Below are 72,089 nucleotides of genomic sequence, written 5' to 3' on the forward strand. Positions count from 1 at the left end.
TTTCCTTGGAAGCACTGGGAACCATGGGGATTGAGTCATGGCATTTGTTGTTAGTCTTGTGATTTTGGTCTTTCAATGATTTGTTGTGCTTGATTGTGGTTTTGTTTGCATCTTGTGCATGGCCATGCTACTTTGTTTGTGGTGTCGTATTGTTGTTGGTTTTCCATGATTATATTCTTGTTTTCTTCTTGGTCTTTCCTTTATTATTTTGAGATTCTTTGGAGTTGGTTGGGAAAAGAGGAAATTTAATGGACTTCGAGAGAAGATGAATGAACCCAAACAAGTAATGTGAAACCTAGACGAAGCATGGTGCACGTGTAAGGGAAATTGAAGGTAAGAATGTAAATTGGTTGGTCTAGTTGGGTCCATTGTGGTAAATGGGAAGTGGAAGTACAAACATGAGTAAGGTAACCAGAAAAGGGAAATTAAAATGACTTGAGATGTAAAATTCCTTGGCTATGTCGGGAACAATTATTCTCAATTTTGTGCATGATGTGAATGGATAAAGAGATTCTCTTAACCTTGACCTTATGCTATCTGGTAATTATGTTGTGATCATGATTATGATGATGTTTATATATGTATACATGTATGTATGTCATGTGTGACAGGGTCATCATGGATCATGATTTCTTTATGCTAATGTTTATATTTATGAATCTATCTATCTATGTCACTGTTTGACATGGTTGTAAAGGATAATTCTTGTGGAGGAATGATTGCTTATGTAGGTGAATGAGATGATGAGCTTCCTGGTCTTACACGAATCAAGTGGGAAGAGTATTCTTGGCGGATATATGAGGTCAGTATCATGTGGATATGAATTGATATTGTATGCTTGTATTATGCCTATGTTAATGTTATGACAGGTAATGCAAAAGGATACATTTGTGCAATGAAAACAATGTGCTTTGTGACATATTAGGATAAACATGGATGGAAAAGACACTGGAAGCAAGGTTTCTTGGTATGGATAGTGTGGTTTTGGATGTGTGGCAGTACTATTGTGCATATGTTGTACATGTTTCATCTATGATGTTGTTCGAATGCAGTGTTGTGTATATATAGTGTGTGTACATGTTGTTTATGAAATTTTATGTATAGGGTGGTATATATAGTGTAATTTGAATATTGCATATGTAGCGTTGGGTATAGATGGTGTTATGTACATGTCGGATATGTGACGTTGTGTACATATTGCATTGTGCACATGATGAATATGTGAAATTGTGTGCATATGGTGTTGTGTGCATGTTGGATATGCAGTGATGTGTATAGATGATGCTATGTACATGTTGGATATGCGATGCTATGTTCATGTGGTGTTGCACATATGGTGTTGTGTGCATGATTCTACAAGTGGGGTTGTGTGCATGTGGTGTTGTGTACATGTTGTACAAGTGGCGTTATGTGTAGGTGGTGTTGTGTACATGTTGTATAGGTGTCGTTGTGTACATGTGATGCCATGTATATGTCGTGCATGTGGTACTATGCACAGGTGGTATTGTGTACACATTGTACAAGTGGTATGATGTAAATGTGGCATTGTGTACATGTTGTGAAGGTGGTGCCATGTATATGTGATGTTGTGCACACATTGTGCAGGTGGAGCTTTGTATAGGTGGTACTTTGTACTTGTTTTACATATGGTACTGGTGTACATGTGGTATTGTGCGCATGTTGTACATGTTGTGTTGTGGGCATGCAGTACTATGTATGTGTATTGCTTAGTTGTGGTATCATGACATATGCATTCATTGTGTTGTACTATGTGCAGTACATGTATTGTATTGTGTTTTACACCAAGTGTATGTACATGTATTCTGCAACATTGTACATTAGGTATATATGGATGTATTGTGTTTGTAAATTGGATGTAGGTGTACATATGTGTTGTTTTGTACATCAGGTGTAAGTGCATGTATTTTGTTGTATTGTATATTGGGTGTAGGTGTATGTGTTGTGTGTCAAGTGCAGATGCATGTATTGCATGGTGTTGTATGTCATGTATGGTTGTATGTGTGTGATGCACACTATGCGTATGTGCACATGGCAGAGGAGAAGGCACTGGGTGTTTTTAGATTGTGGAAAGCTATCCAGTGTGTGTACAAAATAAGGACAAAGGTAGAAGCTAAGGATAGAATAAAGGATAAGTATCAATATTTTATTTCAGTTTAATTATGCATGTTATTTATGATTCTAGTCTATGATGATTACATATTATCTATGATTCTGGTTTATGATAGTTACATGTGATTTATGATTTTGATCTATGATGGTTGTGTTTGAGCTCATTGAATGTGATATTTTTATTCATGATGATTTGATCAAACAATTATTTTGACTTAATGTGGAAGGAAGTAAATAGGAATGCATGCATACCTTATTGACGGACCACTAATGAGGTATGATTTGAAGTTATTTCAATTTATTTTAAATCTGATAGAAATTATGTGCTTGGTATAGGAATGCATGAACATGCCCAGTTGGGTGGCTAAAACTAACTACAAGAATTAGCAGTGTTAGTGAAAGGAATTGGAACTTACAAAAATATGTTGGTAAAGCACTTCAGGAGCAAGGTCATTGTGGAACACTGGTACTCAATAGTTTCCATTGATTTCCATGAGCATGTTATGACCGATATGATGGTTTTAAGGCAGGGATAGGCCTTCTATTTTGTATCTTCCAATATGAGGAAGCCTTTCCAAGGGATTAACTACCCAAGATGGGGGTTCCAACAAAACATGGAAGGTGTGTGACTGCATGGAAGGGGGTGACTGGATTGCCTAAGGAATTATGTAACAAAGAATGGAAGATCATAGATGGACTTTTTTTTGTCATTAGCATTTTCATATGGAATCAAATGTACATTGGGAGTGCGCCATAGAAAAATGAGTTGGTAGTTATTCATTAAGAGGAAAAGTGGTGCAGGATTATAGCGTTGGATATTAGATGCATATTTGACTTTGTAGTGGATTCTGAACTTCTTGGGAAGAAGGTGAATCCTGGTAATACTTTGAGGGTGGACATGTGAGAACATGGATTCCCTTATTCCAGATGCATGCATCATATCCCTTTTATGTGTTGGTTGAAAAATGTGTATATGTGCATATTATTGTAAATATTGTATCGAGTTAGATTTATAAATATCCATAGACAGTATGGTTATTTGTTGTTGAAGAAAAGGTGTATAAGTATATGTGGATTGTAAATAACGTAATTAGTTATGTTATAAAGCTCCAGTAAATGGTATCTTTTGCATGTTTCATCAATGGTCATTATAATTACTACAACGAGCTATGTTATAAAACTCCATAGGCAATATGTTTTGTTTTCAACAGTCTTGTTGGTTATAGGTGTCATTGAACATTGAGGATGGTGTTCACCCAAGGGGGAGGGTTCTGTAACAACCCTAGTTAAAAAACTCATGTAAAAATACATAAGGCCATGGTCATGAGACATGTATTACAAGCTGAATGGTGGGAAAAACATCCTAGTGGGTGTTCATTCAGTTTATTATGGCTAATGAAATTGGAAAAGGATTTAAAAATTCATGAGGCATTATTTGGCATTTATTTATGAAAATAAAGGAAATTAGGAGAAAAGGGAGGTGAAATGTCACAGATTGCACGTGAGGAGGAAAATGAAGGAAAACAATGTAAAATGAAGAAAATAGAGGCCTCATTCATAAAAAGGCTTCTGAGGATCAGTTGGTAACCTTTTGTGAGTTCAATTTTGGAGCTCTCTCATTATTCTCTCTCTCTCATATCCTTGGAGACTTAGATTTTTCTTGGAGCACTCTTGGAGGGTGTGGGATACTTGCATTTTAGAGAAAGAAGGCAAAGGAGGAGCACGAAAGTGCAAGAGGACATTGGGATCAATAACTACAACGAGATTTTCTTGTAGGTACCGAGTTGCATGTATGTTTTCCTCACTATTTTTGGCATGCATGGCATATGCATGTGGTTTGTTGGTTGTGATCTATCATTGGCATGGATGATGGATGTGATTGAAAATGGATTGCCTAGCCTTGCCATTTATTGGATAGCCATGGAGATTGTGGATTTATTTTGAATGTTTTGTTTAGGTTGTTTCTCATGTTTGCTTAGCTTGATTTGAGTTATTAGTCTTGGAGCTTTGGTTCGACAAACACTCTAGAGCCCTGTAATAGCTTGGGTTGAGTTACTAGCCCTGTAGCCTTGGATAGAAAAACACTCTAGAACCCTTGGTGGGTTGATTTACTAGCCCTAGAGCCTTGGTTGGATAAAGGCTCTAGAACTCGATAAAATATTTGGGTTGAGTTACTACTCCTAGAGCCTTGGTTGGAACAAATGCTCTGGAGCCCTGGAAGGCTTGGATAGAGACCAACCTGATGATGGTTTTGTGATGTCTGACCATGAGATGGAATCATTGTTTGATGGGTTGAGGTGGTTGGCCTCTAGAAGCCCTGGATGGTTTTGATTGATTTGTTTTATGAGATCCCACATTCATGCTTGGAATATGACACAGGGGTGAATAGCTAAAGAGATATTTGGCCCATCCATCTACGGTTGGGTGGAACATGGTAGTCCCATACCAGGTTGGCTTTTGCATCATTAATATGAGGTTACTTCTCCTTGTACTTCTATTATTAATATACCAGTTTGCATGCGGATTCTATGGCATCATATCCTTGGTATTTATGTTGTTATTATGCTGGTTATGAATATGTATTATGACAGTTGCTATGTATGGCTCCCATAATATTTTTACTTGTATATGAATGAAAAATGTATTTATGGCATAATGGATGAAATTGTAGCTAAAGTGACGAGGAAACAACTCCTCAAAGCAAATCTTAGATAAGTATGAGACCCCTATGCTCAAATATATTGTAGATACTTGTAGTTTACATATTCATGATATGTTTGATGAAATTCTTATCATGGCTGGTAGGGGTCCAGTCGAGGTCTTATTCAAGTAATTGCATTAGTACCATTATTTCAATGTTATATTATTGTTTTGAAGGTGTCATTCAATTCTGAGTAGTGACCTGGGCTCTGGGCCTGAAAATGTGGCTTAAATACTAGGGACACTAGCACATAACTAAGAAAAATATCAGCTGGATGTTAGCATGCCTATAGTGTGAGAGCGTCCAGAGGTCAAGTGGTCCAAAATTTCAGTGGGACCCAGGGCTTGGTTGGCAGAAAGGTTGGATTTTTTTCCTAAGGCTCTTAATGTTGATGTTGAATGTCTGTATGATGTGTTTCCATTAGTTCCACTTCCTTAACATGACTTAGGAGGTCAAATTGTATCATAGTGGCCTCTCGTCACACATTTACCCTGGTTGGCTAGTTTCTTGGGTAGATGTGGGAGGAGGGTGTTACATATGAAAATAAAAAATATCATTGACATAGGTTTTTCTAATGTTTCAGGAAACAAAGTCAATACAACTCGACAACAAATAGAGATGAGACACCACAAATCGACCTCAAGACTCAAACTGACAAAATACCTTACCCAATTTTTATGTCAAAATCAATGGAGATACCACACTCAACTCAAACAACTTCTATGGTGATTTGCCATATTCAAAAAGTGCACCAAATTCCAAAAACATCAATGCAACCTAACCAAGAGCCGAAAGTAATGGAAATTACAAATATAAATTTGATGGGACAAACAAAAGTTGGTCTAATGCTCCATCCCACTCCCTTAGACCTTTATAGGTTGATGGGAGGTGTTGCTTTTAACTCGCCCAACCTCCATAGTTTCATTATGGAAATGGGGTTACAAAATTTCTTCTTTCCAAGAGATGGTGGAATTAAATTTGGACAACACCACTAGAATTAGCTCTTCAAGAGATTTCCAAAATTATAATTTTTATCTTGATCCAACCTTTGGATCAAGATATATGTCCCTTTAGAGTCTAACCAATCAGGTAGTTCCATCTGGCACTCATGTTACCAATGGTTAAAAACTTCGCAACTTGAAACCCTCATTTGACTAGTTTGAGTAGATCAATAGCATATATTAATTGTGGGTTTCCCCTACCTCTTTGTAGTTAACAATGCGGGGTGGGTCTGCAATTTATTCCTTCTAGGACTAAACCCCTCACATTTTTTTTCTACCCATCTTCTCCATGTGGCCACCTCTCTACATTCACATCGTATATTAATAGCCCCCCTTTTCTTGTTGATGGAAAACAGGGGGGCAAGGTCCACTATTTTTCATTTATGCAACCATTGTCCCCACCACACTCATATACTTGTCATACATGGTGCCATTTTGGCATTAACGTGACATCCACATCACTTTTTCATCCATGTCTTTCTGGTTTCATACTTATGTCATGAGGATGTAGCCGTAACATGTGGTATCCTATAATGGTTCCATGTGTCATCTAAAATTGAACATCTTGACCACACATAAGGTCATTTCTACCTACCACATGTCACACTGACAATGCAACACATTTACAATGTAGACACATCAGATGAAATGAATCACTTTGGAATCCTCACATGGAATCCATGTAGCCTCACTAGGCCCTCTTGGTTCTTTCCACCTCATCCCATCTAGCGAGTCCTACTAGACTTGACCCCTTCATGCAAATCATTGATTGCATGTTATAATTTTTTGTGGTTAACTACAACTTTTGACATTACTCAACGCATCTATGTTCCCTATGACATGAATATATTCACCCCAAAATGTCAAGGATTTATCATCATGAAAATACATATATCCATCCCCCAAGACATATATACTTTCATTCATAAAAATCAGGGTTTCTCATCCCATGGGGACATACCTCCATTCAACGAGATGTTTATTTCTCCATCTCAGCCCACAACCTTCACTAATAATTGCCAACACAAAGTACTTGGTAAGGGAGGCATCTCCATCTCAGCCCACAACCTTCACTAATAATTTCCAACACAAAGTACTTGGTAAGGGAGGCATCATACGATGTGAATTTTCATGTCAAGAAATGTGAATGTCTCCTTCCTACACCTTTCATAAAATACATAAATTTTCTTAACACCGTGTCTCTCTACAAAGAGACACTACAAAACACCACTGAGGTTTTAAGGCCTGCGTTGATATGGCCTTGGCCATGTAAACTTCATGTTAGTATTGCATGGAAACCCAAGTCATGTGGCACCACAAAACCTCTGCAACATGTCAAGTAGATTGGAATGAATCAACATCCAAAGACTTCCATTCTAGTCACCATGTGTCACTACCACAGTAGAGGCACATCAATGTACCATCCACATCACTTGTCCATGTTGTCCATCTTGCCAACTCACCATGTATGCATGTTTGTGTCTTTATCCTTAAAAATTCCTTTACTAGACTTAGTTTGTCCCATGTGGTGATAATTAGTTATAAAAAAATATGTATGTGGCAAGTCAACCTTTCGATTACTGGTAATCAAGATAGTTAAATATATTTATCCTCTCTCTATAAATTTTTGAATTTTATTACAAGTTTAAAAAAGGCTTATTCAACCCAAATACCAATAGTACTTTATGTGATACTTAAAAGTTTTCAGAGTTTTGATTGCTTGCCAATAATTCCTCACCGTCAAGTGTTAATCAAATCCACAACCATGAGAGGAATGAAGCCTTCATTCCAATGCCAACAATTTGGACACATAATTATCATACTACTCTGATGAAGCTGACCTCATGCCCGTTAACATGAATTTATGAGACCCAACCCATGGTGGACATGGCTCTATAACTTTCACACACAACACCAACATATGAACCCACAAAATTTATCATATCCCACTCTATCAAATCCACTAACATACTATGTAGTTAAAAGATAATCAATAGTCCTAGGAAATTAGAGGTCCATGATATCCATGGAAATGCCAAACAATGGAATACACACATTATAACAATTAATTGAGTACATTATGTAACTTTGTGCACTCATGCAATTAGCCCAAACAATGGAATACACACAATATAACAATTAATTGATTACATTAAGTAACTATGCGTACTCATGCAATTAGTTATGCAAATACAAGAACATATTAGTGAACACCTAGGCCTCAAAACCCCTCAAAATCATGGAACCATACACATGAAGAATCTCCTTAGACATAACCATGGGTATGATATTCGTCCATTAACCATGCTACTACACAAATTTGCTACTATAATATATCATACATCATTCATCTTGGCACAATATGGATGTTTTACAATAAAAATATTTATTTGTTCAACTTAGATGATTGGAAATTAAGGGAGGGACTTCAACTCTCCACCCAACCATAGGCCAGCTACACTCAAAATATTTCTTGTATATATCAACCCCCGAGCTAGATTTAGAGTATGAGGAGCTAATTGGTCAAGGAAATTCATACTGGAACAAGCCAAACAAATCACCCTAGAATCTAGAGAAATCAGTGCCTCCACCTACAACCAGGAGTTGAGAGTACACAGTGTCTTCACCATCCAAACACAACATGAATTTAGAGCCTAGAATACCTCCAATAATGTTATCACCTAAAAAGTGAACACCTAGTCATTTTCCACTAGGATGATCGAAATATGCCATGTAGTATAGTTTTGTATGCATTAAAACCCACTTTCACCTTAGGAAATGATTTAGAGAACCAATGTTTCTAAATTATTTTTGAAAATAATACCCAAAAAACCCTAGGAATAATTAAATAAATCATTATTTATTAATTATTCTCTTGAAATAATTCTTAAATCGCCATTTATTAATTGTTTCTAACAATATTAACTAGGAATAACTAAATAAAACAATATTTAATTATTATTCTTTAATCACCACACATTCGTCTCATGAAATAATTATTAAATAATATTTAGTAACTATTTCTAGCTCACTTTGATCATATCTCCTTAAAGTAATTAATAAATCATTCTTATTTATTAATTACTTTAGCCGTTTTTTAATTAACTCAATTAATCATTATTTTTTTAGTTAGTTCACTAAATAAATATTTTTTTTATCATTTTTAGAATCTTTTCATCTCTCAAATAATATAACAAAATACTCCTAATGGTTAGATCTTAATTTGGTCTAATAATATTTTATTATTTAGCAAGATCTATATCTATCCTAGCATTTTGTTATAAATAGAGAGGTTTTTCCTCACTCTACAGACATGACCATTTTGTCATCATCATTATCGTCTCAAGCCTTTTGAACTCCCACTCTTTAGTTTTGATCTTCTTCTTCTCTTGCCCACTTGCAAAGGAGAGAGAAAGAAGTCTACAACAATGAAAGGAACATCACGGACCCTCCCATAAAGGAGGACTTACATGCCCTAGGTATCACTAGTCTTGCTACATCAGATGTATTACTTTATTATTAATAAAAAATCAACTATTCCATTAGGTATAATTTATGTGGTTTTATCTTGCATTTCAGTTTCTCTAATCACTTTTTTTTGCAGGACTTTATCCAACTGCTTTTTGTAGGTATGAAGTTGTGACCTAAAGACTACATAATTTACTTTCTGGTTGTTAGGGTTATCCATCACCAAGAGCTAAAGTGGGGATTTTTGGTACACCTTCCAGAAAATTCCATACTAACAACCCAATCCACACTTTAGGATTCCAAATCCCATGGTGCCTCCACTCGTTTATCTATAGGAATCTAGAGCATGCCATGCCTCCACATGATAGGCTTCACAAGAATGTAGAGAACTTGGATGTCAACTGGATAAATGACACATGAATCTAAAGAAATTGCCAGTGAATCCACCTAATAAATGACACAGGAATCCAAAGAACATTTTAGTAACTCCTCCTAATAACCAAGATAATAATCCAAAGAACTTTCCAGTCACTCCACCTACCATTCCTTTCTCCTTCATGAGCCTTCCTCCTTGGTTATCTATGCATAGCCCCGCTAATTTGCTTCCTTATGGATTTTTCCTCTAAATACCCCTTGCATAATGTCTATCTTGTTTATGTCCTTTCTTTCCTTTTGTGTGTTGAATTCTCAACATATCTCTCCTAGTCAAGGACTGCATGATCTCATCCTCCTTAACTAGGTAGCCCATACTCCCTTCAATTCTTGTAATAGCAAGATCATAAATTCAACAAGGGGATAGGTGGTAAGTCAATGTATTGGCTTGGGTTTACTCATTTCCCAAGAAACTCCTCCTCCACAAACTCTAAATCTATGTCCGCTCCTTAGTCTAGTCATCATTTATATTTCCATGTCATTTACATAAATTAAAATTCATATTCATATTAGAAAAATAAAGAGAGAAATATTACACACAACACAAATCACTCTCATATTTCTATTGATCGCAAAGGTTACATATATATAGGATACAAATTACTAACTTCGAAAAATATAGATCCTAAGAAAGTGGATCTATGATTGAGACATGACACACCAACAACTCATACACATGGGAAATAACCGCATCTAGAATAACACCTCGTAATACTCACTGGAAACTTGTAATACACATGGAAGCATTACTTCCAACACCCTCCCTTAATGCTTATATGGAAAACAGTGAAAACACAAATTACAACAACAAGGATAATCTATGTCTGATTGGTCTTCATCAATACTCACATCCACTCTGGAATCTCACAAACACTTCTCTTTCACCACTACATCTTCGAGTTGTCACATAACATTCATTTAAAATGTAGTCGCCTCTAACCAACATTGATGAAATTTGCAAGATCAACAATATTTACACCTCGGCTCGTCCGGGCTTCCGTGATAAGAGTCTTCAAGTAATGAACCATCCTATGGACCAACCACCATCTGTCAGATATTTCTCTCTCAACTATTTGTTAGTTGCTAGGATGGAGGTCTGGATACTAAATGTGTTCAAAATTTGATCAAACAACTTGACCCTATTGACACAAGAAATTATGTTTCAAACACTGAGGCTTCCTATTTAATAACCACCACCCATTTTTATAACTAGAATTGAAAGAAATATAAAACTACTTAACAAATACATCTCGTCAAACTATCAGCTGTCATCCAAACATAGATAAGTTGCCACGTCCCTCCTTAGCACAAGTCAAAAGTTGTTCATCCAGTTCAATATTTGTCTTGGAGTTTTCTCCTCTTCACAAAGTAGCATCTGTTAGAGTGGTCAATTCCAACAAACTTACACTTACATATTGAGTTGACCAGTTTTAATATGTTTAAAATGCAAACTCCAAAATTTGATATCAGAACAATATTGCAAAATAAACATCTAATGCAAAGATCTCTTCCCCATAGAAATTAAAAATTGAGATCCACCTCCAATTTTAACACTTTTGACATATATCATTAGCCACTTAAAGCTCCTCCGCCCCATGTCTCAGATCCAGATCTCAAATCCAATTCCGTTCAACCGCATGTACAATTCATGGGCATGATTCTGCAGATTTATAATATGATAGTGCACACAACTTTGACGAAATCATCCAAGCATGAATTTAACTCCCTTGTAGGGCCTGGGAAAATAATCACAAACAAAACTTTACAGATAGAAAGATAATAGAAGGATGTGAAGATGCTTGAAGAAGATGCAAACAAACAACACATCTACACACACAGGATCACAAAAAAAAAATAACATGCTAAAAATAAACTCTCACACATCTATACTAATATGTACAAAAATAATAACATTCACGATCCATCACATATTCCTAGCCCTCCCTTAAGGGATTCAAGCCAGTAACAGATCTGATACCATATTAGAAAAATAAATAGAGAAAAATTACACACAACACAAATCACTCTCATATTTCTATTGATCACAAATGTTACATATATTTAGGGTACATATTACTGACTTTGGAAAATATAGATCCCAAGAAAGTGGATCTATGACTGAGACATGACACAACAACAACTCATACACATGGGAAACAACCACATCTAGAATAGCACCTCGGAATACTCACTGACAACTTGTAACACACATGGAAGCATTACTTCCAACAATTCATACTTATAATATAGGTAACAAAAAGGATTTTTACAATGCACAACCCCTTAGAGGAACACCATCCTTGGTGTTCTACATCCGAACACAAAAATTCATGATGATATTTATATACATATCTCTCTTTAAATTTACTTACACAGTAAACAAAAATGGGTATGATACCCTCATCTAATCACCATTTCCCTAGTGGCCTCATCTAGCCCAAAGTGCTTCCACTGCAATGCGCATCAATGCTCTATGGTTCTAGTTAGATTTATCCCCTAGATTCCACCTATGTCATAGACCAATAAACAACATGATTAACATCATGTACATACTTCTAAAGCAAAGAGATATGGAAAACATCATGCACTTTCAATGTGGATGGAAAGGCTATTCTATAAGCCATTGACCCCACTCATTGTAAGAACAGAAATGGTCCACAATACCTTGGTGCCAGCTTGACACAAGACCCAATATTCAGTGAAAATTTCCTTAGCCTTATGCAGAGGTAAAAATGTTTTCCCACTTGGAATTCCTTGTTCAATATTCTATGTTTATTTGCATAGCTCTTTTTCCTGTCTTGAGCTACCTTTAATTTCTTCTTGATAGTGACTATCTCTTATGCCATTTCCTTTAACATATCAGGTACAATATAAAACATATCCACTTGATCATCCCAGCTAATAGGTGTGTCACAATTTCTACCATATAGATCCTCAGAAGGACTCGTCTTCAATGATTCTTGGTACCCTTTGTTATAAGAAAATTGTACAAAATGTAGAAACTCTTCCCACCTCTTTGGGTTATACATGAAATACATTCAAAGCAATTCTTCCAACACTTTTTTTAATCTTTTAGTCTATCCATCCATTTGATGATGATATGATGTACTAAATTCTAACTCTATTATAAGACCAGCAAGCAATAATTTCCAAAATTTTAAGTTGAACTTGCCATCTCCATCTAAAATAATATTCTTGGGTACTTCATGCAATCTAAACACTTCCTTCACGAAATTCTAATCAATGTCACTTGATTGGTGAGTGGATTTGATAGCTACAAAATGAGTTTCCTTAGTTTATCTACCACTGCAATTATGGTATCATGAGATCTAGGTGTCCTTGGTAGTTGTTTGTCAATTTAATTTTCTTAAATTGTTATATAAATTATCGACCTGAGTTGATAAACTTGTGAAGTGCAAGTGAACTATATATGCTAGAAGCCTTCAAATTATTAATGTGTATGATTGAGTTATTGAAAATTATTCCGAAGGATGATGTTTTGTGTTCCTATTTTACTCTTTAAAGAAAATGAAATTATCATATTCAATCTCAATTACATTCCTGTTCACTCCTTTCTAAGGAAATAAAAAATGCTCTTTACACTTGTAAAATGAAACTAAAGAAAATTTACATTGTCTTATTTAACTAAAAAAATCTTAACTAATCTATTGCAACACAATGTAATCTCTGAAAGAAGAAGTATTCATCTAATGTTCTAACAATCCTTTGCATAAAAACTTAAAATGAAATTGACCTCTAGTTAAAATGAAAACCATAAATCTTCTCATTATCAATCACTCATGCTTTGATATAAAATTCTTTTGAAATTAAATGCTATAAACAAAACTACAAAGGAATCACTCATTCTTTAAAATGAAATACTTTCAAACAAAATTGTAAGGAATCACTCATGTTTTGAAATGAAACACTCTAAAATGAAATTGTAAAGAAATCTATGAAATGATTTTGAAATGAAAGCTGTAAATAAATCTATGAAAGGTGTTTATACTACAATTATCATCATTAGTAAAATCTTGCTATTTCTATTTGATTAAAATCAATGCTGCAAAATGATTATAGAGCATATAAATAACTTAAATAAATGATAAAAAGGGAATATAGAAATGCAGAACCTTCACTATTTGTAGGGGCCCTCAACAAACAGGCGGTCATGAAACTCTAATCACATAGTCAACTATGCATCAAGCTCCATTCTTTATTAACAGGAAAATGAAGTTTTTAAAACATAACTATCGCATACATCAAATTCAACCTTTGTTCATGTTTTTCTGCACGGTATTTCTAAAAGCCCATGTCAAATAACTGATCGAGCCTTTTACACCTACCATTAGCTAATAGACTTCTAAACTTATCTTCTAATAAGTATGAAAATATCATTTTCTCATGATTTTCTATTTGGAAAACATAATCGTGAAGCATAGGATTTTCAGACTCTCGCTCATCTGTTCAGCAACACGTTGAATTTCACCCTTTGACCACAGAATCAAAAAATCCTTAGATGATTTGGTTTGAATATATAGGAGGGAATCGTTCAAGGGATCAATATCCACCTATCCATATCTTTTTCTTCTTAGCTGGAACCTCGGATCCTGGTAAACCTTGTAGTTGGCTACAGAAACATAGATTAGCTATAGAATTGCATGAATTCAGTAGCTAATACAAACATTAATTCAATAATAAGGAACAATATTAAATATGAAAGATAAGACAATTAAATATATTACCATTCCAAAAAGCTTGTAGTTTTATGCCTTTTGAGTTGATGATAGTGGTCAAAGAGAGGAAAAAATTGTAAGGGAGAGTGTCAAAATGAAGCATTCATGAGGCTCTACATTCCCCCACACGGAGGCCATTGCATGTCCTCATGAAAAAATTTAGAATTGGACTACTGCATTTCTTCTGAGACTTGAGCTAGTACATCTAGGTTTATCTTCTTCACCCTCTTTTTAGCCACTGCCATTCTTGGCCTTTTCATCAAGATTTTATACTTCAGATTTATCACCTTTCCTCTAAGAACCTTATTCTTTTTCTTTAATTGTTTTTTTTCTTATACCACAGGCCCAAATGAAAAATAATATTATCATTCTTAGTTCTTTGAATCTCATTCTGTATATTTAAGGCCTCATGCTCCTGCTGTATGTGTCTATTTAGCGTCTCTAGCTCAAAGATTTCTTGTTTCAAAATATTTATGACTAGAGGTTCTTATGGGCTACTAGACTAAATTTCTTTTTCTTGATTTGAGAATGATGTTTTTCCTGTGGCTTTCTTCTCCAGATATTCAATGTAATCGTATATTTCTTGTTGTACCGGATATATTTTTGGTGCTTCCCGACCTAGGCTATGAATAGGTGAGATAACAGTGAGTGATGGAACTTTCATTTTCTCTTCTTCCTCCAAATTTACAACATATGTAGACTATTGAGATGGTTTTTTATCAAGCTTGTCGCTTCTTCTTACATTTGATGGAAGAGGGTTTTTAGTTTTAGCTCTTTTCTTCTCAATTTTATCTTGCTCTATTTTCCTGGATGATCTTTCTTCCATTTTGTTGGATTTCTTTCTTTTAATGCTTCCTCAAATTTCTTCAATAGGAGTCTCATCTTCTAACTGTTCTTGTAGTTTTTGTTGAGGTAAGTTTTTAATAGGATTATTAGATATTCTCTTCCTTCCTCTTTTTTCTTTGCTGCTGCTAGGTGGCTCTTGATCCTCCTCCTTAAAATTATTTCTAATTAGGAAGTTATCCCAATTATCTCTTAGGATTTCAAGATGAAATTCAATGAGTATTTTTTTAAGGCCATGGTGATACATGGTGTTTTCTATGAATTGGATCCTTTTCTGAACATTCTTAAACACTTTCCTGAAGATTTTTAACAGAAAATAAGGAAGATTGATTTCATTCTCTTTGAGAAAATGCATTTTCAAATGAATGTGGTAAAAGAACATACAACCAAATATTCCTTCATAGGTGACAAATTTCCAAATTACTAGCAACAAATTTATCCATTTATCCTTAAGTGTTGTACTAGGAATTCCTTTATTAAAAATAGTGATACACATACATGGGTTTTTCAAGAAAATCTTCCATTCTTCTACTTCAATGCTCATATTCTTAAACCATCTCTCTCTGATTCTTAATAGACAGGTAGCTTCAGCAATAAGAGATTTTGTCACTGCAAACTTGATGTCTCCAATTTCAACCTCTATGCCATCAAAAGCTCTAGAAAATGATCTAGTTACTTCCTTGTTAAAACCATCAAAATTTTCACGAACTCTAACCACTATGCTTTTTGCAACATTTCTTTCACCTGTGGATATCCTTCCATAAATTTTCTACCATTTGTTCATGTTCTCACTATGACGCCCATGGTTGAGAAGTTTCACCTCAGAATTCACTTCTTGACAGGGCATGAGTTAGGGTTTCAGGATAATGGCTTTTGGTGAGAGTATCAATGAGAGCGAGAGGAAAAATAAGTGAATTTAAGTGACCATTAGGGTATGAATGAATATGAGTTGGGTGATCTCAACACTAAATGTGGAAGTTGAGACTAGAGTGTTGTGTAATGAAGAGGGAGGAATATCGGTTTACGAGTTTTTTATTTGATATGAAGATATTTTGATCTCACTTTCAGCAATGATGGTTTTTCTTTTTTTTGATCAAGTGAGAGTGGTAATTTCCATTAATCTAAACAAAATACATATTGTACACTTCTTTGACAGAGTCGAGCATGGCAGCATTAGTTCTGTAAAACTTCAACAGACAACTGGGATATCAGAATCCCGAACCTAATTCCAAAGAGTGCAAAGAGTGCAAAGAATACAAAATGACACCTAATAACTAACTGCCCTTAGGGTGCCGCTCTGTAAATCCAGCGAACTGAAACTTGCTTAACAAACCAGAAGGAGAAGTTGAGAGAATCCCCTCTTAAGCCACAAAAAACTAGAAGCCCATGAAGGTGGGCCCCAAAATCTGAAGGCCCATAACATTACCCAAGCACATCTTTAACCTTCGATCATCTTTCAAAATTGAAGACCGTTTGATTCCACCCTCTACCATCCAACGTCCATGAATGATTTTGGGACGAAACCTTGTTCGTATTATATTCCTACATACAGACCTGAAGATAATTATAAGCCACTGCACTAAACAATTTCGAGTCCAATTAAAGAATTAATCTTCGATCAAATTCTCTGCCCGAAATCATAAGATGGAGGAGCTAAAAAGCGATGACTCCAACTTGCTCACACTTTAGCCTGACTTACGGACCCAAAGTATTACTAAGCCACCATACAATAAAATTTCGGGTCTGAAATGAGAGTTAACTATCGTGTTGTTTACCTCCAAAAATCCATGGGATGAAAGAAATACTTGGCGATCTCATTGACATGCACACTCTTTACAGTTTCTTCCAGACCCGAAGAGTAAATAGGTTCCACTCTATAATCTTTTGGGTCCATTTGAAAAGGTATCCTATGTGCATAATTCCACCCGAAATGTACAATTCTGTCGCCTGCCAACCTGCCTGCATTCTATCACTCACTCCTTCTCTAGGCTTGGTCCACTACCTACTGATTCCATTGGTCTTCACTCTTCTTATTTCTCATACCTTGAAAATGCTCCCTGTCTTCAATAGCTTGATTTTGACAGTCTTCATGCAATTTCCCTGCTGGCATCATCATCCAATCATATCTTCGATTGTTTCTTGAACAGAGTACTCCTTCATTTTCCAGACAATCAGCTAATCTGTTAGTTGTTCTTCACACATGAACAAAATTGAGGGTTCTCAGCATTCTTAGGTGTGATTGTATGTGTTGGTAGACCTGCAGTAACCTCCAGTGTTTCGACACTCTTTCTGGTGTTGTACCATTGCATATCTTCTTCACTGAATTGATTATCAATTCAGAGTCAGCCTCAATGATGGCATTATGTAAATTTGTTTCCATCAAGATTTCTAGGCATTGTTCTAATACGATGAGCTCTACCATATTGTTAGTTGCTTTCCCCAAATGACTATGAAAGATAGCTTTTATGTTACCCTGCTCATCTCTTATGACTCCACCATAACTAGCTACCCCAGGATTTCCTTTAGAGGCACAATCTATATTAAATTTCAAAAAACCACGGGGAAGAGGTTGCTAGAAGTCCTTCTCCATTATTGTATGCCTTACAATCTCGCTTATTCCCTAGGGGAAAGGTAGATGTAGACCTAAATGCAGTAGTATTTGTGCATCCTGGCCTTGAGGTGGGTTCTCAGGGGGTTTTTTTATGAGTTTTCCCATAGTCTCTTTGAGTTGTCTAATGATCTGAGCTATGATCCTCTAGGATGAGCCAATTTTGTTCTTGAAAATCCTATTGTTGCACTCTTTCCAGACATTCCAAATTAAAAATCCTAGAACCAGAGCCCAAGCTTTGTTGATTATTTCATTATCTGAGAATTTTTTCCTCCAATTCTTCAAAGTATCAGTGATACTGAAGTTGTCCTTATCCGTTTGTCTAAAGATTGAAGCCACCCAATTCCACAAGGAAGAGGTGAAATGGCAGAGGTTGAGTAGGTGATCCATAGTTTCTTCTTGTGATTCACACAAATGGAATTTAGATGGACTGACTACACCTCTTTTCTGAAGGTTTTCCCAAGTCAGGACCTTTTTATGTTGCACTAACCACATGAGCAGTTTGATTTTCATCCAGTGCGGGCTCTACCATAGTTCCTTCCATACCTTATCAAGGTTAGGAAAGTCGAGCCCAAGGGCCACTCTCTTGGCTTCTTTGAGGTTGAAGTTGCCTTCGTTGTTTCTTCCCCATCTTAGTTGGTCAGACAATGTTGATGTCAAAATCTTTCTCTGTTTCAATATCTCAGCAAGAGCATTAGCCTGGGCCTTCAAAGGGGTCTCTTCACTGTATACCAGATCCTTCCATGTTCTCCATTTGCCTTTATTCCTCACCTGATCCTAGAAATCACTTACCCTGAGTAGACCTTTACTATCAGTGTCATTCTTGAGATCATCTAGTTCTTCTCTTAACAGGTTAGGTTCTTGCTACTAGTTGTCCTCCCAAAACCAATTTAGGTTACCATCACTAATCTCCCAGAAACTATGCTTCTGTACAATTTCTCTATTCTCCCAGGCATTGTTCTAGATGTGGGAACCCTTGATGATGAGTCCAGACATTCGAATGTGATCTCTTTCTTGCCAATTATTTGCATACTTCTATTTCCAGATCTTCGCCCACGGGGTTACCAATTCCTTTAGCCATATCCACCACAGTTTTGCACCTAAAAATTTGCTTAAGGTTTCAGGATCATGAAGTCCCAGACCACCATGGGTCTTAGGTTTACAGATCTTATCCCATGAGACCAAATCCCATTTCTTTTTCTCTTCCCCTTTTCCCCAAAGAAAGTCCCTTTGGATATTTTGGATGAGTTGAAAAACTCCTTTAGGAGTAGGAAGAGCTGATAACATGAAGATGGGAACAGTTTGTAGGATAGCTTTTGTTGGCACTAGTCTTCCTACTACATTCAAAGATCTGCTTGTCCATCTCCTGACTTTGTCCTGGATTTTATTGATTATTGGTTCCCAAACGTCCTTGCTTAGAGGTTTGTCATTAGAGGTATTCCCAGATATTTGGAGGGTAGCTGATCTCTTTGGAAGCCAAGAATTCTGATGATGTTTCTCTGGATAGCAATATCAGTATTAAAAAAGAAAATCTTTGATTTGGTGAGGCTTACCTCTGTTCCAGCAGCCACGGCAAAGTCATTCAAGATTTGTTTGAAAGCTTTAGCTTCCTTGACCATGGGTATACCTTGCAGCATACTGTCATCCACAAATTGTTGATGAGTCAAGGCATCTCCATTCAGGGTGAGTTTGAGACCCTATATTTTGCCTTCTACCTTGACTGATTTGATCGCATTTCCTAAACCTTCCATCATGGGAATAAAGAGGAAGGGGGAGAGAGGATCTCCTTGTCTGAAGCCTCTCGAAGGCCTAAAGGTTCTAGATGGTGAGTCATTAAGCAAGATTAAGAAAATAGTTGTGCTGACAAGGGTCATTACCCATATTCTGATGATGTTTCTCTGAATAGCAATATCAGTATTAAAAAAGAAAATCTTTGATTTGGTGAGGCTTACCTCTGTTCCAGCAGCCATGGCAAAGTCATTCAAGATTTGTTTGAATGCTTTAACTTCCTTGACCATGGGTATACCTTGCAGCATAGTGTCATCCACAAATTGTTGATGAGTCAAGGCATCTCCATTCAGGGTGAGTTTGAGACCCTATATTTTGCCTTCTACCTTGACTGATTTGATCGCATTGCCTAAACCTTCCATCATGAGAATAAAGAGGAAGGGGGAGATAGGATCTCCTTGTCTGAGGCCTCTCAAAGGCCTAAAGGTTCTAGATGGTGAGTCATTAAGCAGGATTAAGAAAATAGTTGTGCTGACAAGGGTCATTACCCATCTTATCTAGTTGTGCTCAAAGCCATATGCTTTTAGTACTTCCCTGATATAAGCCTAGCTTAGCTTATCATAAGCTTTCGCTAGGTCAAGTTGTATGATCAAACCTGCTTGCTTATTACTCTTGAGAGAATGAACCACCTCGTGTGCTTGAATGATGTTATTTAGAATTTGTCTTCCTTCCACATATCTAGTTTTCTCCTCAGACACTAGAGTTGGAAGAAGTGGCTTGATCCTATTTGAAATTACTTTGGATATAATATAATTTTGTACACCACGTTGCATAAAGCTATGGGTCTAAATTTGTCTGGTGTCATGGCTTTTTCCTGCTTTGGAATCAAAATTATGAAAGAGGCATTAAGCGCCCTCAAAACATTTTTGGATTTCCTCAAGTCCTCCACCATATCAAGGATATCTTGTTTGACTATTTCCCACCATACTTTGAAGAAGTCTACATTGAACCCATATGGGCCTAGAGCTTTCCCATTTTGCATCTCTTTAATGACTTCACTGACCTCCTCTTCAATCACTGGCCTATTCAAATTATAATTGTCTTCTCTAGTTACAATCTTTGGAATGTAATTTGTGAAGTTTGTTGAGAATGCAGCAAGATGATGGAGCTTAGTGGAAAGGAGTCGCCTTCACTAAGTGGGCCTGCGGGCAAATTATGGCGCAAAGTCTATTTTTAGACTATGTCTATTTTTAGACATATGGATCATGGTCTATGAGTTGCAAGATGTTTTTTATGGATGATTGGTCATGTTGGGAAAAATAGATGGACTTCTATTTCTGGTTCACAGCGGTGTGATCAAAGTCTATTTTTAGACTGCCAGGCTAAAAATAGAAAAGTCAAATATTATTGTCTCATAATAATATTTGGACTATAAACATTATCTTATCCTCTTGGAGCACTTCAGTTTGAGCTACAGATGTGGCACATGCAGCTGTCATAAGGAAATACGCTTTCTTTGTGAGTCAGTTGAGTTATTGCATGCAGGACTTCAATTAGAACTCATGTGGTTGAGTTCTGTGGAGTTGGAAGTGGAGTTGATGGAGTTGTGTTCAGTTTGACTTGGTTAAACTAGTTGTAATTAGTCTAACTGCAAATAGACTAGTGATGAGTGATGTGAATTAATTGATTAAATTAATTCACTAATTATTAACTCATAATGCAACTGAAGAATACATCAGTTAACTCAGTGCATGTACAGTTCAGTGGAGACAGGTGTTAAAGGTTGAGATTGCTATCAGTTGTGACTATAGTTGTGCATGAGATCTTGCACAATCAAAGGATTGAGTATGCCCATGATGATTTCCCAGTATATGCCCAGTATTATAGCCTATGCTCACGTGATTTTCAGTGTGAGTGATTTTCACTTGGTATTGTGCAATAGAGGCAGGCAAAGCAGCGGAGAAGATTTGAACCTGTGACTTCGTCAAATCTGAGCTAATTTTGTGTGTAACAGGTGGAGATAGTGTTGGATACTTGTGAGGAGTATTGTACTATGTATTGTTACATGTTCTCAATCATTAATATACAGATAGTGTTGGGTTTTCAGCTGTAAGCTTTCCCCGGGGTACATACTATGTTAATGTGTGCATGCGATTGATGTTTCATTGTTTTTAATGTTGCTAAATTTATGATCAACGTAGAGGAGGTTATGTATTATGCATGTATTCCGAAATAGTGTATAATCGGGATAATCTATGTTGAATAAGTGTTTATTATTCAAAATTTCTACATGGCATCAGAGGGGTTGATCATCAGATCTATTATTCAGAAAATGTTTACATCTTATTTCTTCAGGCAGAGTCTATAATCGGGCCAGGTAGCCTCTATATTCATCCTTCCTTTGGAAGGTGAGATATCCGGTAAAAGCCCATACAGTCAATCTTTGTACGAGAAATAATTTGTTCTCACAAATTCTAGATCAGAGGCGGTTGAGTTTGGAGCTGGTGGAATTCGAATTTGCAGCAGTGTTTTCTTGGTATCAAAGTGGCAATGTCTTTCAACAGATTGCGATTGGAGTATGCTCTTGAGGGCAGCTCAAACAATATTGCATGGAAGGACAGGATGGAGGAAGTGTTGGATGATAATGGGCTGAAGGATTTCATAGAGGCTGATGTCCCAAAGCCTACTGATGCTACTCAAGTTGATGCTTGGCAAAAGAAGACAGCGAAGTGTCGAGGGATTCTGTTGGAGGGCGTGAAGGATCACATTGTGTACAGCCTGCATGGAAAGGCTTCTCCATACTTGATGTGGAAAGCGTTGACAGATCTATTCCAAAGTAAGATGAATCAGAGGAAGCTGGTGCTCAAAGATAAACTCAGAAACATCAAATGTGAGAAGGGAGACAGTATGCCCAAGTATCTCACAAATTTCACTCAGTGAAAAGATGAGCTGGGAAGTGTGGGGGTGACTGTCGATGATGAGGACTTGGTGAGCTTGGCTCTCCTTGGTCTTCCGAAGAGTTGGCATTCCTATCAGGACTCTGTCAATGGTCGGGAGAAATTGCTAGGATGGGAAATACTGTGGTCAAATCTTGTGCAGGAGGAGATTTGGTGGAATACCAGGGATGAATCTTCATCAAATGGAACTGATGAAGAAAATTGCACTTTGCCTACCAAAGCAAAGAAGGGGAAGAGCAAGAAAGCTTCTCAGTTTCGTGTAAAAGGCAAGAAGCAGGACATGTCCAAGGTGAAGTGCTTTCACTGTCACCAACACGGACACTATGCCACTAATTGTCCGCAGAGGAAGAAGAACAAGCAAGCTGCTGGATCTCCAGCAGGAGAGGCTCTAGCCTCGCAGTTTGAGCTTGATTTTTCATTGATCACATGCTTGGTTTCAAGTGTGATGGGATCGGTGTGGTTCTTGCACAGTGGTGCGTCTTTTCACATGACAGGAGATCGAGATTTGTTTTCTGATCTGGAGGACAAAGATCTTGGAGTGCACATCGAGATGGGCAATGATGGTAGATACAGTACGACTGGTATCGATACCATTTCCTTTGAGAGGGAGTCTGGTAAACCCTTCGTATTGAAGGAAGTGATGCATGTTCCAGGATTGAAGAAAAATCTTATCTCTGTGGCGATGTTAGAAGATAAGGGGTATGATGTTGTTTTCAGTAAGGGAAAGGCTATCCTGTGCAGCAAGACAACTGGAGAAACCCGGAAGATAAGGGTTTGAGTGAGGAACCTTTATCAGCTGCATGTAGATGGATGCGCAGCAATGGCATGCAAGGCAGAAGGATTGGTGAGCCGGGATGATGGCGAGCTGTGGCATAGGAGATTGGGTCACCTTCACCATGGAGCCTTGAAGGTACTACAACAGATCACTACAGGGCTTCCTAAAGGCACTCTTGTGCAATCAGATCAGTGCAAGGGGTGTACTTTGGGAAAGTTTGTGAAATCCACCATTCACGAGAAGGATAGTCGTGCCACGATGATCCTTGAGAGAATTCACATAGACGTATGTGGACCTTTCTCAGTAGCTTTGACAGCAAAACACAGGTATTATGTGATCTTTGTTGATGATTTCTCTCGTAAGTGCTAGATCTTCTTCATGCAGAAGAAGAGAGAGACAACTCAAAGTTCTCTGAGTTCAAAGCACTGGTCGAGAAGGAGTCGGGGAAGAAGGTGAAGGCTCTTAGGAGCGATAATGGTGGTGAATACATCTTTGGCGAGTTCAAGGATTTCTGTAGTGCAGAAGGGATTTGAAGAGAGCTCATAGCTCCCCATAACCCACAGCAGAATGGGGTTGCTGAGCAGAAGAACAAAACGATTGTGGGTGCTGCACGGATGATGTTGCATGATCAGGGCCTACCCCTTCAGTTGTGGGCGGAAGCATGCAATACAGTAGTTTATGTGCAAAACCGTTGTCCTCACAGGATACTTGGCATGAGTACATCCGAGGAGGCTTATTCTGGTAAGAAGCCTGATCTTTCTCATCTGAGGATTTTTGGTGCTAACGTTTACATGCATGTGACGAAGGATGCCAGGAAGAAGTTGGAGCCGGCCACAGAGGTTCGGATATTTGTGGGGTACACTGATATGCCCCACAACTATCGTGTGTATTTGCCAGACAGTGGTAAGACTATTGTGCGAAGGGATATAAAATTTCAGGAGGAGAAAGCCATGGAGTGTTCAATTGAGAGGGAGCTACACTTGCATGTAGATGAGGAGCTATTAGTTCCTAAAGATGAGCTTCAAGACGTGGATCAACCATAGGACGAGGTTCATGGAGTGGAAGAGACCACTCATGCAACGCCAACAATCGGAGGGCAAAAGAGCTTGATAGAAGCTAAGCGACTGGCTCAAGATGTAGAGAAAGTTGTAGGACCACCTATAGCCCAATGCAGGCAGAGACAGTCACCTGATCGGTACATTGGATACATGGCTCTTATGAGAAAATGTGTTGTGACTGAGCCATCCTCTTTCAGGGAAGCTGTGGAGGATCCCGCATGGGTAGATGCCATGGTGGAAGAGTATGATTCGATTGTCAGAAACAGTGCATGGGCAATTGTTCCTAGACCAGAAGGGAAATCAATGGTGGGTTCGAGATGGATCTACAAAGTTAAGCAGGTAGCTGACGGGAGTGTGGAGAAGTACAAGGCAAGATTTGTTGCCCGAGGCTTTTCACAGATAGAGGGGATCGATTATGAGGAGATCTTTGCACCTGTCACAAGGTATTCTTCCATACGGACGATTCTTGCTCTCTTAGCGCAGATGGAATGGCACATTCATCAGATGGATGTGAAGACTGCGTTCCTCAACAGAGTCATTGACGAGGAGGTGTACATAGAACAGTCCCAAGGTTTTGAGATCTTCAGCAGCAAGTCGCATGTGCGCAGGCTCAAGAGAGCGTTGTATGGGTTGAAACAAGCACCACGTGCTGGGTACACACGGATAGACAGTTATTTCACCGGACTTGGATTCTCCAAGAGTGAGGCGGATCCTAACCTATACCAAATTGTGGTGGAGGGTAAGTTTCTTATCATTGTACTTTATGTAGATGATTTGATTCTAACGGGTGATGAGATGTTGATACTTTCATGCAAGGATGATCTTGCTAAGGAGTTTGAGATGAAGGACTTGGGCCTCCTTCATTATTTCCTGGGATTGGAAATTCGGCAGCGTGGTGATGGACTATTTGTTTCTCAGGGTAAGTATGCTCAGGAGATACTGGAGAAGTTCAACATGCATGTCTGCAAGCCTATTGATACTCCTCTTCCTAGAGGTTGGAGGAAGGAGGATGCCACTTTGGCAGAAGAAGTGGATGCCACTATTTATCGACAGTTGGTAGGGTTGCTTATGTATCTGGTCAATACACGACTCGATATATGCTATGTTGTTAACCAACTTTCACAAGCTATGGTTAAGCCTACCAAGCTCTTCTGGAAGGTAGGCAAGCATGTATTGCATTATTTGAGAGGCACATTGGGATATGGTTTGTGGTATAGACAGGAGGATGAGGTGAAGCTATGTGGCTTCACGGATGCAGATTGGGAAGGGAGCCCAATGAACAGAAAGAGCACATCAGGAGGGGTCTTCAGTATCGGGTCGACAACAGTTTCTTGGTACAGCAGGAAGCAAAGATCCGTGGCACTCAGTTCAATAGAGGCCGAGTATATGGCAGCAATTTTGGCTGCATGTGATAGATCTAATCACATTGACATCAGGTACCATCATATCAGAGATTGTGTGCAACGGAGAATCATGTTACTTTCATACATTCCAACAGAGGATCAGGATGTTGATATCTTGACGAAGGTTCTCACCAGGAGCAAATTTGAATACCACCGAGGCAGGATAGGGGTTGCTGATAATCCATATCTTGTTGAGAGTGAGTGTTGAGAATGCAACAAGATGATGGAGCTTAGTGGAAAGGAGTCGCCTTCACTAAGTGGGCCCACAAGCAAATTATGGCGCAAAGTCTCTTTTTAGACTATGTCTATTTTTAGACATATGGATCATGGTCTATGAGTTGCAGGATGTTGTTTATGGATGATCGATCATGTTGGGAAAAATAGATGGACTTCTATTTCTGGTTCACAGCGGTGTGATCAAAGTCTATTTTTAGACTGCCAGGCTAAAAATAGAAAAGTCAAATATTATTCTCTCTGTTAGCCTCCTGTTGCAACAGGTGTTCATATTTCATGATTGATAGTTGAAAGTGCCAAATATGTCATACTTTGCATGCTGCAATGCTCCATATTTCCAAAAGAGGCCAAAGAAGAGGCCATGAAAGGGTGCCAGTTTGAATGCCACTGTTGTATTCCAAAATTTTGATGAGTTAATCCATTTTGATGAGTTTTTCAGTTAAGGGAAGTCCAAACAGCTTAATCTTGGCTTCCCTAGGTTTCAATTTCTTGTTGTAGAATATAGAGAATGAATATCTGTCCAAACAGTTTAATCTTGGCATATTTGTAGATAGGTAGAGAAACAAGGGTGCTCAACAGCCTAATCTGATCCCCTGGATGATATAAGGGTACGTTTAGATAGGAGGGCAATCAAAAGAAAAAAAGGGATAATCAGGGTCTGCAAGTCCAAGTGCACCCATGCAAAAAGAAGAAAAAATGCTAGGTGAGTAGGCCGGGTAGGTAGTTTTGTGGTTGCAGAATCAAGCTATGTGATCCATTTCATGTTTTTCAAGTGTTATATCCATTCAGATCACGGTTATGATGCAGTTTTTCATTTAAAGGAGCTCAAGCGAGGCATGTATAACTCCCCCTTCTTCTCACTCCCCAAATCACTCACTAACATCCCCTTGAGGACCTTGGGATCTGCCCAACCAGTCCTGTTATCAATTCATTTTTGAAAAGTACTAAGTCAAGCTTTGACTTTCTTCTGTGAAAAGAAGCCACATTTCTTGTGTAAAAATCATGTCTCCACAGTCCATTCACTTCCTATCTAAGTTTCAGTTCACAAACTTAGCCCCCCTACACTTCACCTCACCAATTCATATTAACTTCTAACATTATTATGTAAATCCCTATCTATTTTCCCTTCCCCTTACTAAAAACACTAAATAACTCCCCTATGTACATATTCCCATCCCCTGGCACTATAGCTCTATAACATCAGTTTGGGAAATGCTGAGTTCATTTGGGGCTTAGCATTAGCCTTCCGCGTCCTAACCCTGGGATTAACTTAACATTTGGTTAAAGTTAATAACCTCTTTCCTCACCCCTTTACCCATAACATTTCATCATTTTTACCCTCTCGCGCTCACACTTTCGGGTTTGGTTTAAATGTTTTGATTAAACTATACCCCCGGCGCACAAACTATGTAAAACCCGCAAAAAACCCACAAACCCAAAGTTTTTTGGACCCCCGCCATATAAATATTTATTCGAATATTCCAGCGGGCCCCACGCATAAACCTTCCGCCAGCTCCACACTCCGTCAGCCCTCCGATCCGCCCGCCCAGATCCGACGGCTCTCGGCGATCTCGGAGCCGCCCTGACATCCGACAGTTAGCGTCCGATAGCCTAGCGGTTTTGCCATCGTACAGAAGGACGTGTGTCCGCCTTTTATTGCATCGGGCGAGCTCTGACAATTACCGCTCTCGTACAGAAGGCGGTTCGATGAAACCACAAACCGCCTTCTGTCTCTTCGCCCCTGACGTCAGTGCCAAGTTAGCCGCTCACGTCACTTCTGCGTCAACCCCCCACTTCTATGTGTCAATTGCCACCGCATCTGCCTATGTCCCTACCCCGCCATCGTGTCCTGTGCCACATCACCCTGCCGTACCACCATGTCACCCTGCCATGTCACTGTCGTACCAGGACCCACCGCTGACGTCATGCTGATGTCATCACCAAAAAGGGCGCGAAGCGTGAAATTTGCAGCAAAGGATGCCTGGAATGAAAAACCGAGGCAGTTTTCGATGCGCGATCGCTGAGAAAAATTGACCAAAATGGAGGGCCTCTCATGGCTCAGCTACCAGCAGGCCCGAAAATTCACGGAGGCAACAGGATTTCTTCATTCGTATTCATATTCAAATTGGCTAGCGCCGATATCATTCCAGAGGCCACGAAAATCATTTGCAGCAGCCATTTTTTCCTTGAAAGGGCAGAGAGGGGGCGATTTAACAGTTTCAAACACATCAAGGGAGAGAAAGCGGCCCGATTCGACTATGAAAGGGTATCAGAGGAAAGATGAAGCCCTGATTAAATCAAAGAGTATCAGTGAAGCGGCAAAGAGTATCAGATCGGCAATACCAAAGCAGGTGAACATTAAAGGCCCCCAAGCAAAGTCAAAGAAAGCGGTGAAGCCATTTAAGGCTCTCAAATCACAGTTAATGCACATCAAAGCCACTCAAATGTAGGGGATCAAAACCCAAGGCATAGTTATGGCCAAATGAACAGAACAGAGCCATAAGGACACAATATTAACTCATTTTGATACAGCTGCCTCCAGCGCAACTCAAAGATATTTTCTTGCATTAATTTCAGGACAAGATTAGGTTAAAAAACTTGTTTCCCTCAGACCTGTTTAAGGTCGGTTGTAATAGATATTTTTGGATATTTTTCTCTATATAAACCACCCTAATTCATTGTTTAGAGGGTTGGTTGGTTAATGCACTCCAAGAGAGACTCGCTCTGTATATCTGATATGTTTTCCTTAATCAAAGACTGTTGAAAGCTTGGAGAATGGACTGTGTGCTGTGTATTAATGTTTGAAGAGTGAATTATGGAATTCTTGTGCTGCAACATGACTCAATAAGTGCCTCTTACCTCTGTTTTCATTGATATATGCTCATATTATACATGTATCACCATCTAAATAGCAGAAAGAAAGATTAGCTTAGAACTTGCTTGGCTGCACTCTATGCTCAATTTTTGTTGTTTCTTTATGTTTTCATCTGAATTGGTAATGAATATGAATTCCCTTTGGCTCATATTCCCCCTAATTCACTCATGTTTGACAGTTATCTAGGGATTCTTGACTGCTCCTAGATAGAGCTCATTCACCTTCCCTCTGTTAAGCTGAATGAGAGATTCTTAATTGCCTCTCATTCCTTAGCCCTCATTCCATCCTTTAGCTTGAATCATTGTTTCATGTGCAGCTAGCTTGCTCCATATTTCTCTCTTGTGACCAAGAAAACGCACCAGCAGTCCTACTCCTTGACTCCATGCCCAATGGTTTGAAACTCTCATACTATACCTACCTCTCTACTTGAAAGCATCATCCTTCCCACCAAAACTTAAACAAAACCCCTTGAACTCAATAACTAGCCTAAAATCATCATCAACAAAGCTAAATCATAAAGAGAGAGCCCTCTCTGACTGCAGGTGGGCTAGAACCTGCAGTCCAAAGATTGATTTGTGGTTACCTCAGCTGTATCCCTTTAAGGAGCTTTAGGGACAACCTGAGTGTTAACAGACTCATAATAATCTTTGGACTATAAACATTATCTTATCCTCTTGTAGCACTTCAGTTTGAGCTACAGATGTGGCACATGCAGCTGTCAGAAGGAAATATGCTTTCTTTGTGAGTCATTTGAGCTATTGCATTCAGGACTTCAGTGAGAACTCATGTGGTTGAGTTCTGTGGAGTTGGATGTGGAGTTGATGGAGTTGTGTTTAGTTTGACTTGGTTAAACTAGTTGTAATTAGTATAACTGCAAATAGACTAGTGATGAGTGATGTGAATTAATTGATTAAATTAATTCACTAATTATTAACTCATAATGCAACTGAAGAATACATAATTTAACTCAGTGCATGTATAGTTCAGTGGAGACCGGTGTCAGAGGTTGAGATTGCTATCAGTTGTGACTATAGTTGTGCATGAGATATTGCACAATCAATGGATTGAGTATGCCCATGATGATTCCCCAGTATATGCCCAGTATTATAGCCTGTGCTCACGTGATTTTCAGTGTGAGTGATTTTCACTTGGTATTGTGCAATAAAGGCGGGCAAAGCAGCGGAGAAGATTTGAACCTGTGACTTGGTCAAATCTGAGCTAGTTTTGTGTGTAACAGGTGGAGATAGTGTTGGATACTTGTGAGGAGTATTGTACTATGTATTGTTACATGTTCTCAATCATTAATATACAGATAGTGTGGGGTTTTCAGCTGTAAGCTTTCCCCGGGATACATACTGTGTTAATGTGTGCATGCGATTGATCTTTCATTGTTTTTAATGCTGCTAAATTGATGATCAACGTAGAGGAGGTTAAGTATTATGCATGTATTCCGTAATAGTGTATAATCGGGATAATCTCTATTGAATAAGTGTTTATTATTCAAAATTTCTACAAAGTTGTTGATGAATTTTTATCTGTCTATGGGAGGTTCCTTTGCTATGCTTTGGAATGTTGTACCAGAGTAGATTCTATTTCTTTGTGGGTGCTGATCTAATTTCCTTGAGCATCTCTGAGTTTTGAAATCTTGTTATGAGCCCTATGATCCATAGTTGACTTATGAAAAAAAATTGTATTTCTTTCCCCTTCCTTAAGCCATTGCACTCTTGATTTCTGTCTCTAGAAGATCTCCTCTTGCTGGCATCTGTCCTCCCATTCCTGTTGAAGAGAGTCAGCTTGTAATTTCCTTTCCTCGGTAAAGCCATATGTTATGAGGATCTGGTTGATTCCCTGCAATTTCTATTCCACTTCTTTTTTGGCTTTGAAAATATTTCCAAACTCATTTTTGTTCCAATCTTTGAGCCTGCGTTTGATATGTTTCAGTCTCTGATGTAGAAGGAACATATTCGTTCCCTGGACGGGTATATCTTCCGCTCACCATCTTCCAATATTTCTGATGAAGTCAGGGTGGGTGAGCCAAACATTTTCAAACCTGAAAGGTCTGTTTCTCAGAGTGCCTATAAAAGAGGCTTGTTACACAAAAATATCGTCACCATGATTATTTGCAGTCAGTATGGGTCTATCATCACTTGTACTGTCCTCCTAAGCAAGTCTCAGACCTCAGCTCTTCAAGTCAAGCTTTGGAAATGAGAGAAAGAAATTAAAAATCAATGTAACTCTGGTTCCGCACTTTCTCTCACTGTCACCTACGGTCCCGCACCTTCTGTGTACAAAAACTGTGGACCTTCCCGCTCTGTCCCTAACGGTGTAGGTGCGGACCCCTGTGAAAGTCAAAAGGCACAAGTTTTATCTTAAAAAACTCACTTTGGGTTAATTCTAGAGGTTTCTAGAAGGAATTTTGACGTGGATTGTTTGCTCTGAGGTGGTTCATGCATCCCAAAAGAGAAGGAGCTAATCCCTTGATGAGAGGAGTTATCCCTTTGAAGGAGGGCTTTATCCCTCTGAAGGAGGACCTAGTAACCTCCCTCCACTGCTCTATAAATACAGGCATTGGGCTGGTTGCTGAAGAGGTTAGAAGCTGAACATTTTTTAGGGTGAATGCTGGTGAAATCAAGACTTCCTAGTTGAGCTTAAGAGGAGAGATCACATACCTTTTTGGCTTCATTGGGGAGTGAGTGAAACTTGTCAAAGTAGAGGAGACTTCTTGCTGGACCCTGGGAGGAGCTTGTACAGCGTCAAGGCAAAGATTGTAAATTTCTTATTCTTTTGAATTAATACAATCAAACTCATTTTTCTCAACAAGTATCTCATGTTATTTGTTTCATGGACTCCTTGACTTTCATGTTAAATATGTTTTATGCAATTGGCTTTTCAGGTGCTATTTAATTTGTTTGCCTTGTTTGTGTTTGCAGATTTGCGACAAAGGAGCTCATTTGGATCGAAGGAGCGAAGGCATCCACAAGCTTGCGTTGGACCTAAGGTAGGCCCTAAAAACACTTGTTTGTCATTGTTTATCAAAGCATATTTAGAGAAAGATAGTGTCTGGTTGGTTTGCTTGTCATTAGGTCTTCTTTAGATTCTAGGAAGGTCTATCTTGTCTGCAAGATCGACTTATTCTGTGTGACAAAATGGCGACTCCGTTGGGGACTTGATTGTTTTCCTTGTTTTTACTTTGACCTGAGAAACTGTGTTTTGTTTCTGTTTTTGGCTTGTTGTGTGTAAAATTGGGTAGAGTTTGTAGATCCAGGGTTATTTTTTGTTTTTCATAGCTTTGGGAGAGGACCGCACCCTAGCCGTTTGACACATTGCGTACCTACCCGCAGCTTGGCTTTTAGCACAGAGCGGGACCGCACCTGTGTCAACTGTGGGCCTGCGAACCCTGTCAAAATTTTGAAAAACCTAAGATTTCCTCTATTAGTCAGCTTAGTTTTTGTTTAGAAATTTTTATCCACTGCCCAGACCTGCATATAACTTGTCAGAGGCTTTCCTTAGATTGATTTCGTTAGTGTTAGGTTTTAGGTGAAATTCCTAGGAGTTTTGCTTGTTGGGCTTGTTTTTCATTTTGGTTGTGTAGTGGCTCTGAGCTTAGAAGCTGTAAGGACTTCAAATCACCTTAGTGTCTACCAGCCTTCTTACGAGTCTGACCATTTATGAAATCTCCCCTTGTTGAGGAATCCACTTTGAGTTTTCTCTTTACAAAACTTCGAAAAGCTTGTGTTTGAGAGTTTGAATTTTCATTTTCAAAAAGAAAACAAAATTGGTTGTTCTTGACTGATTTGTGATTCTGCATAAATTGGTCCTTAGCTTACATCTAGCTAAGTAAAACATCCTTAAAAATACTTTTAGTAGGCTTTGACTTCAAATAGTTTTTATAATTTATAGATCTCAAAGTTAGTCATTTTCATAGTTTTGAGTGTTTTATTAAAAAAAATATAAAAATCTCTTTTGGAAAAAGCTTGTTTGTAGTGATTGAGTGCTTTGAAATGAAAAAGGAATTTTTTGTGAAATAACTAGTTGTCTCGTTTTGAGTGCATTAGAAAAGGACAAAAACTCTTATTTTAATTTGTTTGATTGAGAAAGATTTGTGTTTACAAAGTATTTGCATTCTCAAACTCTTTCTTAGTTTAGAAGTTCATCGAAGAGAAAAATATTGTTTAGATCATCTTAGGTGCATTTTTAGTGATTTTGAGTCGAGTCTTCATACCACGAGTTTCATCTCCGCACCTTTTGACTTAAACAAAAACCAATAAAAAATTAATGCTTAAAGTAAAATTCACCTAGTAACATCTTTGTTTCTAGGGCTCTGATACACCAACTTAGCTTAAGCTAGTGTCTTGGAGTAGGAGAGTAATTAACTCTCCAAGACAGTAAAAACAAACAAGCAGCTATATCTTGTGGTAGGGAAGAAATCCAATTGTTGCATTTATGCTCTGGGAAAGCTCCTCTTAAATGAGAAGCACAAGATCGTGTCCGAACCAGTGTGGGAATCAATCCTTCCTCATTGGGAACGACGCCAGATATTCACGTATTAAATGCGCTAAACCTCGGATTAACCATTGTCGAGGAGCCTGGGTCACTTGTTGGTAAACCTTAGATTATGTCAAGGAGCCTTCAAGGGGATTGAGCTTGCTACTCTTCCCTTGCGTGCGTATCGGATCGTAGACTTTTCCCCCAGGTATATTTGTCTCAGTTGGTAACCTTAGTGGCCATATACTTTAGGACTCTTCCTGAGGTGACAGTGGTGGGAATATCCCACTGTACCTGGAGCAAACGTCGGCTAGACTCACTTGGATTTTCTGGGGGGTTCTCTTCACTCGAGATGGTTAAGTGGAGGAACTTGTGCCAGTCTATTCATTAAGCAGGTTGTTGGGGTAATTGTTCCAACCGCCATTTCTGTATTGAACTCTGTGACGTTGGATTTCATCACCAACTAGTGTTTTCAGTACGGAAAGTTACTGTTTGGGTGTGTTTGATCTCCTAGATTCTTTAGGCGTGCGATTCAAATTTGTTTGGTTCTTTAGAGACTTTAGGTGCTTTTCATTGAGATTTTACTTTTTTTGCGTGTGAAGTAGTTAAAAATTTTCAACTATGGCTGAATTACCAAGGCAGTCCCGTAGACTTCGGGGCCACTCTCCTGAGTTTGTAAACGTGGCTGAGTTACTGAGGAAGTCCCATAGACTTTGGGGCCAACCTCCTGAGGAAGTATCGAGCCAGCTTGAAGGCTTGAAAGTCCTCGTAACTCCTAGAGACATTAGAGTTGGGTCACCTGAGGAAGGAGAATCTTCTTTGATTGTACATCCTGATTTTCAACCGTTAGTAGCAGATTATAATCCGCAGTCAGTGTTTGTTTCCAAAATTGTTGGTAGCTTTTCATCTACTAGTGATATAGGTGAGGAACCTGAAATATCCGAGCCTGAAAGTGAATTTTCTGCTACTCCAACATCGGGGTTTGTTTCTCCAACTTCTAGTAGTCCTGGTTCACCTAGGGTAGAAAGAGTAATCACCCAAGATCTTCCTTCTGGACTTATTGCTATTGAAGAACTTGCTCCGGAAGAAGAAGTAGGCATCCCTATCCCTAAAAATCAACATGTTATTGAACTAAGGGAGCGTGAATCAATTTTTTACAGTCCACCTAGGAGCAGTTCTTGGTATCTTTCTTTGACTAATTTCTTAGAAAACTTAGGGTTAAGTTTTTTACCACCTCGCGCTCCTTATCACCCAACACCTAGAGGTTATTATACTCTAGTAAATATTTCAGGACAGTCATCCATGTTTACTCAATCACCTGAATCTTTTTTGTACGGCAGCCCTTCTGTTCCCTCCGGGTATCAGTCACTTTCTGGTACTTTTTCGGGAGCATCTCCTCAACCCATTGAGCAAGGGTTATTAACTGGAAGCAATGGTACTAAGCCGTTGAGCGTAGAAGACATTCTTATGATGTTAGGTTCTATTCCCAATCCTCAACCTCAAGGTGGCCAGTTACTGCTTGGGGGGCAGCCTCAATTAACGCCTGGGGGGCAACCTCAAGGTACAAAATTTGCATCTGGGGGGCAACCTCAAGGACAGTACATACCTTTGGGACAGTACGTTCCTCAAGGTCAACCCAGACTCAATATGTAACCCAAGGTCAACCCCAGTATCAATTTATACCTCAAGGTCAACCCCAGTATCAGTATGTGCCTCAAGGGTATCAACCCCAAGGTCAATACTCGAACCAAGGTTTCCAACCACCCTTCGGTCAAACATATGTTCAAGGAACGGGAAATGTACCTTTCAATTATCAATCCTACCCTCAACCCGGTTATGGTCCTCAGTATTCTCAACCAGTTATGGGTCAATACCCCGGAATGAATATAGTGTGGGATCCATCGCAAGCTCAACAGGTGTTGCAGTGAAGTGTACAGTTGTCATCTCAAACTGGACAACCCTTAGTTTCTGGTTCACCCAGCAACCAGTCCAATCTAACATTCAAAATTCTGTACCTTCGGTAGTTTCTCAGCCTGGGCCTAGTACACCTCGTACTCCGCCTCAAACGACTGCTACAACTGCTGCAACATCTATTCAATCTACCCCACCTACTTCTTGAGTATCGACAGCTCCAATTTCTACTGTTCCTGTATCTACCCCTCAGACATCTTTACCACCGTCTGGATCTACGATTCAAACTTCGGTTCAGATACCTGTAGGACAACCCGGTTCAAGTACAGTTGTCACAAGTCAACCACAATTTACTTATCAACCGTACTACAGTACCAATTCAGACCTGTTGTGCAGCAGCCAGTCTATCAGTATCAACCGTACCCTGGGTACACTTATCGACAACCTCAACAACCCCAGTACGGTCCGGTTAATCCTGGTTTTCCGAGAGGATACAATATCCCGAATGCGATTCCTATTCCTAGTTATCCTAGATATCCTCGTCCTGGGGCTGGTCTTATGACCCAGAGTTTTAGGGATCCTAATCGGCAGTTACCGTTTATCGCAACTTTGGACTTACCTGACTTGTCACGCCTAATGAACGATCCCATTAATTATCTTCCGTTTTGGCCGCCAATGTCGAATAAGTTGCCCAGTGACATTCCCAAGTTCGAAGGTAAATCAGGAGAGGACCCGTCGAACCATGTGATGACTTACCACCTCTGGTGTGCATCTAACTCCATTATAGATGATTCAATCTGTCTTAGACTTTTCTAGCGTACTCTAATTGGTCTCGTGGCCAAGTGGTACAGTGAGTTACCGCGAGGCACTTTTTATAATTTTAGTCAATTAGGAACCTCGTTTTTAACTCATTTTCAGTTGCCAGTCCGATATGACAATGGCACGGAATTGTTAACTTCATTAAAGCAATCGAAATCCACTTACATTTCAGATCATATTCATGAGTGGAGACGTCGACGGCGTTTAGTGAAGGTATTTATTCCGGATCAGATCTTGGCTAAGTGGTTTGTAAAATCTTTGTTGCCAAAGATCACTGAAGATGTAGCTAAAGCCAGAGTTGTTACTGAGGAGCAAGTGATTGCTCAAGCACAGTACCTTGACTTGGTCTATACTCATTCAGGTACGTTACATGAAAAAATCCCCGATCTTCCCAAGAAAAATCAAATCACTGCAGCTCCTTCGGGATCTCATGCCGCCGATGGTATGATTGGCACGGTTAACACTAAAAGTAAGAAGAAGTCTTCCAAGAATTCTTCCCCTATCATAACCTTGTCTGATTCGGAGATTCTTCTGCAGAGATTTCTGCCGATATTCACATTGTAGATTCATCTACAGCCAAATCAATCCGGTGGGAAGAAGAAAGGAAAGAAGAAGAATAAAACGGACAAAAGTTCAAAGGAGAAACTTGAAAAGGCGGAATCCAATGACGAAAAGTGAAAACTTCATTATCCTTGTCTCATTTGTGACGATGAACATTTTACAAGAGACTGCCCTCATCGTGTAGAGGTTGTAAAGATTGTCAAGGGTTCCCAAACTCCTACTGTTTTGAAGGATCCTTTTCCAGCTCAAGACAGTAAGATGATAGGTTCATCCTCAAATGCCAATGAAGAACCCATACTGATGATTTCCCATGTTAGGATTGCGACTCGATCACAAGATTATGGTAGTAAAAGTCCTGTTGATGGTAAAGAAGAAGAATCTTCTCATTCTAATCCATCAACCTCAGCTCCTGGTTCCGATCCACTACAGATTGAGAAACCTAATCCAGAATTGGTAATCAAACTGCCCGCCAAGGGTATACTTCGAAAGTCAGCTTTCAATCCACATGCGAGAGCGGCTCAGAATTATAACATTGTTGAGGATTTAGTTGTTTCACCCTCAACAATGTCGGCTTTGGAAGTGCTGCAATCATGTCCAGCACAACGTAAATTACTTTTGTCGGCTATAGGAGTTGTTGATGTTCAGGACTCGAACCTAATGATTTTCGATCTAGAAAATAGTACACCACGTTTGCCTCATCAAATGGCTTTCCAGATTCCAGTGATAGTCAAAAACAGGCCTATTCATCGGATTGTAATTGATGAGGGAGCCTCAACGTGTATTATGTCGATACAGTGTTGGAGATTGCTTGGTTCTCCTTCGCTAAATCAATCCCCGATGATTCTAAAGGCCTTTGATGGCTGTGGGTTTCATCCTTTTCGCATTCTATAGGATTTTCCTATAGGGGTTGAAGGAAAAACCGTTAGTCTAGATGTGGAGGTGGTTGATGCCCCTCTAGATTACAACCTTCTCTTGGGTCGAAGTTGGTCTTACACTATGACAGCGGTCGTTTCATCGGTCTTTCGAGTTATAATGTTTCCTCATAATGGAAAGGCGTAACAATAGACTTGTTGGCTTACTTTTCGTCCGACCCACCCTTTTCTGAGAGTATTCGACATGTCGGTAATTCAACATGTCAGTAAAACGACTATCCCATACATGGATGTTGGAGTAGGACTAGTTAAAGATGCCGATTTACTGGGAACTTTTCATTTTCCTCCGATCAACGCATCATCTTCGTTTGCAACCATTCATATGATCACATCAGACACCATTGTTTATGATGATCCTTGGATCGTTCCTTCTGAATCTGAGATAGACTCATTTGGTAATGCCATGCCTTTGAATCCATATGAAATTGCCTATGAAGCTGTGCAGTCCTTTGCCGACCCATGTTCAACCGAAAATGACTTAATGAATGTGGTCCGTGAGGAATCACTTTTCACATCAACCTCGGATTTAACCACGTTTTCTGAACTTGTCCACGCTGATGAGCAAATTCGTGAAATGCTATGTGTAGATGATTTACCATGGGAAGATCTCCATCACAGATCTTCATTTTTACCTGAGGATGATCGTTTTGAAAATGATTTCTCATCAATTTTTACAACTGAATATGTCAAGGAACCTCAGAATCCAATGAAACATCCCGATTCAGAGTTAAATTTGGGAAAAATCTCTCGAACCATTCCTATTGACATTTCGGTTAAGCTCGGAATTGTTGAGAACATTCATATAGGTGCCTTGTGTACAGATGACGAAATTCAATTATATAAGGCCCTATTTCAAGAATTCCACGACGTGTTTGCCTGGACCTATGAGGAAATGCCAGGAATTGATCCCGTGATTGTTGTTCATGAGATTAAGACTTACCTGGATGCTAAATCGGTCTGACAACGTTTGCGTCAGATTCACCCACGAAAAGCTGCTACAAGTAAAGCAAAAGTTGAAAAATTGTTGAAAGCAGGTTTCATTTATCCGATCCCGTTAACGGATTGGGTATCGAATATTGTTCTGGTTAACAAAAAACATGGAACAATAAGAATATGCATCGACTATAGGGACATTAATCGAGCCTGTCCAAAGGACAATTACCCAACTCCCTATATCGATCAAATCATTGATGATTGTGCCGGCAGCGAAATATTCTCCTTCATGGACGGATTTTCCAGATACAATCAAATCAATATTCTACCTGTTGATCAACCAAAAACGGCTTTCATTTGTCCATGGGGGACATTTTCTTATTGCAAGTTACCTTTTAGGCTTAAGAATGCTGGAGCAACTTTTCAAAGGGCGATGTCTTATGCGTTTCATGACATCAAGCACATTGTGCAACCGTATCTTGATGACTTGCCTGCTCATTCATTACATCGAGTTGATCACCTTGTCCATTTACGAGCAATCTTTATGAGGTGTAGGCATTATCGGATTTGGTTGAACCCACACAAATGTGTCTTCTGTATAGAAACGGGTCGATTGCTAGGGTTTGTAGTTTCGAAAGTCGGCATTCGCGTTGATCCCTCAAAGGTCGAAGCTATCATCAAATTGCCTCCTCCTTCGAGTCTTCGCCAACTCCAAAGTTTGCAGGGGAAAGCAAACTTTTTACGACGGTTCATTCCTAACTATGCCGAGGTTACAAAGGGTTTCACCCAGTTGTTGAAGCAAAATACTTCATTCTATTGGGATGAGATAGCTCAGAATTCTTTTGATGCACTCAAACACGTGTTGACCCATGCACCAATGTTGCATCCTCCCAACTACAACCAGGATTACTTCTTGTATCTCGCTGCCTCTCATTCCACCATTGGAATGGTATTAGTTCAGGAAGATGAATTCGAAACTGAACATGTGATATATTACCTTAGTCACACTTTAAATCCAACTGAGCTAAAATACTCACATGTGGAGAAATTGGCATTGGCAGCTGTTCAAGTTGTCCAACGTTTTTGTCACTACATTTTACTACGTAAAACTACGGTAATTTTGGATTGCAACCCTATGATCTACATTTTGACCAAGCAATTGCTAGGGGGAAAGTACTCTAAATGGATCGTTATCCTGCAGGAGTTCAACTTGGAATTTGAGAAATCTAAGTCTAAGAAATCTTTAGTTTTTGCGGAGTTAATGTGTGACTTCCCGCGTGCTGACACGGAAACTGTGGCGGAGGAGCCCATTACGGATGAATCCTTGTTTCTAATCAGCACTTTAGATCCATGGTATGGGGGTATCATCGTTTATCTCCAGACCCAATCCTTTCGGCCAGAAATTTCAAGGTCAGAACGTCGAAAAATTCGATTCCAGTCCCAACAATTTAGGATTATTGGAGATACTCTTTATTGCCATGGGGCGGACTCTGTTTTTCGACGTTGCTTAACTCACAAGGAAGCTAAAAGGGTTCTAAATGACTATCACTCTGGAGCGTGTGGTGGCCATATGTCTGGGTTTGCCACAGTCCAAAAGATATTTCGTGCTGGCTACTTCTGGCCATCTTTATTTAAAGATTGTATTACGGCGGTCCGAAAATGCCACAATTGCCTAATTTTTGACCGTAAGATGCGCACTCCACCTGCTCCTCTCCACCTTGTAATTGTCGTTGGTCCTTTTTCCAAATGGGGTATCGATTTTATTACATGTAACCCTCACTCGGCTGGGGGGCATGCGTATATCATCCTTGCGGTAGATTATTTTACTAAGTGGGCTGAGGCGATGCCCACATTTGAGGCAGATGGCAAGACAGCTGCAATTTTCGTGTTCAATCATATAATTGCTAGGTTTGGTGTCCCACAAGCAATAATCACTGATCATGGGCGTCATTTTTGAAACGTTATGATGACCGAACTTACAGGCCAGCTTGGTTTACGTCACGATAGTTCAAACCCTTATTATCCACAAGCTAATGGTCTGGTTGAATCCATCAACAAAGTTTTAGTTATAATGATCCGACGAATCATTGGGATTCATCAGTCGAATTGGCACAACATTCTATTTTCAGCGCTTTGGGCGTACCGAACTTCAGTAAAAACATCAACAGGGTTCACTCCTTTCCAACTAGTCTATGGTTTGGAAGCTGTGTTACCCATTGAATGTGAAATCCCGTCACTACAAATGGCCATCGAGTTACTTCCAACTACTTCCGAAGAGGAAAAATGTTTGTTATACTTGGCTCAATTAGATGAGAATCGACGTGATGCTGCATTGGCGATCGAGACTCACGCAAAACGAATGAAAGCTCAGTATGGTCGAAATGTGACCCCTCGAAATTTTTCGGAAGGAGATCTAGTCTTAGTTTACAATCAAGCTGATGATAAATTAGGCACTGGAAAATTCGTTCCTATGTGGCATGGTCCCTATGTTGTCAAGTGAAAGCTAGCCAAAGGGGCCTATGAATTGGTAGACTTTGACGGGGACTCTTTGGGTAAACCCAGAAATGGCCTTTACTTGAAGAGGTATTATGCTTAAAAGAATGGGTATGGAGATTTTTAGTTAGGATAGTTTTTCTTTCTAGCTGTTGTGTTTTAGTTTAACAGTGTGCTTAGCTTAGAGAGTGCTTTTCATCATTATTCCTGCTTATCTTGGTTTTACTCTTGATATTGCAGATGTCGATGCCTCTCCAAACATACATTGGTTTCGCTGATGGTGCTTGTTGTAATACACGGAACATCTCTTCTGCAGCTCGGGTTATCTATTCACCCTCTGACAAGTTAGTATCTATGCATGGGGTAAGCCTCGGTCAAACAACCATCAACATTGCCAAGTATAGTGCAGTGATTGAGTTATTATCTGAATCTATTTCATTTGGGATTCGGAGTTTGATAGTGAGGTTAGATTCTGAACTCGTTGTATTATAGCTTAATAGAGTGTATGCCATTAGAAATCCAGTGTTATTAAGATTATTTTTGAGAGTGCGTCTTTTGGAACGTGAATTTGATTATATTGAATATCAGCATATTCCAAGATCTTTAAATACATTAGCAGATGCAATTGCTTCTCGAATGTTAAATAGACATTTGCAATAATCACACATGTAAATTTAAAACCATTCCATAACATGATTTATGAGATAAGTCGGTAATAGTGATATATATATATATATATATATATATATATATATATATATATATATATATATATATATATATATATATATATATATATATATATATATATATATATAGGAGTGTGTCAAAAAATACATCGTCCTCGATCATAGGTTGAAAAACACCTTATGATTAGCAAAAATGATAAGTACAAAAAACAAAAATGTCACATGTGCCCACAATAGGCGATCATCCTATCACTGGTGATGATCTCTATAAGAAACCACTGCACGGGCCACCTTGCAAAGGAACCTCCTAAAAGGTCCCGGGACCCCAATCACATAGCGCTGAAGTCGACGAGGAATGTCATCTATAGTGGTCTCAGGAATATCTCCTGTCAAGTGCTCGAGATGACCCTCCAACTCGGCCAAAACCTCTGCTGATTCATCCTGTGGGGCTGGCACGGGTGCAATTGGTTGCTTCCTCTCGTAAGGCCGGAGAGCGGCTGGTCGCTGTGGACCCACATCTGCATTTGAAATTTTTTACTATCAGTTTTGAGACGATGGAAAAATAAAAAAAAAATAAAATAGAAAAAATGTTGAAAAGGATTTTACCTGACTCATACCACTGCTCTCCTGGTGGAAGAACCATGTCTGGGTCACCACGAAAATCTATCCCAGCATAAGGGAAGTCCTGAATAGAAAAGACTTGGTTTTCCAGCCATTGGAAATACTCAGGCTTGAATCGAGCAACCTCTGTCCTCTCGTCCGGGTGACGGGCCATAACTGCGACCCATCGCATCAGTTTGGGCTCTTGAGGAAGCCCAGCTCCAACAGTAAGGTGCTGCAGGATCAGCATAGGAACCCTCTCTAGGCCAAAACTCATGACCAAAGCCCCATAGCCAAAGGTCTTTAGTCGTACGTTCTTGGCCCTTGTCAGTTGGCCTTTCACATTGGCCAACACGGCATCGCACCAGTTGAATATGGTGCCTCGAAAGCAATCAACTGCCATACGCATCTGGGATCCAGTGGCAATATGTAATTAGGCAGCTCCACAGAGTCTGGTGACAGTAAACGTAATCACCATGAGCTCAGGATGGGATATGGTCTTTATGTCTATCCCTTTGTCTCTAGCCTGGCTGTTGCAGTACTCTAGCCTGAGGCTATCGATAGACTGGCCACCTGCCCTAGCCCCAAATAGAGTCAAGTCTTCACCTCTCTTAGGCAAACCAGTCAAGAAATATATGTCCGCCAGCTCGATTTCGAGCTGGTGGCCGCCAATGAAGAAGCACTGGTCCTGTACGCTCCATCTGTCAACCATCCACTGTAAGAAATCCACCTGAGCCCTCATGCCAGGAATGGCCCAGAATTTGTACAAGCCGCATGCCCTCAAAGCATCAAGTGAAGGCTGATGATTCCATGCGGCAGCATCCACGTCCTCATGCTCTCGTTCACGCCAATCTAGCATGATGTACTCTCTGCATCAAGTATAAGGATAAATTAAATTGCTAGAAATTATTTTGATTGGTCCATTTTTGAGAATTTTTGGGTTAAAAACCCTTGCGACGGGGACCGCACCCTCCGGGTTAGACACAGTGCGTGGGACCGCACTTTGTCTACATGGAAGGTGCAAACCCCGAGATTTTTCCCAATGGAGAAAAAGTCGGGGTCCGCAGGCCAGCAGTGGTAAACCTGCGGGCCCCCGCGCATGGGTTTTATGCCTAAAAACCCTCCCAAAAATGAAATAAATGACTAAAACAAAAAATCAAACGGTTAAAAATGAAGAGTGGGATGATGTGGATTACCTGGAGAAGATGGCATTCGATTCCGACGGTTGGATTTTCCGCAATCTTCATGGAAAGTTTTATGAGCAAAAGCACTATTTTCTCACCCAAACTCAAACGGTAAAAATGAATTGACAAAGGCCCTTTTTATAAGTTTTTTGAGTAAATAAATTGAAAATTTGTTTATGCTTCACTTTAAAAAGGTATTTTGCGACATTTTTATCTATTTCAAACATGTATGAGTAATTTTTGTGTTTTTGTGCAGGATAAAGGATTATTCAGGCGAAATCTATCATTTTCAACGAAAAAACATTTAGAGTTACCTTTAATCTCTTTTCTGACTCTTGAAACATGAAAAGATTGCCGAGTGTTTCTTTTAAACTCATTAAAACGGAATTAAAAGACGGTCCACTTACAGCTCTTTTCCGACCGTAAAAACATGAAAAGATTGCCGGATTTTTGTCATTTCAAATTCGATATTGGTTATAAAACGATGTGTCATTGATCGCTTTTTTACTTTTTCGGGTCAAGGGCATTAATGATGAAAAGTACTCCTTGGTCGTAAAAGATCAAGTGGTTCTCTCAAGTATTATTTTATACTTTTTCAGGCTTGGGAGACACAAATTTACGAAAAAGGTCAACCCTGGAGTCTTCTTAAGTTTTTTCAGACTCTCTAAAATTGAAAAACGCCGAGTTTCTCCTATACTGGACTCGTTAAAATTTCACAATAAAGGACCTGTTCAATTACAAACAGGAACGAACCACTCCTTCTTAGGGTTCGAATTTAAACTAAGTTTGACTCATCCGAAGGATGAGCTTATAATCAAGCAAATGTTATCCTCCTCAAGCTTGTCAAAAATAAAGAGGTACTTGCCAGAAATGGTGGGGAGAAAGAGAGAAAAATGAGTCTGTTTATCATACTTTGTAACCACTCTTGAACACGACACTTTTATTCACCTGGGTTGGGAAATTCTTTGCCTAACAGTTGATCAAACCACATTGAAAGTCTTCAGCCGGTTTATGGGTATTAACTTTGGTTCAATTGTCACCAAACCATCTGTCATGTCATTATGTGTTCAAGAGGTCACTGCCAATAAGCCATTCATCTGCAAAATATCTGTCATCCATCTTGACCATCCCTGAGTCAGTCCTTGCAACTAAATTTCTCCAACTTGATCTATGATTTCGTGTTGTGGGCTTGCCTATGACGGATCGCTTTCTATCGACATCAACTCATTTTCTAGAAAGATTATCTAGGAACCATCATTACCTTGAGATCTGCATGCCTCAATGGCAGGTTTCTCGCCTTTGATGACAGTTTACATCATTGACTTTCGATCAAAGGATTCCGTGACATGTTCGACATCAACACATTTATTTGCATCTCATGGATTGTACTGGGTACTTTGAGAGCCATTGAAATAACTGGTGGTTTCTCTCACACTTGTTAACAGTTTACATCATTGACTGGTAATCAAGTGGTTTCTACCATGTTCGACATCAACACATTCATTCGCATGGATAGAATCATACTGTTTCGGGAAGTAGAAATGAAGACCCTGGATCTAGTTTCCACAATCCAGGCTGCAAGGAATTTTGGATTCATTATATAATGGACTATTCATAAACAGATGGCTGCATCCATACTCTGTCCACCTGAGTCTTTACTCGTGATGTATTACAAGATCATTCCTATATCAAAGCAGTAGTTAGTTTTTCTAATCAGTTTTGATCTGAATATGGGAATGCCTACCTCAGCGATGATATGATCTCATATATATATCTTGCATTGAATGTTTTTACAGGTTCCAACCGGGCTATCCACAAGATGATCCTCGAAATGATAAAGTACTTCACTCTTCCTAAATGATCAATGAAATCCTCATCTATTACAAACTTCACACTTTAGGGGGCAATCTGTTACACAAAAATATCGTCACCATGATTATTTGCAGTCAGTATGGGTCTATCATCACTTGTACTGTCCTCCTAAGCAAGTCTCAGACCTCAGCTCTTCAATTCAAGCTTTGGAAATGAGAGAAAGACATTAAAAATCAATGTAACTCTGGTTCCTCACTTTCTCTCACTGTCACCTGCGGTCCCGCACCTTTTGTGTACAAAAACTGCGGACCTGCCCGCTCTGTCCCTAACGGTGTAAGTGCGGACCCCTGTGAAAGTCAAAAGGCGCAAGTTTTATCTTAAAAAACTCACTTTGGGTTAATTCTAGAGGTTTATAGAAGGAATTTTGACGTGGATTGTTCACTCTGAGGTGGTTCATGCATCCCAAAAGAGAAGGAGCTAATCCCTTGATGAGAGGAGCTATCCCTTTGAAGGAGGGCTTTATCCCTTTGAAGGAGGACCTAGTAACCTCCCTCCATTGCACTATAAATACAGGCATTGGGCTGGTTGCTGAAGAGGTTAGAAGCTGAACATTTTTTAGGGTGAATGCTGGTGAAATCAAGACTTCCTAGTTGAGCTTAAGAGGAGAGGTCACATACCTTTTTGGCTTCATTGGGGAGTGAGTGAAACTTGTCAAAGTAGAGGAGACTTCTTGCTGGACCCTGGGAGGAGATTGTACAGCATCAAGGCAAAGGTTGTAAAGTTCTTCTTCTTTTGAATTAATACAATCAAAATCTTTTTTCTCAACAAGTATCTCATGTTATTTGTTTCATGGACTCCTTGACTTTCATGTTAAATATGTTTTATGCAATTGGCTTTTCAGGTGCTATTTAATTGTTTGCCTTGTTTTTGTTTGCAGATTCGCAACAAAGGAGCTCATTTGGATCGAAGGAGTGAGGGCATCCACAAGCTTGCGTTGGACCTAAGGTAGGCCCTAAAAACACTTGTTTGTCATTGTTTATCAAAGCATATTTAGAGAAAGATAGTGTATGGTTAGTTTGCTTGTCATTAGGTCTTCTTTAGATTCTAGGAAGGTTTATCTTATCCGCAAGATCGACTTATTCCATGTGACAAGGAATCCAGTTGGATAGGTCAGTGATCTGAGCCTCCAAAAGGGAGGATGAAGGAAGACATGTCAAGGCCTGTGAGGATGAGGTCCTTAGAGATTATAAATCTGTCTAGTTTAGAGGCTACTTGAGAGGCCCCTCCCCGCTTATTATTCCAGGTGAAGGTACCATTTTTAGTCTTTGTGTCCACTAGCTTCATGTCATTTAGGAAGTTCTCGAAGGCAATAGAGTCTTTTCCTAGTGTTCTGGTCCCACCTTATTTTTCTAAGAGAGATCTGATCATATTAAAGTCCCCTCCCAGAATCCAGGGCATGACAGGATGTCTTTCTCTAAGCTCCTCCAGTGAAATAAGAAGCCTAAGTTTGTCTTCCAGTCTTTGAGGACCATAGACATTTGTGATCAAATAGACTTCCTTGTCACCCAAAGGTTGGATCACCATTGAAATGTAGTTCTTAGATGCTTCAGCATCTAGGATTTCTAGTTTTTGGGGGTTCCAAAGTGTTAGAATCCCTCCTGCTGTGTTGTATACTTTAACTTCTAAATATTCATACTTGATTAGCCATTTGCTATGTATGTCTCTTATTTTTTCTATAGAGAATTGTTTTCTTGGACAAATACCATATCAGGTTTTACCTCTTTTATTCTATTGCTAAGATTCCTTTATTTCCTTTTACTTCCTAGACCCCTAATATTCTAGGTTGTGAGTTTCATTAAGAAAGATTTGTAAATGAGTAACTAGTAAGATCTTTCATCTTACCTGAGTTTATCATGAGTTTCCCACACTCTGTCAGTAGCTCATTCTATCTTTTCCTTCCTCTTTTCCTGCCTGGGTTTTTGAAAGGGTGTCCTTGTGTTACCTCCATCATTTTCACCCCTCTATTTTCCTGGCTATTGTGATTTCTTTTGACTCCAGTGCCCTTTGTTTGAGATCTCCATAAGAAGAGTTGTTGCACTCTGTAAAACTTCTCTTGTGGTAGAGAATCCACCCCTTTGGTGGTTCCCTGATCCAGGAACATTTCTAGATCAAGATACTCCCTTTCAATAATTTCCTGCAGATCATGATCCTTGTTCCAACCTCACTTGGGGTCATCTCATGGTCCTTGTCATTTCCATGGTGCTTGGAAGATCTTCCTTCAGTTTGTTGTTTGCAGTTATCTTCTCCATGCTATCATCTTTTTCCTTCTCTGCGGGATTATCCTCCAGTACCTGGTTCGTCCCCTTGTTCCCACCTTCTTCTTCTAAAATCTTGAAGCTGTTGTGACTTGGCTGCCTATCCTCACTAGTTTTCTTCTGGTATTTTTTCCCTCCTTTCCCTTTGCCTCCCACCATGGCAAAGCCTTCGGTATCTTTGCCTATGTTGGTTTTATTACTATTTTCCACTTTGTTTAATGCGCAGTCTCTAAAAAGGTGCCTGTGTTCATGACATCCATAGCATTTGAATGGGACATGTTCATAGTCCACCGCCTGCACCCATTCTTCATCATAAACTTCTAGAATGACTTCATCCGGAAGTGCTCCTGATAGGTCTATATCTACGCATATACGGGCAAAGGAGGTGTATTTTCCTCGCAGAGTTGCATCTAATATTTTCATAAAATGAAGTGAATGTCTCTCATTTTGAGACAAAATTCATCACCCATGGTCACATGTAGAGGCATGTAGCAGCAAAAAAATATGGTCCTCCTTCGAACACTCTGTCTTTGTCCTCTAGGTTTGTGAAGACCACTGTGAAGAAACCCTTGGACCCAAGATGAAGGTTTATTTCCCCCTCTGGATTCTAGTGGTTTTTTACCTAGGCATGCAGAGCCCTCTCTATTGGCCATATCCCCATAAATTTTCATATTACCACATACGCCGCCATTTAATCCATGTGTGCATGTAGCGTTGGATCACTTAAAACAACCTGGGGTGTAATGGTTGACCTATGTTTACATAGTCCTATCATATTCTTGTGCTTAGTACTCTAGTTGCCTTCTCCTACTCTTTTGTCTCTTCTGACCTTCTCATGATTTTCTTCCTATTCATGAGTTTTGCTATTTTTTGGTTTTCCTATGTTGATATCCCAAGTTTCAGCCTCCATTGGCTTCTTGAAGCAGTTGGACACAGCTTCCCTGCTGCTATTGGTAACTACTTAACTGTAGGAGGGAGTGGAACTCCCCCCTCCTCGCCCCTCCATGGTAACCACCATTGCTACCCGTTGCAAACCCTCATTCAGCTCGTTCCCTCGGTCTGCTCCTCCCCATCAATGATCAACAATGATGGTTTTTCAACCAGCGGTATATTTTCCATATAATTCATATACTAATGTTTTGACCCTTATTATTAAAATAAATATTTTCATACCTTTTGAATTTATTATTATAACATTTGATTGCTCCTTTTTGCATTGTCTTCAGGTGCTTCCAAGGGTGGATTTGATCATTTATTCAATTTCTCTAATTAGTGGTTCCTATCAAACATCAGTTGCAGAATTCTATCAAAGCTACATAATCTCATTAATTTTGTAGATAATTATTCCAAAAATAAGAGGAGGGATAAAAATAAAATAGGAATGGGAAAGAAAATTTAGGATGCCAAAATTACTTGGTTTTCACCGTGAATTTTCTGTATAAACATGCCAACAATGTTGGTTTTCATGTTTATACCAATTTTATTGAGTATATATATGTGTGTGTGTGTGTGTGTGTGTGAGAGAGAGAGAGAGAGAGATATAAAATAACAAGGATTATGAGTCAAGTTGGAGGAGAAGGAAAATCCTCCTTAACCAATGGAAAATCAGTGTTGTCTCGCAGGTATTTGATAAAATCTTCCTTTGTCTATGGCTTATGATAAATTCTTAATATATGACCATTTACAAGGAAGGTGATTCTGTATTCATCAATAGTTCTAATCCTAATTTCACCATTGTCAAAAATTGTTTCAATCTCATACGGCCCAAGCCAATGAGTTTGAAATTTTCCTTGAAAATGTTTGAATTTTGAATCGAAAAGTAATGCCCAATCTCTTGGCTGGAACTTTCATTCTTCAATATATTTGTCATGCGATATGGATCTTTTTTGTTTAACTAGATTGGTTCTTTGGATTGCGTCTTTCCTTATCTCATGAAGTTGATTTAGCTTCTCCATTCTTTGTTTTTGTGCTTTTGAAAGATCAAGACCCAATTTAATTGTTGTCTTGAAATTTTTTACTTGAAACTCAATAGGAAAAAGGACTTTGTTAGAAAAATATATATTACGGAGCAATGGAACACATAAAATATTGTAGAAATATAAACACATAAAATGCATAAAACAAGAGAGACACAGATATACGTGGTTCACACAATTTGGGCTATGTCCACGGAGAAACAACCAGTCCTTCCCTTTATATTATCCAACAAACTGAAGAGATACAACCTATAGTAGATCTGCTGTAACACCCTCTTTGCTCTCAATCTCCTCTCTCTTCCTGACTCAGAATACAGATATCCATAGACGTAATACAATTCCCTCATATATAGTGAGGGGTTGCCTTCTAGGGAAAAAAAACCCTAAATTAAACATAACTTCTACCATCAGATCATCCGCCTAATGAACGGCCTAGATCTACTAGAAATTACTAGACTTTTACAAGGCAATTTTACATCTATTTTTAGCTTTGGGGGCGCTGCCCCCGAACCCCCACCGAGGGACCGCTGGCCCCTGGACCCCCTAGCCGGGGGGGATTGGCCCCCCTGCATGGAGGGGTGTACAATCTTCCTGGGGTATAAATCTGGCTGAAACCTTTGAATACAGAAGATAATCAGGCTCCACACCCAACAGACTTTCTTCCCATAAATAATTTCATAGGGAGTATGCTCTGTAGTGTTTCTCCAAGTGGTACAGTATGCCCATAAAGCTTCTGGAAGCTTTTCTTCCTAGTCTCTTCTATGAAAATGCACACTTTTGGTGAGAATTTCTTCAATTGCTTTATTAGTGGACTCCAATTGTCCATTTTCTTGAGGATGATATGGAGTGGACTTCCAATGTTTGATTTTGTACTCCTCCATTATCTTTTGTACCAACTTGGATGTGAATTGAGTACCTTGATCTATTACAATTTCCCTTGGGGTACCAAAATGAGTAAATATATCCTTGAAAAGAAATGAAACTACATCATTTTCAGTAGAAAAAGGAAGTGCTTTAGATTCTACCCATTTTGTAACATAATCAGTGCAAACAAGAATGTAGCTTTTATGTCTCAATGGTGGATTGATTGGACCAACAAAATCCAAAGCCCATTTTTCAGAAGGCTCAATAAGTACCTGAGGTTGTAGATGCATTTCATCAGAGGCAATAGGTTTCCCCATCCTTTGATAACTATCACATCTCTTAACATACTCCTTGGCATCCTTAAAAATGGAAGGACAATAGTATCCTAAGAGAAGGACTTTGTAGGAAGTTATTTTGTCAACGAAGTGTCCTCCACATGGCTCATCATGACTATCTTTCAAAATATTTGGCATTTCATCTTCTCTAACACACCTTCGAATGATCAAATATGGCCTTGTTTTATACAATTCTTCATTTATCCATGAATAAGATGCACTAATTTGAATTACCTTCCTTTTTTCTAGAGGAGATAAATATGATGGTAACTTCCCTATAGCCAAATAATTAGCAATGTTCACAAACCAAGGTGATTTAGTAAATACTACAAAAAGATATTCATCAGGGAAATTTTCTTCTACAGGAACATCATTATTATCATTTTGAATTATATACAAAAATTCAACAACTGTATTTTGTTTCTTAGGTTGATCCAAAATAGTGATGTTAAACTCTTGCAACAACAACAACCATCTTATAATTCTGCCATTAGTGACAGGTTTATTCATTAAGTACCTAATTGCAGAATGATCTGTATGTACAAAAGTTTCATAGAGAGTAATGTAATGTTTGAATTTATTGATGGCATGGACAACAACTAAAAACTCCTTTTCTATTACAGTGTAATTTAACTTTGCGGCAGATATTTTTTTATTGGTGTAATAAATGGAATAAGGAGTTAAATCCTTTTTTCCTAGTACAACTCCTAAAGTTCTATTTGAAGCATCAGTTTAAATGTGAAAAGGTGGCTTCCAGTTTAGTCCTCTAAGAATGGGTGCTTCAGATATTTTCTCCTATAATGTTTCAAAGGCTTTTTGGCAATCATAATTCCAATTGAATTCACAATCTTTTGTGAGCAGTTTGAAAAGTGGGGATGCAATTTTTGTAAATTTTTATGTGAATCTTCTACAGTAACCAGTGAAACCAAGACAACTTCTAACATTTTGTTGACAAGTGGGAATTAATAATTTAGAAATAACTTCTACTTTAGATGTGTCCACTCTAATTCCATTTCCTGAAATATGGTGTCATAAAACAATTCCCACAGTAAACATCATAAAACATTTTTGATGGCTTAATGAGAGATTTGCCTCTTTACATCTAATGAGAAATTTTTCCAAAATTTTAAAAGCTTCTTCAAAACAATTTCCATAAACTATAAAATCATCCATATATGCTTCCACACAATCATGAATTAGATCAGAAAAAATTCCTAATATCTCTCTTTGTAATGTTGCAAGTTCATTACATAATCCAAAAGGAAGTACTCAGTAAGCATAATTTCCCCATGGGCATCTGAAGGTAGTTTTATCTTGGTATTCTGGGGCTACTTGGATTTGTATACCTGCTAAAACTATCCAAGAATGAAACATATTTCTTTCCTTCCAATGTATCTAAAACTTGATCTATAAAAGGAAGTGTGAAAACATCTTTTAAAATGGATTTATTCAATTCCCTATAGTCAATGCATACTCTCCATTTTCCATTCTTCTTAGGAACAATTACTAAGGGTGAAACCTACTGACTGTCTGATATTGGATAGATGAAATTTACATTCAACAGTTTTTGTAGTTACTCTTTAACAATTTCCCTTAGATTTGGATTCATTCTTCTTTGAGGTTGTTGAATTGGTCTGGAATTTTCTTCAGTGTAAATATGATGTATACAAGTACTAGGATCAATTCCATTCATGTCAGTGTATTCCCATGCATAAGCAGAGGAATGTTCTTGTAACATATTTATTAGTTCTTTCTTTTGAAATTCTTCCAAATTATTATTGATATTCAAAGCTTTTCCTAGAAATATTTCAATTGTGGAATTGCCAAATTTTTCCATAGAATGCAAGGATAGTTGACGAGATGATAAATATTCAATATTGCATTGTTCTTGAAAACTCTGACTAGATTCACACTATGATGCAGACTCATTATTTTCCATTAAATTCAAAATTTGATCTTCCTCATCTATTTGTGAAGTAGAAAAGATTTGACTTATACCAAAGTCTCCATCTAACCATTCCTCATTTTCAACTTCTATGTTGTTCTTGTAGGTGGATACAGTGTGAATTTCTTTGTTGAGTTTCTGCCAGAGATAAACATGTCACCAAATCTATAACTTATGAAAGCATCAGTCGTAGCCAACCATGGTCTTCCTAAAATCAATGGATGTCCTACTAAGTTATTCTTGGGTGTTAAAATCATGAAATAAATAGGATATTCCCAAGAATATAAGGATACATATATATCTTCTAATACAACATCAAGTTTGATTACAGATCTGTCTGCTACTTGGAACAATGTAGTTGTATATTGAAGATTAGGAATTTTTAGTTTATTCATAGTTTGTTTACTCATGTTGTTTATAGTTTCTCCTAGATCAATCAATGTATTTACAATCTATACACCATTGATGTGTTCCTTCACAATGGGACTTCCTGGATCAATATATTTTTGAATTGTTATTTTACTCATCATGATATCTATAATTTTCCCGACTAGTTGGATTCTTCTGGCTTCTTTTCTTTTTCTCCTAGTTTTTTATGATCAAATCTCTAATTGTCTTTAAAAAAATTGGTATTTTTTTAATGGCTTGTAGCAAAGGAAATTTTAGGAAATCATTCTTCAGTTCATCTAACATATCATAATGAGGCAATAGAATCTTCTTTTCTACTCCTTCATCAATTTTCAAACTCTCGGGAAAAGGTGGTTTTGAAATAGATACTGAAGGTTGTTCCATAATAGGAGTTGAGTTATTTGGATGTGTTGGAGTAACTTTTTTATGAGTTTTTTCTTTTTCATTAAGAGACTTCTCTTCTTCAGATATCTTTTCACTTTCTTGAATAACAACTGACAGGGACTTTTTCTCCAATACTCTACCAAATCTAAGTTGGACATTATTTAGATCTAGTGGAGTTATCATGTAAGTTTGGAAATTTTGTCCTTCCATATTGTAAACAGGTTGTGAGTTCTTATTATTATTTGGATTTGGAAGTGGTTTGGAAAGAAATTAGTTTGGTCTTTGAGGAAATGGTAATGAAATTTGTGGATTCAAATTGTGGGGTTTGGTTTGTTGAACAGGCTGAGGATAATATTGTGGAGGAAAAATAGGATATGATTGTTGAAATTGTGGATATTGAGGAAATTGAGGGTACTTTCCATAAGGATTTTTCTATCCTTGTGACCAAGGTTGTGGCAAATATTGCCAAAGAAATTGGTGCATTCCAATTACTTTTCGATGGTTGTGCAAATGGTTGGTGGGTATTAAAACCTTGAGTTGTATTTGGTTGTGAATTTTTTCCATGGTATTTTAACAATAAAACAAAGAGGATCTACCTGATTTGCTGCTACTTCTCCTTGATAAACAACTTTAAGACCTGTTATTGAGGGACATTATTTTGTATCATGATTTTCTGCACATATAACACAAGTTTCTACACTCCTTAGATCAAGAGGACATTCTCTCAAGGCATATTTCTTTCTGCACTTAGGACAAAAATGGATAATGCAGCATTCTAAGCTTTTGCTTGTTTTTTATTGTAAGGGTTTCGATTTGTTCGCTAAGACTCCCTAAAGTATATGTTTTAAAACTATAAAAAAAAATTACTTTATTATGTTCTACTTACTGTCCAAGTTGTAGATTTATTAATCCTTGATAAAAGAGGATCTCTTGGATTTTTCCCAGTTCTTGCTTTGCCTCTTGAAATGTGTATGCATAACTCATAAATTTATCCAAGTTAAAATTGAGAAATTTCTACCTTGCCCATTATATTTAGAATATCAATCCACTCATCTCTAATGTATTTTAATAAGAGAGCTTTAAAAGTTTCCTCATCTAGATTATTCATTTTTTCCATTTTAACATTATAAGAAAATCTTTCAATGAAGTCTTCAAGATTTTTATCTTCTTTCTGTACCATTTTAAAGACTTCATCCTTAATATTATGGGGCATAAAATACTCCTTATATTTATCAAAAATGTAGTTTTGATTTTTTCCCATGTTCTTATGGAATTTATTACTAAACCCATAAACCATTTTAATGTTGCATCTTTAAGGGTTGCAGGGAATAAATTCAACTTTCAAACATCATGCAGATAATTATATGATCTACACAAGACTTCAAATTCAAAGAGAAATGTTTCAGGATCTTCACTCCTTAGTCCATGAAATTTTGGAAGGATAGAGGGTGAGATATTTTTCATTGTCACAATTGTATCTTCATCGAGGATAGGAAATCCAAAGGGTTCTGAATTTATATCTTCTCCTCTCCCTCTCCCTCTTCCTCCACCTCTTCCACCTCCCCTATTTCCTCCTCTTGCTCCTCCAATCCTAAGTTGTTCACCATTCACATTATGTACCTCTCCTTCCCCTTCTCCAACCATCGTAGATTCTTAAGATCTAAAATAGGGTTCTGGTTCCAAAATTCGGTTTTCAACTTCCTCTAGTTCCTTTGGTTCTTCTATCCATGGTTTGTTAAAATAGGTTTCTTCTTCCTCTTCATTAGCAGGAACTTCTAGCTCTTGAGCTAGAAGTTGTTCTCCAGTTGAAGACGGGAAAATTACTCCTGTTGTTGGACATATGGGATCTTATTCTTCTATTATGGCTTCTATTGATGAATTTGGTGAATCTCTAGGTTGGATTTCAGATCTTAATAGCTCAAGGAGTTTTTGTTTGCCTGCTATGGATGGAATTTGAGTTTGTGTGGGTGGTGTCGAACTACGAGGTCATGGTGGGGTGAGTGATGTTGTTGGAATTAAACTCTTACCTCTACCTACAAATATGCCTCTAGAATCTCTTTCTTTGTGCATATCATGTTTTCTTTTTAATTATGAAAATATAAAGACTTCCATTTACACTTCTCTGACAACGACGCCAAAATGTTTGTCAATTTAATTGCTTTAAATTGTTACATAAATTATCGATCGGAGTTGGTAAACTTATGAAGTGAAAGTGCACTATATATGCTAGAAGCCTTCATATTATTAATGTGTATGATTGAGTTATTGAAAATTATTTCTAAGGATGTTTTGTGTTCCTATTTTACTCTTTAAATAAAATGAAATTAACATATTCAATCTCAATTACATTCCTGCTCACTCCTTTCTAATGAAATAAAAAATTTTCTTTACACTTGTAAAATGAAATTAAAGGAAATTTACATTGTCTTATTGAATTAAGAAAAACTTAACTAATCTATTGCAACACAAATTTAATCTATAAAAGCAGAAGTATTCATCTAATGTTCTAACAATCCTTTTCATAAAAACTTTAAATGAAATTGACCTCTAGTTAAAATGAAAACCAGACATCTTCCCATTATCAATCACTCGTGCTTTGAAATAAAATGCTTTTGAAATTAAATGCTCTAAACAAAACTACAAAGTAATCACTCATGCTTTAAAATGAAATCTATGAAATGCCTTTGAAATGAAAATGTTGGCTTGTTGGGGCCTGACCCAGGTTCAGAGTTGATTTAGACAAACAAATCCCGGTACTACTGGCCTTTTCGGCAACAGTGCACGGAGCGAGGACTAAGGTCTCACCCGAAGTAGTATGGGAGGGTGCTAGAACCAGGTTTCTGCACCCTAGAGATGTCTGATGGTTTCAAGTGGTCTGTGGTTCGACCCTATGTGCACGTCACTACTCGCACTTACCTATACCTCACGGCCTGAGATGTTGCCTTCATGCATCCCTACTTGGGGGCCAAACATTGTTATTACCCAATGTCGTACTAGTATTCCATGATTAGTTGATTAACTTAGCTTATTTGCATGTGTAAAGCATACTTACCAATATAATTCATTCATACAAGTGCGCGCAGTAAATAAACAGTATAATTGCAATTCATATCAACAGACAATAACCCAAGAATAGATACATGGAATTAAGATAAAACTTCTCTTTATTATTATTATCTTCCTTCGGTTATAGACTCGACCCTAGCCTGCGCACTCACCTGCAGGGGTCCGCGGACTCAATTGCGGATAACTAGGTCTTTTTGCACTCAGCTGCAGAGCCTTATCCTACCTAATGGCCCAAGACACACTTTACACTTGCTATGTGCTTCTACTTTTCTATCTCATGATTCATTAGATGTCTCTTTACCACTTAGAGCCTCGCTCTATTTATACAATCCCACGGTCTGCGAACCATGTGTAGGCCGACATTATATTACAATATTAGGGCGGACAACCCTATGACTCTAACATACTTCTGCGCCTGCAATTCGTGGAGCTTTGCAACCATATTAGATCAAAACTTGGGCTTTGAGCCCCAAAACATGCCGTGGGGGGATTCTATGCCCAACAAGCCCCCAACACAAACATCGTGACTCACCCTCGAGTCACTCTGTTGGTGCGGTGATCTTGGCACGGAGTTCCTCCAACTACGTGCACATTGTGCTGATGTCGGTAGCGCAATGAGCCACTACTTGATGGATCTGTTGCATCCTCTATGCTGAGACCTCTGTGTCTGGGGCACTTCTCTGCATTAACATGTGCGTCCCCTGTATGTTTTTTGTGATAGTGAAAGCTTCGTCAATCCACGGCTGGAGGTGTGCCTTGAGAACTGCCTCCTTGTGGTGCACCGCATCCACCTGTTCCTTTAGTACCTTGGCTTGCTACATCATTGCAAGCCGATGAGTGAGGACTAGTGTCTATGCAGTTCCTCTGACACTGTCATTTTGCTGCTACAGTTCACGTGCTTCTGTCTCTAGGCACTGGATGTTGGGGTCCTCCTACATAGTTGCGAGGACATCAAGTGCTTGCTCCAACAAAGTGGTACATTCTTGTACTACACCTCCAATTTCTTCCAATCCTGCTGAAATAGCGCTAGCATGCTGTTCTCAGACCTCTGGGGGAGTGGAAGGCTACGCCTTTAACCGTAGCTTGGCAATCTGAAGATTCAGCTCTAGCTGAACCTTGGTCATTTCTTCTCTACCCTCACGGACTCCGATTGCCAACCTGTGAATCCGTACCTCTACTAGTCGATCTACTGGGATGGGCAGCTCCAGGACGTGTCAGAAAGTGTCATCTACCACCTGCGCCAACTGTTGGTTTTGCGACACCAATTCATCATGCTACAGACTAAGCTATTCCATATTGATATTTTGTTCGCTAAGAACTTGGATCATGTGGCTCTCCCTAGTGCGCAGCTCTGTCATTATCCCGTCTTGTAGCAGATACAGTGTCTCTCCCAGAAGGGCAGCGAAATTAAGGCCAAGGTCTTTAATCATGTTAACCGCAAATCTATCGGTCTCATTTGCTGCTACTAGTGCTCCTTCCAGTAACACTATGGTGTTTTCCATCCGTGTATGAAGCATCTGCTCTGCTGCTAAGGATCCTGCTACGAGGTGGGTCAAAAGGGTACCCACCTGAGGGGGCCACACCTATAACCCCTGTAGTTGCACCTTAAGGGCCCCCAATACAGTCTAGTGCTCCTGCATAAACTCCTAAAAGGCCTCATTGGTGATATCGTGAACCATCTCACTAATGTCATGGAGGTCACCTTCGGTTAAGGTGATCAGGTCAATGGCCAACTTTGAGTCCTTGACCTTCTTCCTCGGTCTTATTCTCTCTGCCATGTGTGGGCGCTTCAGTTGTGTGGATGTGGTCTTGGGGTCCGCGCTCCCTTCTGTTGTTTCTACTTCCTCTACCTCCTACCCTTGTGAGGACATTCCTTGGTCCTCATCCGCCTTCGCTGTTGCTTCTTCTACCACCTGTACTGATGCTGCTACTTCTGCATCCTTTCTCTGCTCTGCGGATTTTTGTGTCGTTTCCCGCACTGCCTTTTCCTTAGCTACTACTATTTCCTGCCACCTTGTTTTGGCCAATTGTGTGATGTGTAGCTTGGCATCATCCTTCTTCTTCTGTGATGATGCCTTCTCAAGCTCTTCCAGGTCTGGGGCACTCCATTCCGGAGGCCATGTCTCAAAGACAGTGAAGATGGAGTTGTCAGTGACTATAAATGGGTGCTTCATTCACTACTTCATTTTATCCTTGCACACCCTGATGTTTACATTATGCATGTCGGCTTTGAACTCTACAAAACTCCGCAGACTATTGTACATCATAGGTGATAGGTGCGGCCTTCGATTAATCAACATCTGCATGCTTATCTGCATGAGAACCCAAAAAATATGGTGTCGCAAATCTGTTTTACATCCTTTGTGGCCCAGAGTGAAGCATACTTCGTGGCCTCTGGTAAGTCTCTATCAATGTTGGGTAATTTACTATCTTCTGGTAGTTCCCCCACTACAAGCATGATGGATAACAATAACCACATGTAGTGGACGGTTTTACCTTGGTCCTGGGCTTCGGGACAGTCTTTCCAAAATTCCTCATAGAGGAATTCAGACCAGTTGAGCTGGTCCCCCTCCACACACTGCTTGGCGAGTGTGACCACCACCATCGGTACTTCATTTAAGCACAACACTTCCTCATGACTTTGCTAGCCGGGATTTAGTTTGCTACACGTACCCCTTTGTTCTTGATGTTGGAGATGGCATAGCCCCTTTTCTTCTTCTCCATCTTGTATTTTGTCTTCATGGCTTCTGTAAGGGCCAAATCACTGCCCTTTCCTTCGGCAATGGTTGCGGAGTCCTTTCCTTTGCAGGGGAGTTGAGAAATGCGGTGAATGAGGTCTTTCGTGATGGGGACAGGCTCCTCTAGCCATAGATACCCATCATGCACCAAGCAGAGTAGCTGCTTGATGATGAAAATTGTGATTGGCGCGCGACAGAAATGTGGTATCCATAATAAATTCAGTAGCCTGGCCTTCTCCACACCACGCAGCCACTTCCGCGGCTCTAACATTATCAACACTCCCTCAGTGTTCTGCTTAATTAAGTTCCTGGTCTCCAGGTGCGAGAACTTCTCACGGTTAGCGAGGTCCCAGTCTTCAAACTTCATGGTTGGCATGTAGCCTAGGTGTGTGCCCTCAAACACAATGCCATCTGGGAGGAGCGGGGTCTGGAGTGAACTCTTGGTTTCATCCAGGTCCTTTGGCACTTTGGTTTTCCCTTTCCGTGGAGGGACATACACGGGCAGTTTTGTTGCAGAGCGTATAGGTTGAATATCCTCCTCTATATTTTCGTCTTCTTCCACTATGATGATAAGGGCCTGTAAATCTTGTTCTTCCTCATCTGTGTCGACCGTGACATCTTTTCCTTTATCGTTCATTGATAGCTTACTGTGTAGTGGTTTCCTTGGGGACACCTGTATGGGGGCCATTGCTTGTTTGTCTTTCTTGGGCCTCGGGTTTGCAGTGATATGGGGATTTCTGCCACAACCCCAACACCTTCTAGAACACTCTCTACTATGGGGGTCTATGCGGCCTCACTGGTAGTTACCTCTTCAATTCCCAGACTATCCTTAGTGGCTATCATGATATCTAGGTTGTACTCTACCACTTGTGAATTCAGGGGCTCAACTATCGCTCGGCTCTCACTACTCAATACTCTACTCAAGTGCTCAATTCTCAAATGACCAAGTTTTGTTCGTTGGCCAACCCTTTGTGTTTTATAGTGTCTTATGAATTCGAAAGAGACCGCTCCCCCAATTTCAGGCCATTAATTCTTTCTTGGCGAAAGATTTTCCCAAATCTTTCCCATAAATTGCATCTTAAATTCCTGCCACCTACTCCATTTGTACTCAAATTGAACATCCCATCGTGAATAGTGACACCAATGGTCACTTTCGGACCAATCCGCATCGCAGCGCAGCCCTTCGTGCGTGGTCATGGACCCTGCAACGCTCTGCTACTGCATGCATTCCCAATATCGTGCAGCTTCCGGACAGAGTAGTTTATAGCCTTGCACTTCCTTTCAACTGCCTAGAGCACTAAGATTGTTCTTCCTGCGGCTAGTCAAGTGGTCGCACCACCGATGTGGGGCTACATCCTGTCCTTCATCATGGTTCATAGAGAATCTACACCTTCTTTTGTTGTTATTGGCATCGCACACTTTACTACTCACAACGCACTACCCTAGTCACTACGTTTGGTGATATGCGGTCCAAGCCAAGGCAGCAGCCTAACCAGTTCACAGCAATAGTTATCCTAGTTGTCAATATGATCGTATGCACCTTGCCTTACCATCCTCGGTTTCTCGATGAGAAATACTTCCTTTATTTCATCTTCCAACTTCTTGAACTTCGCATCCATAAAAGTGCTTTTCTCCATTAGCCATACCTGGTCTTTTTCAAGTTCGTGAAGTCTAAGGTTTCCTTGTCAGATTTTTTCCTCAAGCCTTATGTGTTTTGTTTCTTGCGACTATGTGATCCCTTTGTTCCGAGCTTCACAGACTGTCGTATCTACAAGTGCTGCTATGCACAGACTAGGCTTCACATGCTCCATAGGGATTACAACCCCTGCTTCATACTTCAGCTTCAGAAGTGCATGCACGGGTAGGGTTTTGCACATGGTCCTATAAGCCCATAGAACCACTGGTATGCACAGGTCCCAGTCAGTGCATCTCACATGGTGGACCGTGTTTAGCACTTCGCACATCTTTTCAAAGGATTCTCCATGTATAATCTTTGGCGTGCTTGGTCTTATCATAATTCATCATTCGCGCCCTCGTCGTGCTGGCTCTGGTTTGTCATTCCTATTTCTTATCGCGAGGACAGTGTGCATTTGTACAGGTTGCATACCATACAACCATACCCATCTGGAGAGGTGGGTGCAGGCTGTATCTTCCATCATATTTGGCTTTCCTCCTCATTTGAGGCTTTCCAAACCGTATAATCATCATTCTTTTGCAGTTGTGCCAGTTCTCAAAACTCCTCTAATGTGTACCCCACCATCTTGTGGGCATAGTGCGCAATGCCCATTTCAGAGCATCAAAACGCTGCTGTTCTGGCCTCTTTTTCAAATTTGTTTAGGAAGTCATCCCCCACCGTCAACCCATCATACATGGAAAAATCCCTTACCTCTATTATCATGCAGTGTAGTGATCTTACCATCATGTTGCAATTGAGCGTGGTTACCTCATGTAACCGATTCTGCCATTGTTCTATTTCCTCATCCAAATCTGATGTCCAAGAGCTTTAGCGCTCCCATGAAATCCTGCCATATGTAGTTGGATTCACCCAATCATGTTCCCAGGCAGTTATCTTGTAGATACAGTCTATATCGTCGTTGCTCTCGTCGTCGTGCACCAACTCCGTGTAGCGCGATCCTTTCACAGGGTCTAAAGGTACCACTATGCGCAGTGACTTTTTCTCAAAAAACATTCTGTGCTTCTTTAGATTTATCACTCCATTCATATCAGTGGCCCAATCTATTCCCAGTAGCGCAGGATAGGGATTGTCTTCATCGATGATCTCTATCACTTCGAAATCTGCAAGTGCACTCGCACCTTCGATATCTACCATTATTCCCTGCGATCTTACCATCAGCAGGATCTTCTGCTGGTTGGCCATTAGCAATTGAATACAAGACCATTGAAATGCGGGCTTGCCCATGCGCTCCCATGTCTACTTTGGAAGAACGTTCACATATGATCCTAGATCCAAGATCACTTGATCCATTTCATATTCCCCGATTTGCGCAGTCAATCTCATCTCCCTTCCTGTTCACTGTGTGCTTCCCGAGCTTCAGACTACGCGAGGTTCTCCTGATCTAGCACATCTAGTGATGAGTTCTTGTAGTTCCTTCATGGCCTTGTTGTCGCGCAGTAGCTTCATGCATGTCTCTAGAAAGGTAGTAAGCATTGATGGGTCCATCTCCGGTTCTAGTTTGTCCTTACTACCTGAAGTGGAGGCCTCCGTGAAGCTCTTCTTAGCTTCCATGAATGTCTCCTTTGCACGCTCCAAATCGAACTCTGGTTCCTTTGTAAGAGCCTTGTGAACCCAAGCACTCTCTTCGAGTTTCTTGCCCTTGTCATCTCTTGTCGTAATACCACTTCAAAGCACGATGTTTACATTCGGGTCCTCTTCACATGGCTCAGGCCTCATCAATTGTAGGTTCTAAGTCGAGGGAGGCTAGAGTATTCCTTTATTGTGCAACCTCGCTATCAGTGTAGGGAAGTCCTCTGTCTCATGATCAAACTGGGTACAATATAAACATGATGCTCTCGTCGGATTTGTACAATAGAGGGCATAATTCTCTGGCCCTCTGCAATTGTAGCAAATTAGCTATCAGCAACCCATTCCTGGTCCCATTCCACCTCGAGCTTGTCCGAGCCCTTGAAATCTTGTGCGCGCCATTCCTGCATTTTAATTGGGGCTCGCATTTCAGTCTGAACTCTATAGGCAAGAGTCTGATCCATCATCAATTCATAACTTCTATAGGTGCGTTCATCATGGCCCACTGATCTGCAAAAATTACAGAACAACTTCTAGGATGTCTATGTATACTTTTGTAATAGGTGACAGTTATCTGTAGCATTTTTTCCTCCTATCTGACAAGTCGTGCACCATAATGTAGGCACTGCACTTGGTCCTGCTTGTGCCTCTGGTCTCAATTGCATTGGCCCTCCTCCCGGTAGTTAGTTCACGAAGAATAGACAATGGTCCTTGTCATGCCCATGGCCTTTGCATTTTATGCACCATACCTCCTCGCGCGCTTTTGAACGAGTTGTCCTGTATTGTTTCAAACTCTACATTTCTAGACACAAATTTTTAGTTGCGCATGGATTTGTTGGACCCCCAGGCTAGGATCTTTTATCGAGGTCTCGTGCAGTCTCATTGCAATCTCCAAAGCTTCGGACTGGGTGGATAACTTATGCTGTGACATTGCGGTCCTTAGATGTGGCGTTAGTGACGCTACAAACCATACACGATGATGTCCATCCATCAAGGTCATGTTGGCTTCATGAATCATACTCTTCATTCTCTCATCTAGCTCCCAGGGGGTCTCGCCTAGAAGCATCGCAATTTCCTTAAACCCGATAATCGATTGTGTCTCTAATTTTGGCCTGCTAAATTCCCTGTTCAGTGTAGCCTGGATATCTGTGATCCCCATGTTTGGATGGTCATTAGAATGTTTAATGTACCATGTCAGTGTGTGATCCTGCAATGTGCTTACCAGTGTTGCCTTCTTTATATTGTCATCCACGACTCCTTCTGCTTCCCATACAGCTTTTACTACGTCTAACCAAAATTGGTTCGGATCTCTGTTCCCTACTCCATTGAACACCGGCAATTTTATCACACTCATCATATTGAACTATGGTGGTGGCGAAGGTGGTGTGGGTAGAGATGCAGGTGAAGATGGTGAAGTTGGTGGTGGTGTAGGTGGAGGTGGTATGCACGGAATTCGCTGCCTTATCAAACTGATCGCACTTCTTGGTGAAACTTTCGCGAGCTCTTCCTCGCTTTCTCGCTGAGGCAAAATTAAGGAGGTAGTTTCTATCTCTATGCTACCTTCATTTCTATAGATCCTCCCACTTCGCGTACCCCTAAACATCAATTTATTTGCATAACCCACTTTTCACATAGTAGCATTTTAATCCAAGTGTTCAAAGATTTAATGTACTTACCTCGTGGTCCTTTGAGGAAGGGTCGTTCCGCCTCGCTATAGCTGACCGACATGTCTACAATGAATTCAGTGATAAACCCACCTATAAGTCGATCGAGCTAATGGTCCACAGTGCTTGTGATCTTATATTCAGATGCTTCTAGTCTGTGCACCAATTTTGGAGTCCACACAATCGGTTTGTCAAGCCTACACCTTCCCTGATTGTCTGTTATCTTTGTGATCTACTCATATAACTTAGAGGGGAAGGATGCAAATAAAATTTCATGGATTTCCATATATAAGTAGCGCTCTAACCACTGTTCCTTCGATACTCATGGATTCCTATTTTCCTACACCACAAACTCATGAATTTCTATGTCCATCCACCCTTCTGTCGAAACCCAATAACACGACATCTGACATCCCTTATGCAGATCTCGGTCCCGGCAACAGAACCATTTGTTGGCTTGTTGGGGTCTGACCCAGGTTCGGAGTTGATTTAGCTAAACAAATCCTGATACTACTGGCCCTTTCGGCAACAATCCATAGAGCGCAGACTGAGGTATCACCCGAAGTAGTATGGGAGGGTGCTAGAACCAGGTTTCCACACCCTAGAGATGTCTGATGGTTTCAAGTGGTCAGCGGTTGAACCCTACGTGCACTTACCCGTAACTTGCGGCCTAAGACGTTGCCTTCACGCAGTCCTACTTGGGGGCTGAATGTTGTTATTACCCAATGTCGTACTAGTACTCCATGGTTAGTTGATTAGCTTAGCTTATTTGCATATGTAAAGCATAATTAGCAATACAATTCATTCATACAAGTGTGCACAATAAATAAACAATATAATTGCAATTCATATCAACATACAATAACCCAAGAATAGATATATGGATTTAAGATAAAACTTCTCTTTATCATTATCTTCCTTCGGTTACAAACTTGACTCTACCTACGCACTCAGTTGTAGGGGTCTGCGCACTCAGCTGCGGACAACTAGGTCTCTGTGCACTCAGCTGTAGAGCCTTCTCCTACCCAACGACCCAAGACACACTTTAAACTTGCTCTATGCTTCTGCTTTTCTATCTCATGCTTCCTTAGATGTCTCTTTACCACTTAGAGCCTTGCTCTATTTATACAATCCCATGTTCTGTGGACCATGGTTAGGCCGACATTATATTACAAGATTAGGGCGGAAAACCCTATGACTCTAATATTCTTCTGTGCTAGCAATTCGCGGAGCTTTACAACCATATTAGAACAAAACTTGGGTTTTAAGCCTTAAACATGTCGTGGGGGGATTCCATGCCCAACAGAAAGTTGTAAATAAATATATGAAAGGTGTCTATGCTACAATTATCATCATTAGTGAAATCTTTCTATTGCTATTTGATTAAAATCAATGCTACAAAACAATTATAGAGCATATAAATAACTGAAATAAATGATAAAAAGGAAATATAGAAATGCAGAACCTTCAATATTTATAGTGGCCCTCCACAAATAGTTGGTCACGAAACTCTAATCACACAGTTAGCTATGCATCAAGATTCATTCTTCATTAATAAGAAAATTGATTTTTTAAAACATCATTGTCGCATACATCAAATTCAAACTTTGTTCATGTTTTGTTGCATAGTATTTATAAAATCCCATGTCAAATAACTATTCGAGGCTTTTAGGCCTACCATTAGATAACATAATTATAAACTTAGCTTCTATTAGGTATCAAAGTATCATTTTCTCATGATTATCTATTTGGAAAAGAAAATCATGAAGCATAAGATCTTCGGACTCTCCCTTGCATGTTCACCAACACGTTGAATTTCACCCTTTGACCACGCAATCAAACAATCCTTTGATGATTTGGTTGGTATGGATAGGAGGGAATCGTTCAAGGGATCAATATCCACCTATCCATATCTTTTTCTTCTTAGCTAGTACCTCATAGCCTGGTAAACATTGGAGTTACCTACAGAAACATAGATTAGCTACAAAATTGCATGAATTCAATAGCTAATACAAACATTAATTCAATAATAAGAAACATTATTAAATATGAAATATAAGACAATTTAATACATTACCATGCCAAAAACATTGTATTTTGATTCCTTTTGAGTTGAAGATGGTAGTCAAAGAGAGGAAAAATTGGTAAGGGAGAGTGTCAAAATGAAGCATTCATGAGACTCTACAGTATTCATGTGATGAATTTTGCGGAAATGACTTCTAACTGCCACCCAATAATGGGGATTGGTTGTAACAATCCTATTGGATTTCTACACTCCACTTTCACATTCTAACACCCCAAGCACTTGGAAATGTACTAAGTGACATCCTTTTACATTCTCGAGTAGGAGTACATATTTTTCATACAAGTTATCATTTTCTGATAACCATGATGACTTGAATAAGGTCTTTTGTGAAACTCATCAGAGATGAGCTTCTTCAAGTTGCCCATGTAAGGTATATACCACCTACCTTTGAACTTCAATAGTCCATCCTCTATAAGAGAGTAATTCTTACTCATGTTCCATCTATCTTTTGATACAAGCATTATTTTACTTGTTGATAATTCTCATATTTATCCTCTTTGATCCTTCTTTGATATCAATTTCACAAGTTCTAATGGATACCACAAGAGCCAATTGTAGTGTTTTTATAAGTTCATCTACCACTTTAATTTTGTTGTTCTTGATATATTTGATTTCAAAATAAAATTCACTAATCAAGGTTATCCACCTTTCCTTCCTTTAACTCATCTTGGTTTGGTAAAATAAGTACCTCAATCCTCCATGATATGACATCAAAAAAAAAATTCTTCCGTGGTAAAGCTTCCACATTTTCAATGCATGCATTATCACTGACAACTCTAAGTCATGAGTGACATAATTTTTCTCATGCTTATTTAGCTTCCTTGATTCATAATACACCACTTGTCCTTCTTACATTAGGACTCCATCGAGCCCTTCCTTGTAGGCATCAGTGCAAACCACAAATATTTCTCCCATTCTACTATTCTTAATATTGGTGCATGTGAGTAGATATTTTAACTACTCGAATTTGGTTGCATATTCTATTTTCCATTGTGATTTAGTTCCTTGTCTTTGTAATGTTTTGATTGGATTTCAAATCTTTGAGAAATTATGAATGAAACCTCTATAATAATCTATCAATTCCATGAAGTATCTGACTTCTGTCACATTCTAAGGAGTAGTCCACTTCATAATGACCTTGATTTTATTAAGGTCTATTGCCACACCTGTGGAAACTATGTCCCAAGTATTGAACTTATGATTAGAAGAAGTCACACTTGTTGATTTTAGCATGAACCTTATCCTCTCTCAGTAGTTGCAACACTACTAGAAAATGTTCCTCATGCTCCTCCTTGGTTTTAGAATAAAACAATATGTAGTCTACAAAGACCAACAGAAAATTATCCAAATATGGACTCAGAACATTATTCATCAAGAACCTAAAAATTGTTAGAGCATTGGTGAATCCAAATGGAACCACTAAAAATTCATAATGCCAATATTTAGTATGGTGTCGTGTGGATGTCTTCATCCCTAATTCATACATGATGGTACCCTGACCTCAAGTATATCTTTTAAATAACCACTACTCCATTTAGTTGGTCAAACAAGTCATAAATCCTTGGTAGAGGATACATGTTCTTTATTGTGGCCTTGTTTAAATTTCTGTAGTCAATGAAGAATCTTATGGCACCATCCTTTTTCTTTACAAATAATACTGGAACTCCCCAAGGAGACATGTTGGTTCTAATATATCACTTTTCTATTATTTCCTTTAATTGTAATTTCAGTTCCACTAGCTCTGGTATAATCATATGATACAAGTCTCTTGACACTTGTGTCAACCTTCATAATAATTCTATTGGGAAATCAATTTCCCTTATTGGTGGCAATCCTTGGATTTACTTAGGAAACACATCATTGAACTGCTTTAAAATTTTATGTTCTTCCATCCTAGCTTTGTCAACCCCTGATTCATTTGTCACTTAGATAATGTATAACTCACACCCCCTTTGACTGCATCTATACATTTGCAACACTGATATTTTTCAAACAGTTACAATTTCTCTCCTTCTTTGCAACACCACTCTTTCCCCTTCTTGAAACATTTTATCAAATTGTTGTAACAATTGATTTTGGTTGTGTGAACTGCTAGCCAATGCATGTTGACTAACATGTCATATGAGCCTAATGATAGCAGGTTCAAATAATTTGACATGGGCATGCTATTTATTGTAACTGGGCACAATTTTTTAAAAATATCAACTCGCCTCTTAGTTCTTGTGGCCGACTAGACTAACCACAGATCCTTCTATGATTTCCTCTATAATGCACTTTTCTCTGTATTTTTTGGACTTACATAGATCAAATTTGAACCGAGGTCATTAAAAACTGAAATATCGTGGCCATTAATCATACCTTCCATCTTGATTACTAATGCTTGGTGATTGGCCTTCCTATTATTCAACATAGAGTAAATTTTTGACATGCTTTGTGTCACATCTCTCACTGTCTCTGCTTCTCATACACTTTACATCCTTAGACCCTTCTCCTATTTTTAAAGGAAGATACTCTACCTATGGTTTTCTCCACAAGTCCAACACTACATAAGCACCCCTCTCAACCTATTGGCTTCCTCTCCTATACTCTTAGACGACCTATCTTTATTAGCAGTAGTAGATTGCAATTGAAGTTAAACCATGAAAAGGGTGGTAAAATTCACATTTATTCCTCTTGGTTGATGTCATGTAGTTATTTTCCCTTTTCCTCTAAATACAGTCTTTCTTTTTTCTTTCTAATCAATTCAAGACTCATTCTTATGCTTAGATTCTTCATATAAATATTTATCTTTCCACATGCTATCATCCATGCTTTTCTAGCTCATAAAATTAGTTGAAAATTGAAATAATTTGTGCTCATAAAATTCCTTGGCCTTGCTATCATAGTACCTTTCAAATAGGTACTTCTCCCAAAAGTATCTCTCAAATCTCCTCCAAGATAACTCCTTTTCCCCAATGTTCTTAATATTCCTCAGATCTTCCCACCAAATAGTAGCCTTTCACCTCAAGTGAAAAGTGGCTACTCATGCCATCATATTCTCTAAGTAATTGTGTACACTAAAGTACTGCTTCATTCCCAGTAGCCATGCTTCTATTTATTTTCTTTTATTTTCCTCTCCATCAAATGTATGAGGTTTTACCTTATTAAATTCCTCTTGCATCATATCCTTCTCTTTCTTTTTCTGTTGATGATATTTCTTAGTGGTGGCACTAGATAGTTGCTCATGACTATTTGTTCCCTTTTCTGGAGTACTTAGTAGATTTTCTCCTATCATTATATCTTCACTTGTATGCGTATGTATTTTCTTAGATCTTCTACCCTCTACACCATATGTCCTTAGATCATGCTTCCCTAGTCTATATGGACTTTTCCTTCCTTTACCCTTTCCTATTTAGCTAGCATCCAGATCTTGCTACCTCTACCTGTGCAAATATGACAGGATTTATAGTATAATTTCATTCACTTCAGCTTTCTTTTCCTGAGCTACGAAAATCCTCTCATTTTATCCTTATAGCTTCACAAATCAGCTTTTATACTTCTAAGGGTATTCATCCAATTGGGACAATTTTCCTTTCTACTCTTTCCAACTAACTCTTCTTCCTGGAAATGTTGGAAGTTATTAGTGTTGTGATACACCATTTTGAAGCTCATTCCTTTACACTCTTGTTTTTCCTTGGTGTCTTCTTATGTTTTCTTACACACACATAGCTATTAGTTGAAATTAATCACAATAAACATATTCACTTATAACCTATAACATTGGTGTGTTTATAATGGGTATGTTAAAGCTAGATGGAACACTCAATCTGGGTTAGTATTCCAGTTAGATAAAAAACTATCATATCAAAATATTTCATGCCAACTATCTCTATTAATTCCCAATTTTTACATCAAGATGCATATCTGTAAAACACACCATCAATAGTCAAAATTCTACAATCAACATGCAATAGCTCATAGAAACAATTAGTCTTTAAATAACACAAAGTGTGGCATTCGACCATATTGTAACATGGATAAAATTTGTCCTCGCAAGGGTCATATGATAAACTCTTTCTATGAGTTCATCTAATCTATAATAGAGCTCTAATTGTTTTTCCTTATAAGCCCATTTAGTCTACATGTTGAAGTTTGGAGCTCTAATACTAGATTGTAATGTTTCCTCCCACCCCCTTAGAATTTTCCATGTTGATCGAAGGTGTTACTTTTAACTAACCCAACCTCCATGATCTCATTATGGAAATGGAGTTACAAATCTTCTTATTTCCCAAATATTGTGGAATAAAAATTGGATAACACCACTGGATTCATCTCTCCAAATTTTTTTCGGTGATGTAATTTTTATCTCAATCTTACCTCTAGATTGAGAGATATGCCCCTTAAGAGTCTAACCAATCAAATAATTCCATCTGGAACTTGAACGAACAATGGCTAGAGACATCATAGATTGAAGCCTGCATGTGAATGGCCTAAATAGAACAAGAACCTATATTAATTGTGGGTGCCCCTACCTCTCCAACAATTAACTAAGGGGGGTCCACAATTTGTTGCTTCTGCAACTAAGCCCCTTGTGTTTACCCCCTACCATGTCTTCTCCATGTGGCCACCTCTTTACATTGACAACCTATATTAATAGCAATCCCCTCGACCTTCTCGGTAGATAAGGAGGGGGTGTTATTTTTCATTTATGTGATGATGGTCTCCACCACACTCATGTAAATTTCATATGTGGTGTTGTCTTCTCTTTGACATGATGTCCACATCACTTAATCTCCACATCACCCTTTTTTTGACATCTTTCTATTGTCACACTGATGTCATGGTGATATCAACCTACCACATGGAATCCTTTGATGGTGCCATGTGTCATCCAAAAATAAGCCTCTTGACCACCCTGAAGGTTGTTTCTACTTGCCACGTGTCACACTAACAATGTGACACATCAACAACCTGACCATAGTAAACAATCCAAACCCTATGGAATCATCATGTGACATCCATGTTACGTCATCATGCCCTTATGGTTCTTGCCACATCATCTTAGCCAATGGGTCCTGTTGGGCCCAACCCCTTCATGCAAATCATTGATTTCATGTTATAATTTTATTGTCATTATTTATGGATTTTCATGTAAGTCAATGCATCTCTTCTCCCTAAGACATGAATATATTTTCTCCCAAACATCATCTCTTTCTCACCCTGCAAAGGCATATATTTTTCCAATGAGACATATATATATTCCTATCTTCATATGCCAAGGTTTCCTATCCTTCATAAACATAATTCCATTCCCAAGGCACATATTTCTCCTTATCCACTCATAGCCTCTATCAATAACAAAAAACATAAAGTAATTGGAAATGGAGGTGTGTCACAACACGAACTTTCACATTAAGCAATGGGAATGTATTTTCCCTGCACCTACCATCAACTATACAACTTTAGTTAACATTGTGCCTCTCTATAAAGGGACAGTAAGAAACACTATTAGGGATCCAAGGTATTTGGTTATGTGGCCCTAGCCACGTAAAATCCATGTCACTACAAAAAGGCACCATAAAATCCCTGCCATGTGTCAATTAGATTCAAATGGATTAGCATCCAAAGACTTCCATTCCAAATTCCAAGGCAACACCACTTTAACGTACCATCTGCGTCACCTGCCCATGTTGGCTAGC

The sequence above is a fragment of the Pinus tabuliformis genome, chromosome 3_2 (assembly GCF_031772625.1).
Source record: "Pinus tabuliformis cultivar Carrire ecotype Pingquan chromosome 3_2, CPIR1, whole genome shotgun sequence".
Lineage (NCBI taxonomy): Eukaryota > Viridiplantae > Streptophyta > Pinopsida > Pinales > Pinaceae > Pinus > Pinus tabuliformis.